A 72,089-nucleotide genomic window follows, 5' to 3' on the forward strand; every position below is an offset into this window, starting at 1 on the left:
CTCCGAAATCTGGCGCTAGCTAACCGATGCTACCAACAGCTTTTTCAATGGGGGTGCCTCAGCATCGGTCTAGCCAAGCAAATAAATCACTGTTTTACACCATTTACGATGCTCAAAGTATCTCCACACTTAATTGGTAAACTTAATTCTGTGGAAATGCATGGATTCCAGTTGCTGCTACTGGAAGCAACTGGAATACATGCATTTCCACGGAATTATTTTTGGAATCTGATCCCTTATCATACCTGTTCATTCGTACTCGTCGCTCGACTTATCGTGACTAAATTCAAGATGGCTGCGAACGGTAAACTTCCTTAAGGTACTGTCTGTATAAATCGTCTTGTAAATAAACTACCAGTGCTTTTTCCAAGTTCTCAATGTCTCGTTTTAAATGTCAGGGCCCTCGGAAGTCTACCAATGAAGTGTGGAGATATTTTGAGCCTCATAAATGCTGTGAAACAGTGATTTATTTGCATGGCTAGGCCGATGCCGAGGCAACCCCATTGAAAAAGCTGTTGGTAGCATCGGCTAACTAGTGCCAGATTTCGGAGTGCAGGGGACAAGCCGAGATGAGCTATGAGACATACGTTCATATTCTGCATCATGTTTCAACACACTTTAGGTCAATATCATACCGGAATTCCCCTTTAAGTCTGTGGTGGTAAGTCATTTAGAATTTGGCCCTATAAATTGGTGGCCCGATTAAGTTTTAAGAGATGTTTAAAGGGATATTCCACCATTTTAGGAATTACACTAATTTTTTCCATTTCCCCTTGAGTTAAACGATTGATTTTTACCTTTCTCCAGTTCATCCAGCCGTTCTCCGAGTCTGGAGATACTAGTTTTAGCTCCATCCTAGCATAGATCATTGAATCTGACTAGACCATTAGCTTATCACGTTTAAAAGTGACTAAGATTTCCAGGAATTTTCCTATTTAAAACTTGTCTCCTTTCAAGTTAGAAAGTGTAATAAGACCAACGGAAAATTAAACGTGCCGATTTTCTAGGCTGATTTGACATGGAACTATACTCTCATTCCAGCGTAATAATCAAGGAACACCATGGGCACAGCAGCACAATGATATCATGCAGCACCTGAAAATAGTCACTGTAGGCTAACTTCCAGCAACAAAGTTGAGCTGCAGCAGACGAATCGGTTAGTGACTGGATTATTACGCCTGAATGAGAGTATAGTTCCATGTCAAATCAGCCTAGAAAATCTCTACATTTGATTTTCCATTGGTCTTATTACACTTTCTTACTTGAAAGGAGACAAGTTTTAAATAGGAAAATTACCGGGAATCTTAGTCACTTTTAAACGTGATGCTAGCAGGCGAGATGCTAATGGACTAATTCGATTCAATGATCTATGCTAGGCTGGAGCTAAAAGTGGTATCGCCAGTCTCAGAGAACAACTGGATGAACTGGAGAAAGGTAAAAATCAATTGTTTAACTCAAGGAGAGGTGGAAAATGAGTGTAATTCTCCAAATGGTGGAATATCCCTTTAAGAAGACAGTATTTTTCATGTATTGTGTTAATTTACGTTAGACTACTGTGTTGATTTTTATATGGTACAGGCTACTGAGATACTTAAAGATTTTTATAAAATGTTCAAGGAGAAAAAAGGAAGATGTAGGTTGTTGCTACAGCTAAATTGTGCCATTTAAGACATTTTAAGATGTTTTTTTTTTATTAAAACAACACAATTTTGTTGTTTTTACAAGAATAATAAATAATTCAAAGCCATATTTGTACGTGATGCAGTTGTAAATGTCATTATTTTAGAATAGAGCCTATTTTTATTCAAACTTGTGTATATGAGTAATATTTACTTGCTAAATTGAAGGCAATCGGTTTCCATGGTTTCACCAAGTAAGATTAACTTGCTGTTCAAGTAACTGTTACTACATATTCCAGATATGAGGAATTGGTTGATTAGTTACCTCAACTTCAGAACATGAGTTTTATGAATGAAAACTAAAGTACACTTCACTTGCAATACCTAGGTAGGTTAAAGAGGAATTTGCTGTAGTGTTAATACACTACACTAAGGAATTGCTTGTAAGCTCAGTTTTAGAATCCCAGTCCACTTTAGTCTGATTTTTCAAGGCAATCGGTTTCCATGGTTTTTTTAAGTAAGGTTTACTTATTGGATTTTACAGTGCATGAGAAAGTGTGCCAGAGAGTTGGCAAAATAGTGTAAATAATAGCCATTGTGCCTACAGTTGTGCAAAGTGTGTGTTACAAAATTGCAAACTGAGTGCAAAGCAGTGTTTGTGCTTTTAGTTTTGCGAACTCAGTGAGTGGTTTTGCCATTTGTGTGTAGAGTTTAGCAAAAAAAGCCATAGTTACAAAAAATGTGCTTAAGCAATCAGAAAAAACTGTAATAATATTTTTGCATTAAAATGTATTGAAATTCTTTTTGGGGGTCCCTCAGACCCCACCACAGATTTGGTCCCCCCCAATGTTGACATCATGACTATGGCCTTTGACAAGATTTCGGAAAGATTCTTGAAAGATTGTAGTCTTGTAACTATGCCCCCCGTTCAAGCTTTACTCAAAAGACTCCAATCTTTCAAGAATCTTTCCCAAATCTTGTCAAAGTTGTTTGGTGTAAGGAGGCCATTAGTTGCCATAGGTAGTTAGCTTCAATTACATTTTTTTCTGAATGCTTAAACACAACCGTGATTCTTATAGCACAATTTGTAAAACTATTAATACTTATAGCAAAACCACTCACTGAGTTCGCAAAACTAAAAGCACAAACACTGCTTTGCACTCAGTTTGCAATTTTGTAACACACACTTTGCACAACTGCATGTAGGCACAATCCACTGCTTTACACTCAATTTCCAAATGATCAACACACTCCTAGCAAATCTTTACACATGTTTGGCTATTATTTACACTATTTTGCCAACTCTCTGGCACACTTTCTCATGTGAAAACTGTTTTAGATCATTAGTTCACTTTGCAATCAGCCTAAGCACTATAAATAAGCCACAAGTAATGTGGGTACAATGGGAGCAGGAAGAGTGAGATGAGTAAGAATTAGAGGAGGCCGAAGAATAGGACGTGGAGGTGAAGAAGTAGGAGGAAGAGGATGAGGAAGAGGACGCGGAGGTGAAGAAGTGAGAGGGAGAGGATGACAAGGAAAATGAGGTGAAGTTAGAGGAAGAGGACAAGAAGGAGCAAGAGAAGGACGAGGAGGGGGAAGAGGAAGAGTACGAAGAGAAAGAAATAGCCCATTTACAGGCAAAAAAATTAGTCTACATGTGGGGATATTGTCATGTCAGGCCTGGATACGGCATTCCAGAATATATTTTCCCCGGTGCTTTGGACTAGGACATAGCATGTGATGTAGACAAAGTTTTGAGAGAGAGGACACAATGTAGACTGATTTTTTACGTCTAAGTGAAATTGCTATTTTGTGTTTTGACTTGGGAAAACACCTTTTTGTTTGTTTTGATGTGTTTAAATAAACACCAATACTTACAATGTACAATACATACAAAAGTTTGGATCCCTGTATGTTTACAGAACTATGAAAAAAGTATGACATCAAACTGACATAGTCTACCTTGTGCACAGAGAAAGCAAAAGCCAGATGTGTTTTTTATTCATACCATCAGTGTGTAGTTGGCACATTGTGTGCTTATTATTGTGATGGCTTGTGTTTACTGTTTGATACAAAACACAATTTTTACAAAGGTGTGAAGAGTTGAGCAAGGTGTGTTAGCTTTTGCAAGAGAACTACAATGTTTTGCTGATTGGGTGAAAGGTTTTCCTATTTGTGTGTAGAGTTTTGCAAAAATAGTACATAAAATGTGTTACAAAAAATGTGCTTAAGCAATCAGACAAAACTGTAACACCCGGATCTCCTTATATGGGCAAAGATGGCCGTTTTGGTTATTTTTTGTAGGCGAACTTCAGAGGTCTAATCCCCCATAGATATTAGAAAGCTAGATACCACATTGTCTGTAGAGTTCTATTAGGTGTCATCGTAAACGCGGCCGCCATATTGCTGGGGGCAGCACCTTTATTGTCTATGGGCAACACTTGCAGGCAATCACAGACACCTGTCTGATTTCCGGTCAGAGTCACATGCTCCTCCATTGGCCTCCAGTGATTGTTGCCCCCACCAAGATGGCGTCGCTATTTACGTACGTTCTGGAGCCCAATGTGGTATAGCTTTCTAATATTTATGTATTCACCTTATTCACCCGGCGGCCAGAACGAGGCTACAGGGTACACTTGCCATCACACTTCAGTCCAGCAGATGGTGGCAATTCGCTCCGTTTGCTAACTTCCAAAAACACTATCGCTATCACAGGCATGAGGTAAGTAGGCTACAAATGATTAATATTACACGCAAAGTGCAGGATGAATATTAATAATGAATGAATGACAAATAGATTTGATATGGACTTGATCTCTCTCCCAGGGGCATTATTATGGGGTGGACAGGGGGGACGTGTCACCCTAAACTCCCTAAACGGTGGTGTTTGCCCCTACCCTGGAAATCCAGAGTTCTCGCGAGAGCACAATGGAATTGTCTCTGCAAGACACTCAGCCAATGAGCAATGATGCAGGTTACTTTTACCCCGATATCCCGGGGAACCAGCTAAACTGATGAAGACAGCGCTGCAACGTTGGGGGACAGTACACATTAGTCGTAGTGTTATCCGATTGCGTCGAAGTCCGAAATCATTCAGAGTAAACATGGTCTAGTGTTATCCAATGGCGTGCAGTGAGATTTTTAAATGCATGCTTGTTGCCGCCCCTTGAGTTGGGCCATTACATTGTTCGTGGCCAGACCCTTAATCTTTCTAGATTACCAGGGTCTGGATTTTCCAGGCTAGTTTCCCCCCCCCTGTGTGTAACTGTGTGTAATTGTGCGGGGGTGTTTTTCATCCCCATTTTAAATAATTGTATGTATAGCGGTGCTACTATTATTTTATTAGGGATATATAAAATGTTGTTAATAATGGTGAAATGTATGTTGCTTTATTGTTTCTATGTATGTGTATGATAAGTGTTTAATTGTACATGTGCTGAGCAGATTCCCCCGTCATAGCGGTATCAACCAATTGGCTGGCTTTATTTAAAGCAAGGCTTTTCTGCCTTGGTGGGAGAGTCTTGTGAGAGAGTCTGAGGGGTGTTAGGTTGTATACGGAGTGTTGAATTCATTGCGCTATTGGAAGCAAGAAACCGGTTGGTTGATTTTGGTTGGTTGGTTGGTTGCCATTGTGCCGGAACACGTATTTTTTAGCACTGTAAATAAACCTGCACTTCTCACCACAATCCACGGTTGCTGTTTGCGGTGTCTTCACCCCATCACCACCCAACCTCAGTGTGTCCTTGTCGCCACCATCCTGTGTGGATGTGGGCTGCAAGGCCCATATTTTCACAGGCAGAGACAAATCAGTTCTAACTACTGACCAATGATTCTAGCGGTGGGCTCCTCAAGCAAGATAGCCTAAACAAAAACGAGATTGCAAAAGGAAAGCAGATAGAAAGTACTGAAACAAATATACTACGCACAGTTTTCAGGTGCACAAGGTCTTACATGATTGTTGGCTTCTGGTGATAGCCTTCTAATCACTGAAGAAAGGTTATGGAGATAGGCCTAACAAACATTCTGAAAACGAAAGGCATAGCAGGCTACTCGGAAGGTACAGCAAAGAAAAATATTCAAACAGCAATATAATGCGCTTTTCAGCGCAGAGTAATCAACCAGGCCCTAAAACGCTAGCAGGAAACCGGAAATTTGTGAATTCTCCCGATTATCACTCCGCTTTGATCAAGGCAATGAGGATAGCGAAACATGGCTGCCACCATACAGGCGACTCGAATGGCAGATTCTACACTTACAAGAATATTTTGATTTGTTGGTGGAAGTACTACACATGAATGAGCACATGTGTTTGGAAGAAGAAAAATGGGTTTTTGCTAAGAGTCAACCTAAAAAATTACACAATGTAGCTTTAAAGGTTATATCAGTGATGGCGGGGTAACGTCACTTCTGTTGACATTCAAACAAAACAGAGAGCTAGCTCGCTACTCCCTCCCGTGCAATTGAAACTCTCCTGAACTGCATCTCGTCGGTTATTGGTTGGAATCAGAGCATTATAGATAGGGCTCTGGTTGGAACACTTTTGAGTGTTCGCAACACGTGTTGTAGATGCTTCAAAATAGCTCGATGGTGTTATATGCCCCCAACGTTGTCTTCCAGGCAGCGCTGCCACCATCGACTTAAAGGAACACGCCACCCAAAATCAGTAGTAATATATGTTATTACCTTAACTTTCACGAGTTGAGTCATACCTCTCCCGCGCCGGTAGGTGCACTCAAACGCTCTGTCGCGCGGCGCGAATGTGTTAGCATGTTGCTATGCTAGCGGGCTCTGCCGTGGCCGTACAGAGAGGAACATAGCAGTAATCAAACACCTCCATTTTTTCCCTACTTAAATACAGTTGCACGAGTAGTTGATAAAAATGTGTACGTCACACAACATGAAACGTGGCGATTTTCCAAGCGAATAAACAGGAGAACTACAATGTGTGGCGCAATAGGGAGTAGCCTACTTCGACCTAGCGTGGTAATATTATTAACACCTAATTGTAGATCCTATCCACCACAGAGTTTAGAATCCATGCTGGATCAACCCTCAGCCTCTCCCTCCCCTCCGAGCGAGAGAGAGGCACACACACTAGAGATGCGCTGATGGGCTATTATTTCAACCATAACTGCATAGCAAAACTTATCATCCATCAGCCATCCATCAGCACCAAAGTTTGTTGACCAATTTTCAAAACGGCACCCGCCCACCATCCGTTGGTTGTTTTAATGTAGGCTATATGGGTGATGCAGCGCTGCTGACGTGAGGCTAGAAAGCCCTTGCCTGTTCTAGAAAGGCTGACCTAATGCAGCAACTATATTAAAAGGCTGAAGTCGTACATTGGCTAGGCCTATCCCCAGAATATCAGCAGCAAACTCAGTCTCTGTCGCGCAAAACAGTCTCCAAATAAAACGCACATCGGCCTGTTGCCTATTCTGCCAGCTTGTGACAATATATCGTCCAAAATGCTTGATTGCATTGCATTCTCCACATTTTTAGCTAAATTTTCATGTACCACATCAGCATTTTTGTTCAGTGAAACTTTTGTAAATTGCTTTACAATTACCGTCGGGCCCTTGTCAGCAGACTTCGGCTTGCCTCTTGCCACTATTCACTGCTTGTCTTCCGATGTCATTTCTGAGTCATGTTTACACACATTCACCTCCCTAAATAGAACCAACTTGACGTTGACTTCAACCTGTGTTATATCCTAGATGAGACTGGGTTATTTTGTTTAGATATTAGCCTATAAAACACATAATTGTAGCCTACCATTCAGGGAATAGGCATTTAAAAGAGAGACAGAGAGTGATATGACTCAGAAATGACATCGGGCGATGGCAGTGCGAGATGTTCAGAACGTAAGAGCTAAAACTTCTACAAACTCAATAACATCCACAGCGGAAAAAGAAGGTAAGAAAAATAGTCGGAAAACTTAGATGTGTAAGGCAAGCAAGCAAGTTTGGCGGTTGTTACTAAAAATGTGAACATGCACGTTGCACTGTTGTGCGGTGGACTTTCAGAATGAATGGAGTCTGAGCTATAAAATGAATTGCGATGTCTGTCTGAAAAAGACGCGCTCGTGCAGTCAAAATGAATGGGAGTCTTCAGAACAGGCTTGTCAGTCAACCTGACATATAGTAGCCTATAATGTGAATGACTTGTTATTTTATCAAGGATTTCTTTCTTTTTGCAAAAGATATAAAGTACAATAGGAATTAATTAGGCCAGGAGCATGCTGAAATTATGTGGCAAATTGCGTTTTTTATTACAATGATAAAATTGTAAAAGGACGTGACCGAAGCTGAGGCAAGCCAGGCAATAGGCATATAGGCCCGACGGTAATTGTAAAGCAATTTACAAAAGATTCACTGAACAAAAATGCTGATGTGGTACATGAACATTTAGCTAAAAATGTGGAGAATGCAATGCAATCAAGCATTTTGGACGATATATTGTCACAAGCTGCATGGCAGAATATAGCAACAGGCCGATGTGCGTTTTATTTGGAGACTGTTTTGCGCAACAGAGACTGAGTTTGCTGCTGATATTCTGGGGATAGGCCTATAGCCAATGTAGGCTACGACTTCAGCCTTTTAATATATTTGCTGCATTAGATCAGTCTTTCTAGAACAGGCAAGGGGTTTCTAGCCTCACGTCAGCAGCGCTGCATCACCCATATAGCCTACATTAAAACAACCAACGGATGGTGGGCGGGTGCCGTTTTGAAAATTGGTCAACTAACTTTGGTGCTGATGGATGGCTGATGGATGATAAGTTTTGCTATGCAGTTATGGTTGAAATAATAGCCCATCAGCGCATCTCTAGTGTGTGTGCCTCTCTCTCGCTCAGAGGGGAGGGAGAGGCTGAGAGTCGATCCAGCATGGATTCTAAACTCTGTGGTGGATAGGATCTACAATTAGGTGTTAATAATATTACCACGCTAGGTCGAAGTACTCCCAAGTGCTATTGCGCCACACATTGTAGTTCTCCTGTTTATTCGCTTGGAAAATCGCCACGTTTCATGTTGTGTGACGTACACATTTTTATCAACTACTCGTGCAACTGTATTTAAGTAGGGAAAAAATGGAGGTGTTTGATTACTGCTATGTTCCTCTCTGTACGGCCACGGCAGAGCCCGCTAGCATAGCAACATGCTAACACATTCGCGCCGCGCGACAGAGCGTTTGAGTGCACCTACCGGCGCGGGAGAGGTATGACTCAACTCGTGAAAGTTAAGGTAAGAACATATATTACTACTGATTTTGGGTGGCGTGTTCCTTTAAAGGCACCTTATCCTAAACCTAGCCCTAACCTATGCCTAACCAGGCAGCGCTGCCTTGAAGACAACGTTGGGGGCATAAAACACCAAGAAACCTTCAAAATATATCTGGCTGAGCTTGATTGGGTTTTCATAAAAAAAAATCCCCTTAAGGTTTTGACTGCCTCATTATTACTCGCGTTACTTAAAAAGTTGTAGGAAATCCTGTTTGTCGGCTTCTTGTTGACCCCTGAAAAATCAATCCGGAATGAAACCGGTTATTCAGGCAGGTCAAACAAATTCCGCCTGTGTCACCGCCTTTGCTTCAACGTCACTTGCTAGCTAAGCGACTTGCAGTCGTCGGGAGGTCCGTAGCTAACCAAGCTGTATTTATAAAGCAGGGCTAGCGAGCTAGCCCCCTTCCCCCTCTCCCTATTAACAACATTCTTTTTTACAGTAGACAACGCACAATTAATATATTTTTACATCAAGACATCAACTTTACAATGAAGAAGCAAAGGAACACAGTTTTTGGACTTGCGGTCAGTTTAATTGCGATCTGTTCCTGTTCAGGATTCTACCTTCCGGGTTTGGCTCCAGTTAGTTTCTGCGAAAAGAGCACAGATGAATGTCAGGTAAGAATTTACGGATATTGTCTTATTTCATACTTAGAAATCGTGTGCATTAGAAAATGTGATCAAAGTTGGTTAGTATGTTGAGCACATGTCCAGGAAATCCAGTGTTGAAGTGAAATGTACCTCTTGCTAGCAAGCTAGCTAGGATAGCTAACGTCATCTGATAATAGCTAACATAGCCTAGAAGCTACCTGACGGTTTTGTAGTGACTATTTCAGGTGGACACTGGACAGCCAGTGATGCTTGAGTCATGAATGAGGTTAGGCCGTAGGGCAGGTATCAGCAACTACGCCAAATACCACATGAATCAATCACGGATGAATAGAGCTGTGCTGGGAAGTGCGATTAAATGCCAAAACCTGGTCCAATGTATACCAGCTAGCTTCTAACTGACAATAGCCTCATAAGAAGATCCCATTAACGTAAATGTTAACGTTACTTAGCACTTAGGTAACTTTAGCTTAATATCAAAATTTCCCCGCACATTTTAATGCAATGCCAGGTAACGTGTGCAAAACGTATGCAAAATGGCATTAACGTTGAGGCAAAATAGTGTACGCAAAATTCACGTGAGATGACTATCCGTTTTCTCATCTCTAGTATTTCTAATGCTACTAACGTTACATTACCTGCTCGAACAGCATCAAAAGTTTTGGTGGATGTAACCACTGATCTATAATGTATCTTGTGTCTAACTTATGTCTTTCACCATACGATTTTAGAGCGATTTCAAAGCCGGCAACTAATTTTTCAAAGTCTAAATGAAATCATGGGAGTTTTACTGGAGTCGCGTCGCGCTCCGCCCAATGTTTCTCAAACTTCACGGACCACCTAGCTAAAAAAACACCAAAAAAAAAAAACAGTTGATCTACTTCAACAGTATATTACACAATAGGCCTACTCACTGAACCACCTTGTTTATTGTCTTTGCACCTTGCTTATTGTGTCAGAGATTCATATGATTTAAATCGGCAGAGTTGCAGAACTGTTTGGATTTACATACAAGTTGGTTCAATATTACAAACAACTCATGGTATTTTTTACCACTTCTGCTCGCGGACCACTTGAGATAGCTTGCGGACCACCAGTGGTCCCCGGACCACACTTTGAGAAACTCAATCAGATCGTTTTTTGTGTGTGTAAATTAAGCTGCCAATCTCGGCGGTTTTAAGTCAGTCCAAGTCAGTCTTTTTCTAGTCTTGGCGTTACGACAATATCATCGTAAGTCTTCTAGTCGTGGATAATATAAAAAATAATAGTGACCTCTCTTCAACACCAAACAGGAAGGGGCAAAGTAGACGACAGTTGTAGATTTGATTATTTGTTATTTCGTGTCTTATAAATTATTAGTCGGCTATTCCACGTGACAGACACAAATATGACTTTGATATGAGTAGGCTATATCGTGGAAATATCTATAGTTGCAGTCTTGTAAATAGTGACCCTGCAAGATCCCTAGTCGTTGCAAAATCGCCTGTGACTTAAACACTCTGACTTGTCTTTAGATGTGAAATTGAAAGGGTCTGAGACTGTAGTCTTTCAAAAATATTTTCCAAATCAGGGTTTCCCGCAGGAAATGTGTTAGTCATGGTGGTAGGTAGGGGGGGGGGGGGGGGGGGGGGGGGTCTGGTATCGGTTGCCATCCGGGGGGGGGGGGGGGGGGGTTCTTGTATCAGTTGCTGTCGGTGTGGGGGGGGGGGGTGTGTTGGCGTCTTGTTTGTGCAATACACTACAGACTCTGTATATTTAACAATTATTTATTAACAAAGTAACAACACCAAACAAACTATACAACAGTATACAAATATTTCAAAATATTTGTGTAATTTGTGCAATTTTAACTAAGACTATTACAAACTATAGAACAAGTGCAAAAGAAAGTGCAAAACAACAAAATGTGCAAATGTGATCAGTCACTACTTATGGCAGAGCTGACAACTAGCATTGTTACAAGCCATCATCCTTGGCTTTAAAAAGATAATTTCAAGGGCCCTTTGGTAATTGCACTGTTTTACTATTGGACCATTAAAGGAATTATCCCGAGTAAAATGCACTTTAGATCAATTTACGGATGATTGGGAGTACATACGTTGAGTTGACATCCAAATCATGTCATTCGGATGTGTTTTGAGAAAGTTTGATGTTACCGTTTTTAGTCAAAGCTCGTTAGCGTGGAAGTGAGAAGGGCATATTATTTCGCCGCTACAAAACGCTATTTTTATACCTCTTCTACAGTTCCAAACAACATTGCACTTACGTGGTAGTGAGTAGAGGGTCCCTAAAGCCAAACCGAAGTATCCCGAGGTCTTTATGTGGTCGGATAGAGAGTCCAGAATGAATTTCATCAAGCCAGTACCTTTCCGGAAATGTTGCCATCTTTGCTGCCATCTTTAGGGGAAAGTCCGTAGGAGTCGATTGCCAAGTGTGCTCTGGAAATTCACAATTTCGTCGCCGTTTAAAAAAAAAAAAAACATAGTCCAGCATTTCTTTTGAAATTTAAATGAAGTTGTATGGACTGGACTATGTTTTTTTTTATTTTTTTAAACAGCGACGAAATTGTGAATTTCCAGACCTGGTACTCCCAATCATCCGTAAATTGATCTAAAGTGCATTTTACTCCGGATAATTCCTTTAATGCTTATCTTCATGCAGGCTGTCAGACTGTTGACCTGCAGCCTGTTCCGCAAGTCTGTCCTGATCTATACACCGAGAGTGAATGAAGTTAGATTAGACGCGCAAGTCACCACTGGGCTGAGAGCAGGTGGCTGTTTCCTCGGCCGCTTCTCCGGTCAAATTTGCGTCAGGTCAATTTAGCTCCCCGGTCCCAAAGAACTAAGAGCAACAGCAATATATTTCACTCAGAACATTTATTTTAAAAGACTGCAACACTGATAGTGCAACAACAAACAAGCTTGGCAACGTTAACTAAAGGGATCAGTCGGGATTAATTGCCAAAAGAACGAAAATGACAAATCACGCAGTCGGATAAATATTTTAAACTTGCGCCAAACGGATGAGCCCAGCATCGGTGCGTCGCATAAATTAAAACACAAATTGAAGCAACAACTTGATCATTGGACAATCCTACCACTAAACCTTTCCATAGGCCTGCAACGTTTATGACATAAAAAGTGGAATATGAACGCATTTCATCACACCTGACAATTAAACGGAGGTGTGGCTGTTCGCGATTTGACTGATTCTTGAGAACAAGGAGCGAGATATTTGCACCGCTCAGCTCCGCTCACTAGCTCTGATTCGGAGGCATATCACATACGTAAAGATTATAAAATCTGATTATTTTTCGATTCATGCCACGTTTCTTCTTATTTTTTAATGCGTTCTGCGGAGAAGGGAGATTGGCGTTGGTCACGGTTTTTTTTGACGACGTAGTTAAGGCGGCAGGCTTGTTTTGCCAAGGCGGCCGCCTTGACTGCAAAGTGCTGCGGGAAACCCTGCAAGTCTCGGTGTAAGGATGGCATTAGACAAATTATGTAATTGTCTATGTAGGCTACAATTGTACAGAAATGATAAAAAAAAGTTGTGGTAGGCTACGACTAGGGCTGAACGATTTATTGCATTTGCGATAATATCGCGATATGATGAAACGCGATTTTCAAACCGCAAAGGCTGCGATTACGCTTCGTAATATGTGACGTTACGAAAACGCATTTATACTTGCGCTTGCCGACGCGCCACGATTCTTCACACCGACCACTGAAGAAGCAAAAAACGTAAACAAGAGGACCAGCTAACAGTGTCAAGAAAGGTCTGCACAGTAGAACTACTTTGGTTAAATCTAAACCTCTTCATTACCTTTTGCTCGAACCTGCCATGTCCCTGGTTCTAGTTCATAATTCCCCTGTGCTGCTACTCTGGCTGGTAACTTCGTTCACTTGTCCAGCTGATTAAAACTCCACGAGTGTTTAGGCTGCACAGCAGCCATTCACCTGTGCACTGGGGACTTTGTTTACTGGAGTACAGTGACAGTGGGGGCATTTGCGATATCCAAGGGGGTTGGCTGCGCAAACATTTCATCTCAATTGATGCATAATGTTATCCGCAAGTAGTTGACACAACCACTACTGTTCCAACATTAGCTTACCTGCTAAGGCTCTAGGCTACATACATGCTGCTAACTGCTGCTAACTTTGCCTGTTTAAAGAGTTTTGTCTCCGCGATTGGCTTTGTTGTGGTATAAACAAACTAGTTAATTTGCATGCATGCGTATTGCGCTGCGGTGTTGATGACCTAACTAGTGCTGCCACTAACGACTAATTTTCTAACGACTAATCTTTCGACTAATTTTTCGATTAGTCGACTAATCTAAACGACTATTTTTTTTTTTAAATCAAGTGTTTGTTATTTTGTTGTGTACGTTTTATTTTGAACTCAACTAAAGGGAAAACGTAAAATATATATCACCCTACTTTTGTTAGAAGCTGTATTACTGTAAGTAAACTGTTCAAAAACATTATGTATTAAAAAAAAACACCCATTTAAAATGCTAGCTTCAGATCTACAGTAATGTCAGACCTTTGATAGACTTTATTTGTATGCCAGTGTTGCCATCGACATAGACAACTTCTTTGACCTGAGGCCTGGTCATGGCATACTTTGGGGTCATAGGGCCCACCTACATGATCCCACCCCCCATCAAATTATCATTATATCACATCACAATTATTATTGTTATGCTATATTGTTATACATGCACTTCAAAGCAGCCAGTGTTTAAAGTGCTAACATTGTTCACAAAAAGTTTGAAAACATGCACATCAGAGGACTGCTTTACTAATGTAAAATATAATTAGAATAGTTCCATTGCTTTTGCATGGTTGCATGATAAATACTTCTCAAAACAACAGCAATTATATGGGTGTCATCGTTTTGGGATGTCTCCCTCATGCAAGCATCATATAATGGTAGGCAAATGGAAAGAATATTTACATATTTAATTATGCCACAAGCTTTTGGCCACGTTATTCAAATTTGACTATACAATACTCTAGATAGTGTATTATAGTCTGTGCTCTGTTTTTATGGAAGTTGCATAAATCCACATTGTTCTATTAAATGTAGTTTCATAATTAAATAGCTTTCCAATAGGTTGAATTGGAGATTTGCTACCAACGTTATCAAGTGGTTTCAGTTTCTCTCGTGCATTGAATGAACGCTCATACCACCATTTAATTGTATGCTTCTATGTTTGATGACACCAAATTAGCAAGTAATTCCTACTGATTGCAGAAAAGTTTTTCTTTTTCTGTCGGTCCGCGGTTCCTTGATCAATTGCGCAGCAAATTATCAGACGAAGCCCCGGGAATAATTTCACTCCGCAGCAATGTCCACGTTACGGCCGGTGCTGGTCCGCGCGGCCCATAGTTTGAGAAACGCTGGACTTTGAAAGGCGACAGGAGTTGAGGACTTTGCAAATGAGCCTAACATCAGCATGTTCAAAACAAGTAGGCTACAGGCACTTTGCGCGTCTTACCACATAGGTTACTTCACTTTATCAGTTGGCTTGAACGCTAAAAAAAATATGCACCGTGACTTATTGACCATGGGAAATGACGCGCACCTTGATTGTTGATATCACGGGCGGCGGCATGTTCGGTTTAACGTTTTTTTTGTATGAATGAATTACAGTAATGACACGCCGTTGCGTTGTCAACGTGAGACACTTCACTTCACTTATTTCAATTTCCACAATAGGCTACTATATTAGTCAGAGTCTGGACTAGCGTAACCTAGTCGCTTAGCTCCCCCCACTTAGCTCTGCCTAATAATTAGTTCCGCTGAAAGCAGGCAGGCACACAGCTTTGCTGCTGGCATTAACACTTGCGTGCATAGTGGGGTTTAAAACATGCCAAAGTCTTAGTAGCCTGTTTAACATCCAAAGACAGTCATTGTACTTTTCAAGAGTTAATAACATAGAGTTAATATAACATTACAGCCGTGAGACCAAAAATAAATAGGCGGTCAATAGTAAAACGACTCTTCGACTAAAAAAATTGCCGTCGACTAATTTTCATGGTCGATTAGGTCGACTAAGTCGACTAATCGCGACAGCACTAGACCTAACTGTTAACTAACGAAAGAAGATCATATCTACATGAAATAGAAACAAAATAGAAACGTATAAGAATCATTAAATGTTTACAAGGCTGGAAGTTCAACAAATATAGGTCTACTAATGTGATTAAAATAGTTAAATAAAAAATATTTCATTCATCAATCTTATTCAATGACCTAATGCAATCATAACATAGGCCTGGGCTCCAGGAAAGAACAGTTTATGTTTAACTTATCTAATTTTGTGTTGGTCATACTATAGAATGATATATTGCATGTCTTTGTTGAATAAGACAGAAGATAAAGAGCTTAAAAATAATCGCATATCGCATTGCAATTGCAATATTGGTGAGAAAAATCGCAATTAGATTTTTTTCCAAAATCGTTCACCCCTAGCTACAACCCTGATGGTCATTATATTTGCCTCCTTGTTTTTCTCCTCAGACAATAATTCAGCTCTTCGTGAACCGTTTGGATTCGGTGGAGTCAGTGTTGCCCTATGAATATGATGTGTAAGTTGGCATGATGTAGTAAGCTCCTTGGATAACTAATTTTCTGTAAACTTCGACCTGCATCACATCAGAAACATGTTAATTCCCACCAGGTTTGATTTCTGCACAGATGAGAAGGAGAAAAGACCATCTGAGAACCTTGGCCAGGTCTTATTTGGAGAAAGAATTGAGACCTCTCCTTACAAGGTGAGAGGTGACTGTCGGGATCATAGGGAATTGACAACTCTCCTTTCTCTATGTTGTAACTATTTAATGGAGTATCTACACAATGGTCCGCTTGTGTTTATTTTCCGTCTTATTATTGATCCATGGTTTGTTTAAGACCTACACTACTTTCCATATAATTATTATTACAATGATCTATCAGAAATAAATTCTCCCACTTCTTGTCGTTTTTGGAAAGACCTCTTTGGAAGATCACATACAACTTGACAGTGTTATCAAGAGTGTTAGGCAGTATGAGGCAGCACAGTCATATTTCAGCATATATGTCAAATATTACATTTACATTACATTACATTACATTTAGCAGACACTTCTTGACCAAAGTGACTTACATATGTCAGCTATATTACAAGGGATCACATTGTCCCCGGAGCAACTTGGGGTTAAGTGCCTTGCTCAAGGGCACAACGGTGGAAGCCGGGATTTGAACCGACAATTTTCAGGCTACTGCACGCTAGCCCAGCTCCTAAATTACTACACTACCACCGCCCCGGAATGTAGCCGCCGAGCCAGCCAGGAGTCGAACCTAGAATCTTCTGATTCGTAGTCAGACGCGTTATCCATTGCGCATACAAGGATAAATTAATGCAATAGTTCAAATGTGCTGTTGTTAGACCCATGCAGCCATTGCCTACTTTTTAATCATTTGTATGAAGTCCATGTTTGTTATTTTTAGTCCGTTTGAATTGGTTGATGATGTAAGTTTCATTTGAAGAAACATGACTAACGTGATTTATTTCATTTCAGTTGTCATTTAAGAAAGATGAGTCCTGTGTCAAGGTGTGTACAAAATCATATGCCGTCAACAATAAAGACGACAAGAAAAAACTTGATTTCATCAAAAGTGGAATGCAACTCAATTACCAGCACCATTGGTGAGTTTGAATCAGACCCCATGCCCAGGTCTGCCACCTGGTTGTATGTCTGTATTATTTATACAATTCAGGTAGTTTTGTAGCTGTTTTTTAGCAATTTGCAACATGAAGATAAACCTTTGTTGTGGTTGCTTGGCACAGATGTCGATTACTCATGACCTTTGTGATTAAAAAGTGATAGGAAAGTGTTTTGGAGATGTATTAACAGTGTTTTTGTTAACTGAAGGATTGTTGACAACATGCCAGTGACCTGGTGTTATGATGTGGAGGACAGTCAGAAGTACTGCAATCCTGGCTTCCCCATTGGCTGTCTAGTCACTCCAGATGGACGAGCCAAGGATGCCTGCGTCATCAATGTGAGTTTCTTCTGTGCTTTATAATGACTTAATTGTAGCCTGACGTAACCATACTCAATTCTATACAGACCTCAAATGTTGTGGGCAATGTTAAATTTGGGCTGGCCTCCAGGCTAACTTAATTGTATTATCAAACCAACTTGTTGGCAGTTTTAAGGTCATTATAAGCTGGAGCAATACCAGGTCTGAGGCTATTGTATGTTATGCGTTGTTCCTTAGGCCGAGTTCAACAAGAAGAACACGTTCTATGTCTTCAACCATGTTGACATTACCATTACCTACCACAGTGGAGAAAATGAAGGCTGGACAGGTGCCAGATTGGTAGCTGCTACGCTGGAACCCAAGAGGTAGAGAAGTTAATAGCTTGCTCTTCTGTCGGTTGTACTCTTTTTGACAGTCATATGGACTTCCCCATTTGTCTTGAGAAATGTAACCGTTCTGTTCATCTTTTGTTTGATTGTTTTGTTTGTTTTATGACAGTTATAAAAATGATAAAGACAAGCCTACTTGTGATGGTCCACCCATGGAAGTCCCAGGCGATTTCACCAGCAACCTTGATTTAACATACACATATTCCATCAAATTTGAGGTTAGTGATTGAATCACTTTATCAAAATAAGTCAATTATATTTGTGGTTTACATGGACTTCCATGTTCTTGATTTGCTGTGTTTGTAGTACAGACTTTTTAATCTGATAAACCCCTTCCATTTTAGCAAAATAATGCCATTAAGTGGGCCTCCAGATGGGACTATATTCTGGTGTCTATGCCACATACCAACATCCAGTGGTTCAGGTAATGGCCAGTGATCTGGTTTAATTAGTATTTGTTTTTTGTATTGTTAGTGTTGTGCAGAGTCTGCTCCCTTAGTCAGAGTGAATGATTGGCTGTTCTGTGTTTTCTGCAGCATCATGAACTCCCTGGTTATCGTGCTGTTCCTGTCAGGCATGGTGGCAATGATCATGCTGCGGACGCTTCACAAAGACATTGCCAGGTACAACCAGGTGGATCAGGTGAGTTCTCCACAAACCCCAGTCGTATTCCACACAGCACATGGGCGTAGCCTTGGCTTTGCTTACTGTGGGTTGCTAAAAGAAATGCATGCTTATTAATGTGTAGAAATCATCTTTAGTTGGCCCAAGCAGAACATTTCCCTGCAGTCTCTTTGTATACTGGCTGCTGTTTTAGAAAATGCGTGCATGTGTTTAAAGCTTTTTTGAAGTAGTTGCTGTATGTGCAGATAGCCAAGCAATAACCTTTGAAGGAGAAATCCGGCGATTTTTCACATAGATCTCTCTATCTCTCTATTTCTCAAGGTCACTGAGTCGGTATGAAAATGGGGGCACACAGACATGGGGGCTTACAGACATGGGGGCTCACAGACATGTCCCCACAGTGTAGAGCTGTAGCTGCCTGGCTACTTGCAACTTGAGCTAGATAAAACGGATTTTCGTTTTTTTCTTGTACTGATAGTACTCGGTGATCTCGAGAAACGGAGATATACTGTATGTGAAAAACGCTGGATTTCTCCTTTGGGCAGAGCACAGAACATTCCCTGCAGTTTCCCTTTATTCTGGATGGTGTAAACATAACATAGGCCTAATTCCACTGCTATATGTTGTAATATTCACAGGACATGGTAAAGATTTCACCGGCAAGAAATACCTCTATGTCTTATGTAAGCATGCGCTCAGATATTGGTTTTGCGCTGGAGTTGGGCTTTGGGGGTGTCCATGGACATTTTCCCTGCTGTGCTGTTAAACTGAGAGGAGAAACATGGTGTCTGATGCAGACATTACATCTAATCCATCAGAATGTGATGCAGGGGGGGAACTCCCCCTAAACTCTTTAATGCTTCCATTGTCAGATCAAATATACACAGTATACTCTAACTACACCATGTTGTCTCATCTCAAATGCATGCACCTGCACCTGCAGCTTTAAATTCCCTCTTACATTACTTAATGCATCCTGTGTTTTTTAATGTGATGAATAAAAAGGCTTGGGTTGGTGCTGATTGGTTGACTGCTGTGTTTGATGGACAGGAGGACGCTCAGGAGGAGTCGGGGTGGAAGCAGGTGCACGGGGACGTGTTCAGGCCTCCCAGGAAGGGCATGCTGCTCTCCGTGTTCCTCGGTCAAGGCGCTCAGATTTTCATCATGACCTTCATTACCCTTTGTGAGTACTTACTAATCAGAGTAACACAGACATTACAGACTTAACTCCAGCAAGCCACTACATTCTATGTCTCGGATTTGCTATGTTGCGCTACGGTGTCTTAGGCTGTCTAGGTTTTGCTAAAGTCAAGTCTAGTCAGTTTATTTGTACAGCACATTTCACATGCAGAGTGCAACCCAAAGCGCTTCACACATAAGACATTGACACAAAAGACAAAAGATGTCGGACGGAGCGGCGTAGTCACCAGCGTATCCGCGACACCAAAACATAAACAAACAAATTTATAAAATAACAAATGACACACAAGACAAAATATGCCGGACGGAGCGGTATAGTCGCCAGCGTACCCGAGACACCGGTAGACACATCACTGGAAGCAGTCTGAAATCGTGGGCAGTCTTACAGATCAGCAACTCAGTGGACTGTTGACAGTGACAGTTTGTTGCTCCATGAGAATGCAGAGTTCTGCTCTATCCAGACTTCAGGCAGTTGACACAGCAGCTCGCAGGTCAACAACAGCTCGGCGGCTGCGGCAGATCTTTCGCAGAGTAGCCTTGGTCCAGCTGTCCCGAGAAATCCCCTCGACCAAGTGCATGTCAAAGGATGTCAGGATTTCAGGGGCCCAGCTAGCCATAGCAAGCTCCCAATAGACTAACGTTAACGACATCAGCCAACAAGAAAACTTTTGAAAATAACGTAAATAAAGAGAAAATACATTTAACTAGACAGATCAATACAAAAAATTGACATTATTTAATGACATTAAATAAAATTACGAACATTACATAAAAACAAACAAAAACATGAAGCCAGACGGAGCGGCGTGTGTCGCCAGCGTCCCCGTAACCTAGCTATGTTGTGCTACGGTGTCGTAGGCTGTCTAGGTTTTGATATGTTGTGCTACGGTGTCGTTAGTGTAAATGGAGCTCATCAGTCTGCTGTTTTTGTTTTTTTGTTCCTCAGTCTTGGCCTGCCTCGGATTCCTGTCTCCTGCCAATCGGGGCGCTCTGATGACGTGCGCCGTGGTGTTGTGGGTGCTGCTGGGAACGCCGGCGGGTTACGTATCCGCTCGCTTCTATAAGAGTGAGTTCTCTGGGCCCAGACACCGGCCTCCCAAGTCACCCGGCTCAGGTTTCTGTCCCTGTGGCAGGCTCACTGCACACACATCTCTTAAGGGGGTGTAATCCTGCTCCGGAGACTTGGCTATGGCCTCGCACTCAGTTGGATTGTTTTCAGATAAACCTGTCAAGCCCAATTCTCCCTCCATTACTCAGTCAATACTTGTGTTTCCCCCCCACAGCCTTTGGTGGCGAGAAATGGAAAACCAATGTTCTCCTGACAGCACTTTTGTGTCCCGGGTAGGTTCCCAACATTTCTTCTGTTTCACTTGGTTCTGTGGAATTCCGTAGCTCTGTGGTAGTAAGACTCTTTTTGATCTCCCCAGGATCGTGTTTGCTGATTTCTTCCTGATGAACCTGATCCTGTGGGTGGAGGGCTCCTCAGCTGCTGTCCCCTTCGGCACCCTGGTGGCCATCTTGGCCCTGTGGTTCGGCATCTCCGTCCCCCTCACATTCATGGGTGCATACTTTGGCTTCAAAAAACCTGTAAGTCTGTGAGGCACTTACTCTGCATATCTTAAATGTATATTGTGCTGTGTTGTATGTGCAACCATACATTATGTGATGTATACATGCAGTATCTGACACATTCCTTACATTTTGTGATGTATACATGCAGTATCTGACACATTCCATACATTATGCGATGTATACATGCAGTATCTGACACATTCCATACATTATGCGATGTATACATGCAGTATCTGACACATTCCATATGAATACTAAATGGCTGATTTGGCTGGGTTGGCTTGTGCACATTTTGGAATTAGTTTTATACTACAGCATTCACTGCTAAGCCTTATCTAGACTGTCAAAACATATAGATAATCCTATCTTTGTTTATCATTAGTTTATGTAGTATGTCAGGCTGACTCAAATGATTTGCTAACCTGGCCTTGATGGAGGCTATGTGACAATGTGGTAGAATCGGCAATATCATGCCAACTTTACAAGACTGCAACAGTTGAGGTTTTCAATATCATGTCAACTTTATAACAGCGCAACAGTTGAGATTTGCAGTGTTTTAAACAGGCCAGTTTTATGATGTGGTGTAATAATTAACTCTGCTTCTCTGATCATGCTCAAGGCTAGATTAATAAAACATACACATGCTCAGCTTAACCCACTCTCAGACCTTCCTCAAGGCCTTTAGTTACCGGCACCTATGTACACTGTGCTGTAGGAATGCAAATTAATGTGTTGATGACGATGGAAGTTTTTTGTAAGCATGTTTATAATGACACATTACTCACTCTTGGAGCAATATCTGGAACAGGCCTTGGTTTCTGAATGTGTTTCAAAAGGTGGCTTTGTAATCCTTTGTAGTATGCCTATACTGTTTCTATATTTTACATTTACTCACATTACATGTGATGTATGATGATGTAGCATTAAAGTGGATGTTACATGCATGACTATTTTGAAATAGCTGTTGCAATGATTTTTAACTTCAATGTTTATGCTCTGCCCAGGTAATGGAGCAGCCAGTACGAACAAATCAGATTCCCAGACAGATCCCAGAGCAGTCGTTCTTCACCAAACCCCTCCCGGGAATCATCATGGGAGGCATCCTGCCTTTTGGCTGCATCTTCATTCAGCTCTTCTTCATCCTCAACAGTATATGGTAGGCGCAGTGAACAAACCCATGAAGTTCATTGAAAAAACTATGAATGGGAATAATTATTGTCTTAAGCAGACACACACACACACACACACACACACAAACACACACACACACACACACACACACACACACACACACACACACTTATGTGCATACCTCCTTGCTTAACACTTATTGTAGTGTTATGCTACATGAAACTAGCAATGAAACTTCTAGGGCCAAGAAGTCCAGAGCACTTAACTAGGTAGACACAACTTTCTGCCTCAAAATTGTTGGTTAATTTATGTTTGTACTGTATATTTGGACTTCTATGCAGCTGTTATACCTTACTGAAACAACAACTTTAATGCCAGCCTTTGACCCTTAGCAGTTTTAGTGTTTTTTTCCATTACTAGTTGCATTAGAACTGAACAGTAAGATATAAAGTAATAAAGTAATAAACTTTATTCACTTAATGTTTACACAGCTTCACACTGAATATTTAAACTTGTTTATCAGCGCTGTATTTCGCAGCCACAGCCGTACAGCGTCCAACACAACATGCAGCTCAACCGTTGTTTTGTTGTTGTTGTTGTTGTTGTTTTTTGCCATTTGCCGGCACTAATTGTCCCTTTTCTCCGCAGGTCTCATCAGATGTACTACATGTTTGGCTTCCTGTTCCTGGTCTTCATCATCCTCCTCATCACCTGCTCCGAGGCCACCATCCTGCTGTGCTACTTCCACCTGTGTGCTGAGGTCAGAGACGCCGACTGCCTTCTTACGCCGCCATGTTTAGAATGAAACTCTGATGCTGGTGAACAGCCTAGAGGAACAGATTGTACAATGTGTCTATTTCAGCTTCTGAAACTATAGCTGCTCTTAAATGAGTCATCTTGATCCAAGGCCACGTAGTGGAATGTGCTATTAGCAAACACCTACAGTTCTAAGAGTACCAGAGTGAAAACTACTTCTCATGTGTTTAATCAGAGATATTGAGCCCCTTGTCACTTAGGTGTAGGCAGCCTCATTGAGTGCTGGAATATACATTTCTGAAGACTCCTAGTGGATGTTTGTGTGAGCTCACATTTTGCCATGTTTCTTCACAGGATTACCACTGGTGGTGGCGTTCATTCCTGACCAGCGGCTTCACCGCAGCTTACCTGTTTGTCTACGCTGTGCACTACTTCTTCTCCAAACTACAGATCGTTGGTGCTGCTAGCACTATATTGTACTTTGGTTACACTCTGATTATGGTCCTTATATTCTTCCTTTTCACAGGTGAGTGAATTGCACCATCCCCGTCCCACCCCTGTGTGTTTGTATGCGCTGGATTGTGCTGCCAGTGAGCAAGCGCAGTGCAGGGGATTGCATTATTACGGCACTGAGATGATCTCTGTGGCTGTACATAGCTCAGAGTGTGGGCCGTCTCCCAGAGACAGCGCTGTGTAGGAGGAGAGCCAGAGGTCGGGGTGTGTTTACAGAACAAGTCACGCTCATTCCCGCTCATTCCCGTGGGCAGATTCCTGCAGGAAGTGTTGACGCTACACACCTTGTCCAGATTGTATGCCAAGCCAGAGGGGCTTATTGGTTGACTGTCACCAGTACCTTGTGTACTGATGGTAATTTTGATACCATAGATTTAATAGAGACCAATAGTATGAAAAATCAGGAACAGAGTTTATTTACAATGATTCGCATCAAGGGAGAAACAGCATGACTTCACCTAAAGATCCATCAGCTGCTCTAACTAGACAAGGAAATAGTTAGGGTTTAAGTATCCTTCCAGGCTGACGGGAGATTGGTCATCCCATCTCACGTGGACTACACTGAATCAGACCCTGATTAGTGGCAGCCTGGCAATCCAGAGCAGATAGCTACTGACGCAGCCATGCAGAACAGTGAAACACTGCAAAGTCATAATATTCCTGCTTATCTCTAAATACAGTCACACACAGATATACACAGGACAGTATATATATCATACAGTCATTACATAGAATCATACTTTTAGTATCAAAGTGACTTACTAATGAGAAATGCAGAACATTAAACCACATATTGGAATATTGGACATAATGCAGAACATTAAACCATATATTGGAATATTGGACATAATGTTCTATTCCACTTTCTCTCAGTACTTTTGTGGAAGAGAATATATGATTGGCATACAAACAGGTACACTGATACAGTTGGTAATCCCATCGGAAATGGTTAACTTTTTTGACCCCATGTGACATCCATGCTTATTGACTATGTGGGCGGTCTTAAGAGGGCTTGGGGGAATGTAGTGAAATATCATTTAAGAGGAGGTGAGCCTTTGACAAAAGGTATTCTAGACAAGAGTATTCTGTGCTGAAAGGGTTGCAGCCATGCAGGTGAGGTGGCCCATACCAAAAAAACAAGCTTGACTTGCACTGCGACTGTCACATTTCAACTCGCTCTAGCTGTAATCAAATCCCTGGCTGAGTGCGTGTGTTGTGTTCTCGGTGTCGTATTCATGAGGCGAGACGGGGAGGGGCCAGTGTGGACCTGCAGCTTTGTCAGGAGCGTTCAGAAGGCAGGAAGTGGTGGCTTCAAAGAGCCTCTGCTAAGCACTTCAGACAGCGCTAGCCTTTTTCTCCCCATTCACAAGGCACCGCTGCGCTCTCCGATGAGCAGTACGCAGGGTTTCCTGTCCACACTGAGGCCTCTCTCCCTGGACCCACGCCAGCGTTCCTCCCACACTCGCACCTCGTCTGCCATCCTGTGTCCTCATGCTTGTCAGGAGCCATAAAGCAGCTGGTTACAACCCGCTCACGGCCCAGCCCTCATTTCAGGCCACTCTCACCTTCTATGACACCTGGCCGTATGATTGGAGGTTTCTATTGAGCAACTGAGTAAACAACCCCCCATGAACAACCCATCCTCTCTCTCTGCCTGTTTCTGCTTGAATACTTCCATGTCAGTGCTGTGACTTGTGAGTGCTGTGAGGTAGTTGCAAGAGTAAGCTGACCGCTGCATGCACTGCCTCAGCCACATATGTACCCCTTCAAGTGCTCCAGTTTTGCTTATTGCCATCTATTGGATCCCTGGCTGGCTGGTATGAGGGGATGTTGTGGTGGGTGGCATGGAAGCAGCTTGTGCACCCCCCCCCCCCCCCCCCCCAATCCCCACGCTCTCCAGCTATCCTTTATGGAGGCAGACAGGGCTGAAGTTGACATGGTAACTGCCGGCTTCAGTCCTGCTCGTTATTAAACCACCCACACAAGAGTTAATGCTTGGATTTGTGCTTGCTCGGCTTCCATTGGTCTTGGCCTCTATCTATTTCTCTTTCCTCCATGAGCACCCCCCCCCCCCAACTCTCTCTCTCTTTTTCTCTCTCCCTCTCTCTCTCTCATGTTCTGACCAGTAACAGCATTATGAAAGAAAGGCTACGTATTGGCTGGTTGAGTGCAGAGAGCGCCATGGTCTGTCATTGTTGTGGGCTCGAATTTCTAATCTGGCTGATTGCGTTTCTTTTAATGTTTTTGTATGTTTCTGTCTCATCCACTTCAATGCCTACTTTGATCAGAGTGTGATTTGTCGGTCTGCCCTAAGAATTAATTTCTGGAGTCAAATGGTTCTTCCCCATGAGTCAGCTCTCAGAAAGCACTTAAAGCTCCCAACAGAATTCAGTTCAGTAATCAGAACATCGTTTTCCCACTGGGAAGGTTTTTTCCCCTTTCGTTTCAAATCTGGCGTTGACGGTAATTCATTGTGTCACCAAGACAAACTTGTGGAGTAGCTTCTCTCCATGCCTTCTGTGGCCTTGGTGCATTGAGGCCCATTTTGTAAGGCACTGGCCAGTAAGCCATATCTGTACATTTTGGACATATTTTCTTAGATGTGACTGCACCAGTATTTCAGTGTGTGCCTGGTCAAGCCTCTCTTCTCTTCTAATTTAGGATTTGTCTCTCATTAGGAGGGGTCTTTTAAAAAGTGGACAAATGTAATCTTGTAATCTGATTGAAATGCTTAATACTACATGGTGTTGCCATACTCATAGACTGTTGCATGGACTTGACATGAGGCTAATTTGGTGTTCCGTCTCTCTCCTAAGGCACCATTGGGTTCTTCGCCTGCTTCTGGTTTGTAAATAAGATCTACAGTGTAGTGAAAGTGGACTAAATGGTGGGACCCTACGAGAATCTCCACCACAGCCACCCAACCCAGCCCTCCCCACCAAGACTCACTCGACCAGACCAAGGCAACGCATGTTACTCACAGCTCTCTCTATGGACGTACCTGCCAAAGCCAGGACTGAAACTTTGATGGAAACCATCCGATCGCTTAAGGGAACAGCAGCACAGCACAAGGACTGGGGAACTTCCCTTTTTTGTGTTTTAATGCTCTGAAGAGTGTCTTCACCTTCTCCGTTGGCTTCTGCTGTCCACTCTGTTCACTAGCGGCATTGATTTTGACTCGCAGATTGACCCCAAGTGAGTTTCTGTGTGAACTCCCAAAGACGTGTCTTTGGCTGCTGTTCAGAAGAACGAGGGCATTTGGACCCTTGTTCAGCATGGTACCAAGAGCTGAAGGATTCTTTTTTAATTTCCTCCATTATAATGTATAAAAATGCATCTGATCTTGTTTTTTTTATATATATTTTGAAACCCTAATGTCCATTTGATTTTTAAAAATATTATTATTTTAGCACCTTTTTCTGCTGTATGTGAAAGAATTTGAACGTGCGAATACAAAGAATGTCATATTTTCTTTGAAAACTGTCCTGTAGAGCAGATACTGGTTTCTATGTGGTGTTGTTTTTCTCTATCTCTCTTTCTTTTCTTTTTTTACTCTAAATCGGTCGTTGGAGGTGATTTGAGAGTAAGAATCCGAACCATTTTTTGCCATTAGGTGTGGTTCAGCAGTGAACATCATTGACCATTATCTTGCTGTACTGATATTGTGTCTGTCATATTGTTGCTTTATGGTTCTCTTACTGAAGGTTGTTTATATGAACATAAAAAAAGATTTAATCGGTTATGAAGCACATCTTTATGGTAGATTGCTTTTCTATAAATAAAAGAGGAAACATTCATTCATGGTGTGATTTAATAGTTTCTTATTTCAGCATAAAAACAGTTCCACACCATCATCAATGAAACACAAATAATATATTTATTAATAAAGTCAAAATTGGTGTTAACCTTTGAAATCATTGGGGAGATTGAATTGTAATGTTCAAAAATATTTTCAAACATTCAAGTTACTGGTTGGGCATAGACTGAAACCTCACTTATTCTTCCATAGACTCTCCTAAACACAGAGTGTAAATACTCTCACGGTGAGCACACAGCCTCATACAGTTATCACACAAAACTAGTCAACTGTCTTCATTATTTCACAAAAACACAGCAATAAATAAGCAGTCCTGTGTTTTTGTATCTGTGACCTGCTGATTGTCAGTAATGTACAGATATAACCTTTGCAGGTGTGTTTATCAAATTCTGTGCATTCTGCGAGTGCTTGCTATTACTGTGGTTTAGGAAGTGAATTCTTCAGCTAGACAATGTTGAAACTTCAGCCACAGATTACAGCACATTGGGGATTCCTGCAGCATTTTTTTCTGTGAAAGCTGGCACAATCATGAAGACAGTTTGCACAAAATTATCATACGACAGACTTAATCTAACTCCAATCATAGCTCTAACGTTGTGTCACAAAGCCTGGGAGAAGAGTACAGTGTCGTGAATGTAATTTGTTCAGTTAGTTTGTTACGGGTCAGACTGCGTGTAGAACCTTATGAGGACACTGAAGGTTAGCTGTGTCAGAGCCTACAGTATGAGCTCCTCTCTGTCCTAGCGTTTCTAAAAGGGAGAGAAGGCAAGGACAAAGAGGACAATAAGAAAGGGTCTCTCAGCAGTTGGCCAATCATGAAACCCACAGACTGGTGGTGAGGCTGGGCAGATTCTCCCTGTGAACATCTGATAAGTGGGTAGGCACATGGACTGAGCTTTGCCAATTTTCACAGAGTACCTCTCTGGCAATGGACTTGGCAGTGTTGAGGTGGTGAGGGTTTTAACACAAACAGCATCAGAAAGTTTTACTGGAGGAGGCACTTGAACCCAGTGCAGGATAGGCTACTCCCAACTCAACTCCTAACATCCTTGGCCAGAAACGAACCCAATGGCTCGCAACATTAACCTTCATGATTTACAATTCATAATATGGCCATATGTTTGTGAAATGAAATGAGATCATAAAATGATTTGCTTTGGGAGAGGGGATTCTCATGGGACCTTTTGGGAATGTGTGTTTTTCAACAGTACTGTCAATAGTTTCAGCTACCTCCACATTGTTCTTTACCAGAGTATCAAAACAATGCTTTACCAATATCCAACATGTACAGAACTAAAAAAAACTCCTTAAAAATCTCCAAGTTTGCCATTCTGAGCAGCATTTCCCTTCATCTCAGCCCCCCCGAGACTCAATCTGAATGGCTAGAGGTGATAAGTCTATACACATACGTATCCAAAACAGTGAACTGACATGTCTACAAAAAGAAATACAAAACATTTGAACAGCCATTTCTCTCCTTGGTGCTCTACATCAAGACAACACTGCAACACTTTACATTCATTTGCTAAGTTGGCTAACATCTGCTCAAATGTAATTCTTGCTTCTCGCTAAGATAAAGGTTTCACTTTTTGTTATACATCAGCTATGCTTAAAACGTGAATGCATACATCACAAACATATACCCAACAGAATTCCTCAGAACACAATCACATGGCAGTCAGGCACTGTGGAGGGGACAACAGAATGTTAAGGACAGGAATCACAATAGAGGTATGCCTGGGTTTACCTTGGTATCATCTGGACGGTTTCATGTCCACACTGCAGAGAGAATGTTTATCCCAGCTGACCCCGGGCCTCATATTAATCTACAGACTCGCAGCAGTGGTCCATTTACAACCTGTGCTGCTGAGGTCACTTACTGTGGACGGTCAGCTCTTTCTCTGAGCTCAGGCTGATGGAGGTGGTCTCCTTGCGGCTGTCCCTGGACCTCCTCTCCATTGGCGAGGAGGACACCGTGCCCTCCTCCCAGGTGCGCAGAGGGCAGACGCGGGCCGCCTGGCTGGGGTGTCCCGCCGGTCCCGCTTGCCCCAGCCGCCCGTCCGTCACCGTGAAGCAGCTGTCGACGGCCGAGCCCCTCCCCGGCCGGCCGGGCTGGCAGAGCGAGCCGCAGAGCAGCGCCAGGAACTCCTTGCGCACGCTGCGGTGCATGTAGCCGTAGATGTAGGGGTGCAGGCAGCACTGCAGGAAGAAGAGGATGAGCGCCAGCGAGGCCAGCCAGGGCGGCACGGGCCGGCGCGAGCACATGGCCACCGTGCTCAGCACGCTGTACGGCCCCATGCTCACGATGTACGACGCCATGATCACGAAGACCACGCGCGCCGCCTTGCAGTGGTAGTGGAAGCGTCTGTGGCGCGCGCGGGTCGGGTAGCCGGACGAGGGCGCGTCGGGGTGAGGCGTCTGGGGCTGCTGCTGCTGCTGGGATCTCTGTGGGCTGGAGCAGGACGCCTGGGTGGACTCGGGCGGCTGCAGGTGGCTGTTGGCCTGGATGGGGTGCACCAGGGCGTTCTGGCGCCGGGCGGCCCGGAACACCATCCAGTAGCAGCCCAGCATGATGAGCACGGGCAGCCAGAAGGAGAGCGCCGACACCAGGGCCGAGTAGGAGTAGCTGGAGGACCACACCACCGTGCAGGCGTTGTGGTGCCGGTCGAACTCGATGGCGCCCCAGCCGTAGAGCGGCGGCGTGCTCTGCAGCACGCTCAGCAGCCAGGTGAGCGCGATGAGGTTGGTGCCCAGGTGCGGCGTCATGCGCGTCGGGTAGGAGAGCGGGTGGATGATGGCCAGGTAGCGGTCCACGGACACCACCATGATGGTGTTGACGCCCGCGAAGGCGAACAGGTGCATGAGCACCACCAGGGCCTGGCAGAGGCGGGCGTCCAGCGGCCAGACCCCCGGGGCGGCCGCCGCGATGGCGAAGGGCATGACCAGCACCGTCTGAAGCAGGTCGGCCAGCAGGAGGTTGAGCACGAAGCGGTTGGCCACGTGCAGCAGCTGCGGCTTGCGCTGGAACACCAGCAGCACCACCACGTTGCCGAAGAGCGACGTGCACACGATGGCCGAGATCAGCACCATCTTCACCGTGCTGTTGATCACCGACGGGCCCCTGGCGCCCGGGCCCCAGGGCAGGCTGGCGTTGGCAAAGCCCTCTCTGGGCGCCTCCAAGGTGGGCATGCTGATGGCAAGGACTGCAAGTGAGAAGACAGATGCATGTGTGGCGCTCGGGCTCTGATTCGTACTCTGTTTTTTTTTTGTTCTTTTTTCTTTAGATCAGCCACTGGGTTCTCCTTGAGGGAGGAGGATGTCAGAGAAATGTCAGTGAGGCACAGCAGGTGGAAAGAAATGTGTTTGCCTATACTTAAACATGGCAAGCCTGCTGCATCATTGTGCGTCTACCAAAATCCCTTCCTTGAATACAGCATAAGCTGCTGTATGGAACAATAGCTAATTTGAGACACAATGTGAAAACAAATCAGAGAAAGATGTGAGGGTGCTGCCAACGCAAGCTTTAACATGAAAGAAAGATTCCCGGCTCCTCTCCATCAATCAAAACGTTATGCTATTTGTCATTAAACTGAAAAAGACCCTCTAACAGGGGCCTTTTTGCCATGTAGCGACCACTCACACGTGAAAATAGATGCCAAAAGGAAACACGCTCTTTAATTTCATTGTTCCCTTAACACCAGATGTTCAGACATTGATGACTCGATTGTCGCTTTCGTTTTTCAACACATAACAACGCTTCTCAGTGATAATTACCTAACGTTATTACCTTTACGTTCTCATCGAGGACAGAAGAATCCTTTTACTGGGATTGTGATTGTCATTATCAATGAGTCTTTGTCGGAGATATTTGGTGATTGATATCCCGTTGCTCTTTCCCATTGATGCCGCTTCTCTCTGATCACAACACCGCTCTCCCATTTTGGTCACCGCTGTACAATGAATGGCAGTGGCAGCAGCCCCTTGAGTCCGACGCAGCACATACCACCAAGCATCAGTCAGAAAAGCGTCCAATTCAGTCGTGAAAACCTGATAGACAGTGCTCACTTGTGAGCCATCGTTGCATTTTTTAGATTTGATCAACTAGTCAGTGATGCTTTAGCAAAGAATTGAGAGTGAGTCGTTCCACCACACCATAAACATGACGACATAGCCTATAGCCTACGCGGTAGCCTATAGTTTACTGTACGTCTGTCACCGGCTATAGGCTACAAAATCCCAGCATCACATAGCCTAGGCTACATACAGACCGTTCGTCACGCTTTTATAATGACCCAAAACAAAATGTAGGCTATTTTACGTCGTTATCATAGATTAGCCTATGATGAGGAGTCAGTGTGGTCTTCTTAAGGGCATTTGATGCAAACAATTATTTTATTCCATACCCTAACAGAAGTCCAATTACGTCATTGGTCCAAACGTATACGTGATATGGCTACAAGGAGATGCACCTTGTAAGCAAAATACATGGATGCAAGACACATGAATAAATGAATAAATAAAGTAAAAACAAATAAAATTAGTTCTTATTCATCGTACAGACATTTCCATGTTGGCATAGTTCAATTCAATGTTCATTGGCTAATCAATACAGCACAAACATAGGCCTGTAGCTTTACCAACCAGTACCAACCAGTAATGGGGGCAAATGTCTAATAATTGCAGAGCAATTTTATAATTGAGGTGGTGCCATATGTATGATAGGACAAAAGTGAGCCAGCAATGCAACTTAGATTTACTCAAATTGTTCCCTATCCTGCCAGTCAGACTCTATTTCCACCCAACACTTTAGTTATTTCCCTTGCCAACCTGTGAGCAGTGTGCACAGGGTAATCTCAGCACTGTCATTTGTAATATAACTTTAGGTTAGAAAAGATAACCTGTTTCATCACAGATTAATCTGTTAAAAAACAGCATTGCATAGGCCTATACAAAGCCGTAGGCATAGAGTTAACATGGGGGCAGGGGGTGGGGTGGGAGACCAAACAACCCATACATTGATAAACAGATGGAGTGATATGTTTGTATACATTTTATTTTTACAATAGTGTCAATAGTGTCACATGCAATAGAGTAATAGTCTAATAGTAACCTATTACTTGGCCCTGTTCTTCTCCTATTTGTGTTATTCTATCTTATGGTATTCCATAATAGGACAACAAGTTCAGATATAGTGGCCCAACTTGAGCAACTTGTATTTTGTTTTCTCCAAAAAGTGTGCACGCAACATTTGCATGCTCTGCTTTCTTCTAAAGAGTGCAATGAATGGTTGGGTTATGCACTCTGCGCTCTTATGGCATTGCAGTCAAGCTGCAGGTCTGACATTTCAGCTGGATTACCTGGGGCTATTTGAACAGGCAAAATGACAACCCATCATCTTGGTCACATTTTTCACGTGCTTCCTTAGCTGCAATGATCTCTAATTATCTCATGACCTCCACTCTCATCTCATCTCATCTCATCTCACAACTGCACTCTTATGTCTTATGTTATGCTCTTTTTTCTTCTCTTTATATGTAGCATTTGTTATAGTTACAATTATTACCTTTAGCTTGTGATTACATCTGCAAGAGTAATTATTTTGGACAGCAGTGAGTGATAGGCTATTGTAATATAATAATTTATGTCTGTATATTGGTGTGTGTGTGTGTGTGTGTGTGTGTGGGGGGCGGGGGGGGGGGGGGGGGGGGGTATATTATGATTATGGTTTTTGGTCTATGCCTGTCTCAAGGGATAAGATGTTGTGTCTCATTGCCTTTCTGTGTTTCTGCTTGGCCTCTTACTTTATGATCTAAGTATTGATGTGAGCACCGAGCTGATCTAACAACTAACGAATATAATTTGGTTCAGTGCTTACTACCCAGATAGAATCCAATGGGATTCCTCCAGTCCACAAAGAATCAAGCGCGATTAAAAGATATCAGGAGAAGAGTCCTTTGATGGTGCGAGTTTCTTGACCAACTCAAAGTGCTGTGCTATGTTGAAACAGTGAACTACTTTCAGAATTACTGTAAGTCCTTGCTGACTTTGTTTCTTAATGTATTTGAGCAAATTAATCGTACAATACAATACCATATACTTAAGTGAGCTACAGTATGCAGACCCAGACTTACACAGTTACAGTTCTCTGTCTGTCTCTTTTCAGAGTGACAGGGGAATGCAGGGCACAGGTGTGGCTTTAGGTTATGCACTCCGACTTGTTTTCACTGTAAATTTGCCCAAGGCATTATTGGGCTTTGTGGTTATCACTCATGGGTGTAAATTGGAACCACACTGAAAAGAACTGGAATTGCTTGTAGGTCCTGCAATTATGACATTTAGCAGGATATGCACAGCCACTTTGTTTGATTTCCCCTGGCTGAGTCGAGTGACTAGTCAGGCAATGTCAGCAGTGTGTAAATGACTTGATCCCATCAAAAACAATGTGCTGTTTTCCCCGAAAAAAATCAGTTATGGGCACTCTCATCTAGTAACAACAGTTTGAGAAGTTTGCAAAACTATATTTCATCATACGAATAAGTGTGACCCTCCTCAAATTGTCAGGCAGTAGATAAGATAAAATATGATAAGATAAGATGAGCCTTTAGAGAAATTTGACCTGGGCAATCTAGAGAGTGTGGTTACAACAAATTAGACAAAACATACATTACTAACACAGAAGGTGAGCTAACACCGATGAACACAGAGACATATAAACATATAGTAGATAATAATATAATAATAATATTTATTTATATAGCACTTTTCAAGCATTGAGCACAAAGTGCTTACAGACAAACATGAAGAGCATTTTTTCTATGCACAAAGTGCAACAAAAGTGCTTCACACACAAGACCCAAACAAACAAATAACAAAAATGCCTAACGGAGCGGCGTAATCGCCAGCGTACCCGTCACACGTGAAACATACAACATGTGAAACATTCAAGACAACAAACAAACAAACAAACAAAACAAATAATAAAATAAATAATTAAGACATTTAAAAAAGAAAACTCAAGTTAACTTAGTTCAGTTGGTTGCATCTAGTTAAGCGGCTGAATAGTCCAAGGGCAATGATGAAGGCGCACAGCTGTGTCCAACCCGGAGGATTTAACGTTTTCCTGGCAGTCTGGAGGGCACTGGAAGCAATGAACAGTCTGAAGTCGTAGGTGATCCTACAGCAAATCGGTGAACATTGACAGCGACCGTTTGTTGTTCACAGAGATCGCTGTCGTCAGAGTTCTTCAAACTTCCTTATAGCCTAACACATCCATACACACATAGCCAAACCCCCCACCCCATCCCACCCTCACACACACACACTCACACCCACCCATGCTTGTACCCGCACACATACAGTACACACACAGCCAGCCCCCCACCCATACTCCTACAACCCAAAGTTAATATTGCACATGATATCGCATAGTCTGCATTACACACTGCCCTATTCTAAACAATCACTGCATCATCATAACACTATTGTAATATTGCACATGGTATTACAATAGACAATAGAGACTATAGTTGATATTGCACACTGCCCTATTCTAAAAACTGCACCAATGTAGACAGTTCATGATAATCAATAAATAGATAGATACCCCCCTTACACACCCACTCACCCCATCCCATACCTGTCAACACCCGTTTTTCCCGGGTTTCTCCCGTATTTTAAAGGTCATCTCCCAGCACCCTCCCGTTTTGTTATTTCTCCCGGAAAACTCCCGTAATTTGCATGGCCATCAAACTTCATTTTAAAATCATTGATCCATTCATGTTGCCAGATTGTATATGAAATACACCCTACACATACACGATCACTTAGTTTCAATTTCAACCGTTTTGTCATAGGCTAAAACCTGGCAACCCAAAATCCAAATAAGGAAGCGGGTGCCAACTGCGCAGTCTCGTCGTAAGCAATCGGGCTAGTTAAATGGCCTACTCCAGAACTAGCTGGTGGGGACACATCCACCACTCCTGTTGTCACGATACCAACATTATTGTTTCAATACCAACAGCAAGTGAAGAATCTCGATTTCGATACTATTGCAATTTTTTCAAATTCGATTTGGTTTGTGTGATTTGTGAGATCATTCACATCAGTGGCAATCATAGAATTTGATTGACCCTCCACACACACACACACACATAGAAAGTGATTGTCATCGGTTTCTTTTTCATATTTTGGAATTCATATAAACTATAAATGTATATTGATCATTATTTATAGTATTTTATGATCTACATGATTACACATAGCTAAACATATTTAGTAATTTGATTACATCATATTGATATTTAAATTATTAGGCTATACACTTGTCTATATAATCACATTTGGTGTGTAATCTAATTGATTGCCTGTCACTTTAAGAGGAACGTGAATGCTGAAAAATAGTTTCACAAGTGCAAGGATATGTGGATTCAATTCATCATATTTGCTATGTCATTAGATAAAATAAATGTTCAAAAAACTAACAAATCAAAGAAAATCTTTCTGGGATGAAATCATAGAGCAGATAAGTGTTTCGCAATGTTCATTTCTAGGCTATGGAAATGCACCAGTTTATCTTTTATTTCTTTGCATTGTGCAGGCTACATTCACAAATACATTAGCCTACATAAGCTGCAAGATTGGTAGCCCATTAAGCCTAACAGTCAGTGATGGTGACTTATAGCCTATGTGACTGTCCGTGCGGCAGCTAAAAAAACAGTTAATGCTATTTTACACAGTAAAATCTGCATTTGAAAGCCTGGTCACCAGTTGCCAGTTTGTATGGCTAATTATTTTGCCTAGACTGCAATGAAAAAGCTTCGTATTTTTGGGTGGCATAGCTGATCGACAAACCACAAAAAGGGCTGAAGGGCAAAGGGAATATCACAATGTTTTACTCTGGCCTTTTTTGGGTAGGCCTATGTATTGGCAGACAGCCCTAACTTACTGTTGTCGTTGACACACCCGCTCGCTTGACTGCCGGTGCAAACAAGTACAGTAGTGTGCTTTGACACTCTCCGGGCGTGTAGGCCTACTGTAGCGTGCATGTCAGATAACCCTTCCCTCTCGTCCTCTGTTTTTCAGCAAATCATATGACGACGTTTCACTGTTGTGCTGGCTGTCGGAATGATCAGCAGCACAAATAAAATATTGGTGGGGACAATTTTGTCATCTTAAAATATTGATTAGGACTAGCGTCCCACCCTAAATCTACGCCCATGGTCTGCATTACACAAAGCTCTATTATAAGCAACACTGCATCATCATAACACTATTGTAATATTGCACACTGTCCTATTCTAAAAACTGCACCAATGTAGACAGTTCATGATAATCAATAAACAGATAGATACCCCCCTTACACACCCACCCACACACTCAATATCTATACTAAGACTTACTGTTAAGTAGTTTGATTGACCAAGGGACCATGGAGTGTTTATACCTTTGTTTTGTTTGGTGGGTACCAAGATGCTTCATCAATAACATATAATAGCAAGTAACTAGCCTACCAATACTGCAATACAGCAATAACATAATAAACACAAGGCAATGCAATAACGGCAATAACAAAAATACAATATAAAGGTCAACACAACAATTGCAAAGTAAAACACAAAGAAAACGAAACATACAGGGAAAAGACATCACCATTGCAGTATTTGACAGATACATGCTTTAAAATAAGTTAACAAGAAAAAGAGAAGTTGAAGAATACATTGCAGATCATTTGTGCAATGTCACAGAATGCATCACAAATTAAATATACTCAAATGTAATATCATTATACGGTTTATACATTTTATAGTGGTATCTCATTATGTTCTTCTGTGATGTAAACTTCAAAATTATAAAACAGAAGTGAAAGAATGTACTTAAATGGCATCAGCTCTATAATCCTCCATAAATGTCAAAGGTTTCATGAAAGCTAGTCCTGGAGCCATACAATAGCAATCATGTTCAGTCTGCAGTGATGGCGGATCCTGCTCTACTCCATACTCCACACTATCCTGTACAAGTACAGAGACAAATTTATACCCATGTATCATACTGATTGGACCATCCACTTATGCACTATAATACACTATGAATAATCACCATGGAGTTATTCACCAGCCTATAGTGCACTATGAATAATCACCATGGAGTTATTCACCAGCCTATGGTGCACTATGAATAATCACCATGGAGTTATTCACCAGCCTATAGTGCACTATGAATAATCAGCATAATCAAACCCCTGCACACTCTACACTTATCTCACACAGTTTTATTTGTCTTCTTCTGTATGTGTTTTGTACTGTAGATGTAATTCCTCTCTTTGCCATGTTAACTCTTGGCACGTGTGTGTGCTGCTCTTGGCTTATTTCTCGATATTTTTGGAAAATATCTTTGAGGATGTGCTTAAAAATGAAATGTGTTATTATTATTATTATTATTAGATGTCATAAATCACAACATAGCGGGTTGAACATGTGGGACATGTCTGGCATGCATGATGGATGCTTGTTCTGCCCGTTTGGAAATTTGGGGCTGAAAAATAAAGCTGACTGTCAAATCAATAACACCATAACCAGTGATCACATGGAATTTTCTGTCTCTTGCCCGGACCCGGATTTCATGCCCCAAAACCACTGCTTGCCTATTTGTAGCCATTGTTTTAAAATGTCTTTAGCGGCAGTATTCTGGGTTTATTTAGGGTGGCACATCTATCTTAGGGCCTGTCTGACTCCATGCCAATGTGTATTACAGGATCTTAATTAATCTCCATCATCTGCAGAAGGTAGGCCTAATCCAATCAGGTGCTTGATGTGGTAAGGGTTTTAAGGCTTTGCATGGCATGTGAGTCAAGTGGCATGTGGCTAGATCATGCTCAGGCTTGGCACCAGACGACCAGGCAAAGCTGTGACCCAATCACGCACAGGCCCAAGGCCATTAGCAAGACAAAAGTTAATTTGCAGGTTCCTTGGATAGTCCTTCAGCTCTGTGATATCTCACTGGACCCAGGTTCTGTGTTTGCTTATTTGTAATACTGTCCCACTAGTGACTCGTCTCAATCTGGCAGTATAAGTATAAGTATAAACATATAACTAAACTCCACTGTACAATAAAGACAGTAGAAGATAAGAAAGATAAGAAAACTAACAAAACTAAATACTAAATACACTGTATAAATTAAATTAAGAAAGTCCAATGTGCTTGAGGGTGATCAAGCATAAGACGCTTGTAGTGACAGGGCCGGGACTGGTGAGGTGCTAAAGGGAGTGAGTGTCATGGTAAAGGTGCAAACAGTATTCCAACCTAGTCCTTAGTTATGCGTGCCTGGCAAGGTGCTCAAGAGAGTGAGTGTCATGGTGAAGGTGCAAAAAGTAGTCCAACATTAGTCCAACAGTGCAACAGTGCAAGAGTAAGGTCTAAAGGACCAGCATAAATAATATGGACAAATAGGAGAGTAAAGTATAATGTAGACAAGGTAATATCTAATTAGCAGAAATCGCCTGTGGCGTTCATCATGAGACAGGTTACTTAGCAAATGTTTCTTGACATGACTTGAAAGCAGTGACAATAATCTTTGTTTGCACTTTACGGATACACACTCACCTGCTGTGTAAATTCAGAATAACATGACTCAGTGTTCTGATTACTACTCCTGATTGATGGTGTTCTGAGAAATAACTGTGTTCTGGTTATCACATACTGTACTACAGCCACACCCCTGACGGGCAGTAAGGGTGGGATTGTGGACTGATGACGCCTTGATTCAGGGAGCTGACTGAAGTGATTATAAATAGTTTGCGAAAAGCCCATTGCCCCACACCTGCAAGCAGCCACTCCTAGCTGTTTGAAAATGGTTCCTGCTTGTCATCCTGTTCTAGCGAGAGAGAGAGAGAGAGAGAGAGGGTGTGAGAGAGTAAACATATCCTGTCTCCTGCTTGTAGCTGCTCTGAACACAATCACAGAATATTTTTCCCAAATGTTCATTTGATCCATATCAGGATGACAATTTGATGTTTTTCAATGAAGAACTAACACAATTAGTGTATCTCCATGTTGATTCCTATCATTTTCATTCAAGATCATTTCACATAAGTTCAGCACTATGTGGTTTTCTATAATTGTAATGAACTCTTTTTGACTGTTAATGGCCAAGTGTGTTGATGTGTTGATCGCGTTTGACTGTTTTCTCATTAATTGTGCATAACAAAAGCAGATAAAAGACAGCGCGTAGGGTATGCAATATTTATATACATTCCGACTAATGAACAATCTTACAGTAATGCCATACAGATGGTGGAGCCTCGGCAAACCTTTGAAGTGTAGGCAGAGCAGCAGAGCAGCGCCTTTTCCATTACAGCAGCCATTACACGCTAGTAGCTTTTAGCGCAACTCTCTTCCTCATCCTAGCAGATGGACCCCCAGTTCAAAGGCAGCCCCCCGAGCCTCGCGCCTGGGCGGGGGGATTAGAACCTGTCCTGCAGGCTTCTGCAAGGACAGCCCAGGGGACTTGAGTTAAAGGAATAAGGAGTAGGACCTGCTCTCTGTTCACCCCGCCCTGCCTTCACTCAGGTAGAAGACTCTGGAGGGTGGGGTTGGGGGTGCAGGGGCCCATGGGGGCTGAGAAGATGGATCAAAAGGAAAAGGCTGCTTCGCAGGAGAGAGAGAACATGCAGATTATTGTGAAATAGAGTTCCCTCGTACCACACAACTGCAGCCCAAAATAGTTATGCACCCCACATTCATACAGCGTTTGAACAAGCACCCCGCCTCACCCACTATCCAAACAAGTCCCACTATCCAAACAAGTCCCTCAGAAAATTGCTTGGAATCTGTATCACTGTGTGATTACAATATGAATATGTAGATATCTGTGCTGGATATTTTGGGACTGGAGAAAGAAAGGCTGTTGATAGGGAAGTTCCATCAAAAGACTAAACATTTCATGATGGTTACTGAACACTCCACTGCACACATTGTAGACACATTCATTACATTTATCATCTCATTATTATGAACTGATAACTCCAAGCTCACACTGTAAATGATTGGTGTCAGTAATACCAATTGTGTGTGGTTATGCATAATGAATTGATATAGTTCAAGTCCAATCCAAGTTGCCTGTTTAGCACCATCTAGTGTTCAGGCAGAGGTATTGTGTTTACTCCCATGGTGCAAACTGGGAGGATCTTGTTTTATATCAAAGGAAACCCTGTTTGTCACACGTAGACAAGATACAAGATGCTTCCATGTTCCACCCTCACCTTAAGCAGAGTGTGTCTCGTCTCTAGTGAGGAAGATGCAGTTTGATGACACGAACCCCCACAGCACTCATCCGGTGGCGCTGGAGTCTGTTTGTTTCTCCTGAGTGTGGAACGTCAAAGCTGAGGTGGGGCGTTTTAAGAGACTTAAGACAGGAGGGCCCAGCTGAACGCTGTGAAACAACTGATAACACAGCAACCTCAGAGGCTGTGAAATAAGATGCTTCCCCGAAGATAATTGAACCCAACTGTCAAAGAGGTGCTGCACAGCGTGACGTGGAGGCCTAAAGATAGTGCTGAAACGAACATGTGTGTCAGCACTCTTTCTGCCATGCACCAGTTTTTCAAAACTTACTTCTGTCTGAAAACCACACGGGCAACGCAACCCACATATCCAAAATCCAGAGTTTTCACCAACTGAGGAACCTCCACAGTGACAGTGACCAAAGTTCGAAGAACGTGACATCTATGTTGTGTATACCTCTTGCACTTACGTGAATTGACAGTAAGAAGCTTTGTCTCATCCTTCTCTTCACATTTTAAGCATGTGCCAGGAGATGTAAACACAAACACACTTGCTGTCAGAGACAACTCCCCCCTCCTGTAAACAACCTCCTGCCCGGCCAACTCAGAGGGGCAGTAGTGGAACGAGGTTCTCCGTCTCATCCTCTGCAGATAAACAAACAGACAAAACAAGATGCCAGATTCACCAGGAAAACAACACCGGCACTTGAAAAAGGCCTCCTATTCATGACAGAGGCTCGACATGGCCCTGTTTTCCCCTGACACTCCAACAGTTTAGAGGTAATTATCTGCGTCCCCTCCCCCCCGCCCCCCTTCAGACGGTGATTACTTCGCCACACTTGGCAGACCTTGTCATAGGGTGAAGGGGGTGAGGTGGAGCATATCATCGCATTTGGGACCAAAACATGGTGCCTTCAGCACCCACCTCCTCCATCCCAACAGGACCCCCACAAAGGCAGAGAGGAGCTCGACCGCTGACGGGGCCTCCAGAGTGTGCGAGGGAGAATTGAAAAGTTCTTGTGTGGGACTCTTTCAGGAGATTAACTTGCTACGAGGGCTACCTGCCACGGACACATTTGATGTATTCATGGGGCGGCCACAAAGACTCGCCCTCTCCCTTTAACTCCGATCACAGCTGCATGAAAGCGGCTGCTTGAATGGAATAATGGCTACAAAAGACAACAAACCTCAAGTGTAGAGAAATAAAGTGTCGCCTTAAATGTAAGCCTCGCATTCATTTGTGAGGAAGAATGATTCCCCCTTACACCCCCATTCTTTCTCTCACACACACACATTCTCCAGTAATGATTGAGAATCCTGTGCACCATCACCCAGTGCTCCTCTTACGTTCTAATTAATCTCAGATGAGTGGTGCTGTAGAGGGGCCATACAGGGAGAATGTACACTTTAATTAAACACCTTTCAGACAAACCGCTGTAAAGCAGACATCACAGTATGGCTGACGATACTGGGCCCTCGAACCGACTCAATTAGTTATAACCTTGTGGCTCTGATAAAGGGTGCCTCTTCTCACTAACACATAGCTGTCTATGCACACACACACACACACACACACACACACACACACACACAAACACACACACACACACACATTCTTTCTCTTTTTACACACATTCATGGTCATAGTCATTCTCTCCCTCTCAAACACACACACACATACACACATACAACCACATACACACACACACACACACACACACACACACACACACACACACACACACAGACACACACACACGCACAAACATACAATGGCACAATGTACCTGAAATATGTTATATATTATAGTTTTCACAAACGACATGCGTCTGAGTGCATTTCATTCGTGTGCTACCAAAGTGACATCTGTTGGCCCATCAGATGTGAAGTCAGCCTGGGCTGAGCTGCCCTCTCGCTCGGCTCCCATCCCCAGTGACCAGGGGCCAGGTCTGCTTTGTGCCGCCGAGGCTGAGGAACTCCATCAAAGGAAGACCCCAGCGGTCCAGCACCGGCGTCCTGGGGGTCTGTGTGGATGGCCGGACACCGCCGCGCCGCACGCAGAGCGAGCGCGAAGAAAAGAAACCCCAGACACAAAGGCCAGTCACAGACCATAGCAGACTCACAGTTGAATGTGCATGTGTGTGTGTGTGTGTGTGTGTGTGTGTGTGTGTGTGTGTGTGTGTGTGTGTGTGTGTGTGTGTGTGTGTGTGTGTGTGTGTGTGTGTGTGTGTGTGTGATTGTGCGTATGAAAGGAGTATGAAAGAGACAGTGTGTGTATGCATGTGCACATGGGTTTGTAAGGTCTTTGTAAACATGTTTGTGCCTGTGTCTATTTTGGTAAAGGGGACCAATACAAGTAAGAAGTGATGTAAAGGGAAGTAAAGCTGACAGCACGAAAACAGGAGAGCGAGAAAGAAAGAGGGAGAGAAAGAGTGAGAGAGAGAAAGAGAAGATAGGAGGCGAAGGGGAAGTATGTATTCACACGGCTCCTGCCATTATCTCGGGGTTATAGCTGAGAAAGCGTGGCGTCTGAATGGACTGGGCTTTCAGACCGGACGCACACAGAGCCTCACGGTGAGGAGCCTGAGGAGGGCCCGGCTTCTTTACTCTTGCTTACTCAGTGGAAAACCCTCTGACAGGTGTGCCATTGTATGCGTGTGTGTGCGTGTGTGTGTGTGAGAGACGTGTGTGTATATATGTGTGAGAGAGACGTATATGTGTGTGTGTGTGTGTGTGTGTGAAACTGGCGGCGATTAGCTGTGTGCTAACTATGTCTTTTCAGTGTGGCCGGGGGGAGGCTCAGATAGGAGCGGCCGTCTCTGTCTGTCCCTCTGTCAGCAGCAGCATCCTCCCTCCTCCTCCTCCTCCTCCTCCTCCTCTTCACCTTCCTCCTGAGTGGAGCAGCGAGAAATCCGGCCAGATAGAGGAGCCGCCACCGCTCTCATTATGAGACTCTCAGCCCAACTCAGAGAGGTCAGCAGAGCCAGAGAGAGAGAGACAGAGAGAGAGAGGGAAAGAGAGAGAGAGAGAGAGAGAGAGAGAGAGAGAGAGAGAGAGAGAGATGAGGGACTGAAGAAAAGAGTCACTTCTAGCCACTGAAAGGAGTTGTGGCTTTGCTCTGGTGGAGGAGTATTCATGAGGCCAAGTGCTGCCGACTTCAGAGAGGAAGTCAGCATCAAGACAGGGTCTGGTCTGCTGGGGTGCACTGTGGAGTCACAGGGAACTTTTCTCCAGCACACAGTCTGATGCATAGGTAAGAACAATTGCTTTTGTGCTGTGCAATGATTTTTAACATTTGTAACAGATTGTTATTTTATTTAAATAAATGTATTTAATCCGGTCATGTTCCGAGTATTATCCTATATGTGGACTTAGGTTGAAAGTTACCATGTCTCAACCATGACAATACAGATGGGGCCATAAGGGCAAAGGTCATAGCCACAGACCACATCTGCATTTTGTAAATCTGGTTGGTCCAGTTTGCAAACCTGAATTTACCTATTTACTGCATAAATATATGGGGCAATGTATGCTACTGTTGAACTGAGAAGATTATTGATGTATTTTAATTTGTGTGTAACATGGAGTAATATTCATTTGGGCAATGATGGGCCAATTTTATTTTTGCTCTGCAGTTTCGACTCTGGCCACCAGATGTCAGGGTTTGCTTTGAAACCGGGTCCTGGTGGCCTCTGGCCCTATAGGGAGTTTTAGTGAATACGTGGTGTGACAGCTTCCCCAGGAAGCTAGGGTGACATTTGCCTCACTTAATGACACAAGCTAATTAATCATTAGCGATCCCAGAGGTATTCCTGTTGGAGAGGCTTTGTCGGGCCTTTCCCCAGCAGGAGGCTGCAGCCCCAACATATTATGTATGCATATGTTTAACCGCCTTATCCCGCTCTAAAACGTCTTAATGCTCGCCCGTTTATGTATTTAGATTACATTCCTATTGGTGTTTTTTCTTGCTCTCTTTCTCCGCTCCTCTCACCCTGTCGAACGAGCAAAGTGGGTTTAAGCGGCGCTTTGAAGTCCTTTCTTCTTAACCTTGTGCTTGCAGCGACCTGAGGCGAAGGCCCGTGCTCCTGCAGCACTTCAGTAAGGTTATTAGTGAAAAGCTTCTTCAGCCACAAAAGAGGTGCGATTCTATCGCGCCAGTCCTCGGCACAGATACAGACGCAGGTACACAGCAACAGTCTACGAGAATGATGTCAGGTAGAACCCGAAAGTTCTACAATGGGGAATCCAGAAAGAGGTTCTAACCAGAACCAGAGATCCTGATCTGTACGGATGCAGAGGGAGATCTGTTGAGCCAGCTGCTGCTGGAGGATAGAATAGCTCAGTGTCAGTGACTACAATAAAAAGAAACAGGGAGAGAATAATAAAGCCATTAGAGACCAATATATATTTCAGTCTGTTGTTGCACATTTGAATACAAGCTGTACATTTCTAGTGGAGAGGAGAGAGCCGTTCTGCCATGGTTTGCATTCAGTGAAAGTGCCAGAGGCTGAGATGTAGGAATGAGAAGGTATGACTAAAATTCTGCTGAAAAATCAATCTCTCTCTTTCTGAGTGTGTGTACGCATGTGTGTGTCCTTAAGGTAATGCGTATGTGAATGTATGTGTAAGAATTTGTATGTGCTTGTGTGTGTGTGTATGTGTGTGTGTGTATGTGTGTGTGTGTGTGTGTGTATGTGTGTGTATATGTGTGTGTGTGTGTGTAAGATGTTGTTATACTGTATGTTTGTGTGTGTGTGTGTATGTGTATGTGCAGTGTATTTGCATGTGTGTGTGTGTGTGCGCGCGTATTCTGTATGTTTGTGTGTATGTGTGTGTATGTGTGTGTATATGTGTGTAAGTGTGTGTGTGTGTGTGTGTGTGTGTGTATGTGTGTATGTGTGTGTGTGTAAGATGTTATTATTCTGTATGTTTGTGTGTGTGTGTGTGTGTATGTGTGTGTATGTGTGTATATGTGTATGTGTGTGTGTGTGTGTGTGTGTGTGTGTGTGTGTGTGTGTGTGTGTGTGTGTATGTGTAAGATGTTATTATTCTGTATGTTTGTGTGTGTGTGTTGCTGATACATAAGCATCCTAGTAGCAGGGCCACTGGGTTACAACTAATTGTCTCTCATGGGGTTTGTTCCTGAGTGCTTAACTGTGGAAAACGCATCTTTGGCTCTTGAGCTCTGAGTTAAGAACTAGGCAGATCCTCCTCTGTGCTGCTCCCCCTCTGTGCACCCTGCTGGCCCGAGAGAGGGACCGACGGGTCAGAAACCACTCACACTCTGGCCTCAGCCGAGGGGCTCCCACACCCTGAACACTGTGTCCGAGCCGTGTCCGAGGACCGCAGCTTGGGTGGACATTGGGGATGGTTCCCAGAAGTTTGTGTCTCTGGGGACAGCGACCTTGTTGACATTTTCTGGCTGACCACTCTGCTACAAATACGAGTGTTAGTGGTCTGAACGATGCACAGACAGTGCACAGCAGGGCTGGACCACTAGTCCACACATACAGCACGGCCCCTCAACCAATGGCCCACTGCCTCCTGCTGGAGAACATGGAGAACTTTAGCAGCGCGGGCATAAATCATTCAGGCCTGCTTGCTACCCAACATCAAAGCTGGAACATTTTTCTTCTGTGGCACTTTTCTCCTGGAAAGAAAAAAAAGTCGACCATCTGTATCTGCCTGCTGTAGCAACAGTGTGTTTCGTGGCTGTGCAAAGCTCACTGCAGTTTGTCCCTGTCAGCCCTGTTTACCATCACCCACTCCCGACCCCGGTGCTGCCCCCTCGCTTTTTAGGGCAGCCATTTTGTGTGTGACCGAACTGAAGTGCGCCGAACTTGGAGGCACAGCCTCTGAGAGTGACAAAAGCTTCTCTGGGCTCGTGGCGCAATAGAGTAAGAATGAATAATTCTGTTTCATAGCGGAGCCTCAGTCATTGATATGCAGAGGAGAGCCAGGCCTCCCCCTTTCTGCCAGGTGCCATTTAATATCACTTGGATATACAACAGATCCTTCATTTCCACTTTTATCAGGGCTGGGATTTCACTCCAGCGAGGAGACAAGGTAATCCAGCCTACCTAGAGAGGCCGTTATTGAGAACCTTGAGATAGCATTGATGTTCGTGACGTGCTGCTAACTCCAATGCAGCCGGCGGAGGGCTGTTTGTCCTCCAACCTTGCTCTTGACAGGACACCCGTGGCGTCGACCGCGCCGCCACACTGAGTCAGCGGCACCATTTTGCATAGATAAACTGGTGCCCTCGTGGGTTTGTCACTCCGCATGTTGGGCTGACTGCCGGGATTGGTGCTGGGGGTCCGTCAGGAGTCACCGAGGCGAGGGCGCCTCCCTGCCCGCCCTGCGGAGCTGACGCCCAAGCCTGACGCGATTCACTCTGACTCCTGCCAGCTGTCTGCTGTGCCCTCGTTCGAGACGCGTGGGGGGGCCACCCACCGTGACGCGTGGCATGGAGGCGTTCCAAGTCTCCGGCAAGGTGCGGGGCGCCCGGAACCGTCCTGGCAAAACCGCGGGAGCAGGAACGCCAGGTAACCAACTCGAGGGGGGAGGTTCCATCCAAGAGCTTCCTGGATCCTCCTCTGTCTTTCGCAACTGAATGGCCAGTCACCTCCAATTACACCCTGAGCACATGAACAAGGCAGTGGTGCGCTGGGTACCTGCCCCTTTTAGTCTATTAGCGTCTGCCCAGGAACCATCCTCCTCATGCCATCCTCCTCATGCCCGCACCACATGCCGCACCACAGCGGGAGGCCAGGGTGGCACATCAACGTCAGCGCTCCAAACGACGGCCCAACGGCCTAGGGTGGCAAAAAAACAAACAAACTAAACTTTGGATAAACAAACAATGGTTCATTTGAACTTTTAGGAAAAGCGAGGGTATGTCTTGAACAAGGCCTTCAAATGATGGCTGATTAGTTTGACACAGTTTAGAAAGAATCATCCCTGATCCAAAAAGATTTGTGGAAAAATGAATAATTCCCATTGAGTTTTCCATGTAGACCTCAACCAGTTTGAGTTTCCCACGTAGGCCTTAACCACCTTGGTCTCTGTGAGCTTCCAGACATGTTATTGCCTTGTGGAATTTACAGTCTTTTAGAGGAGCAATTGTAGATGTGGGGAAGAATGGTGAACAGAGGGCATATGAGGATAGAACATATAGTCATTACAGAACATATAGCCATTACAGAACATATAGTCATTACAGAACATATAGTCATTACAGAACATATAACCATTACAGAACATATAACCATTACAGAACATATAGCCATTACAGAACATATAGCCATTACAGAACGTATAACCATTACAGAACATATAACCATTACAGAACATATAGTCATTACAGAACATATAGCCATCATAGAACATATAGTCATTGCAGAACATATAGTCATTGCAGAACATAAAGCCATTGCAGAACATACAGTATAGCCATTACATAACATATAGCCATTATAGAACATATAGCCATTACAGAACATATAGCCATTACAGAACATATAGCCATTACAGAACGTATAGTCATTACAGAACATAAATGTATTTAACACATGTAGGGGCTTTGATGGGACAAACTTCCCATTTTGCCTCACTTCCATTTTGTCTTCGGCGCTTTCATGATGGAGCAGCAAAGATAGGTGGGGCTGACGGCTCGCTTGTGATCCCCCATCTCGGCATGAAATAACGCTCGGGAAGCTTTTTGTGTGCATCTGGGCTTTGAAGAACCCTGACCCTCTCTGTCTCCATGAGTTGGTTTTTTCATACCACAACTCCCACCCCCCTCTCCTCCCCACATCGCCCTGAGCATCCCACACCCCCCTAACAATCCCTTAAATCCCAATACACCCCCCATCAAACACACACACACACACACACACACACACACACACACACACACACACACACACACACGCACGCACGCACGCACACACACACACACACAAAACACATACACACAAATCCCACCACCCTCAGCAGAGACAGAGGACAGAATGCGATGTGTCGTCCCTCCCTCCCCACTGCTCTCCTAACAAAGCCTGACTGCATTGGACACACCTTTGACGGCACAAAGGGATGAAAAGCCAGGCGAGGCTTGGACACGCAGGACGACGCTGCCAGGCCCGATAAAGACACTTCAAAACGGCGGCGCCGCCAGTTCGCGGCCCTCCTTCTCCTCTCCTTTCTTTGGCCTCAAAGAGCCCAGTGTGACAGAGAAAGAGAAAAGAGAAAAGAGGAGCGGGAGCCAGAGACAGAAAGAGACTGAATGAGTGAGAAAGAGATTAAATTTGGCCAGCCGCGTGTTTTGAAGGGCCATCGACCAATAGAGAATGGGTGCGCCGGAAAATAGGAGGAGATGTGTACATTTGTGTGTTTGTGTGTGTGTGTGTGTGTATGTCTTTGTGTGTGTGTGTGTGTGTGTGTGTGTGTGTGTGTGTGTGTGTGTGTGTGAGAGAGTGAGAGTGTGTGCGCTTTTTGAGTCAGCGTACCTCTACTTCAGTCCCATGGAAACTATGAAAAGTATTTGAAAAACAAAAATATTAAATGGCTGGTCTTGAAGATTATAGAAGGGGTGGAGATTTTAAACGACTATTATTTAATGAAGATAATGTCTTTATGGAAATAATGATATTTTTATTTTGTCTACAAATAATACGAATCACAACCGTAACTATTACAAACACTTGTGTACACTTGTTATTGGAAAATAAGCTTAGCTGTGGACAAGCTGTCATCAATGGAAAATAAACTGAAAAGAAAGAAGAGGAAAGAGAGAGGGCTATGGAGAAAAAGAGTCTTCCCTTCATCTCACTCTTTCGCTCTCTCCTGCTCTCTGCATCCCTCTCTCTCTCTCCCGTCTCTCTCACACTGAAACAGATGGCCATTTATGCTGGGGCCAATCAGGCCTGGTTAGTGGCGCACTGGGCCTTGCCCTCCCCACCTGTTTGCCACCAAAACGCCACCCTAATGAACATGTTGGGAGAAGTCCAGTCCAAATGACTCACAGTAGGAGCTGAACTTACAGGTAACCCCCCCCCCCCAACCCCACCCTACCACTCCTCAGCCACCCACCCAGTCACACACACACACACACACACACACACAGACACACACTCCCTCCCCAGCCTACCAAACTCCGCGGGCAGCGCGCCAGGCCTGGTGAAAACCAGCTCTGCCACTGGGTCCTTTAACTGGCCCTTAATTAAATCAAGATTTCGATCGCCGCCTGTCAGCATTCCAGCTCTGCGGAGTAGAGTGGTGTGGGCGGAGAGGAGAGGAGAGGGCAGCAACAAGCCTATAGGTTACAGGTGCTGGAGACGGGGATTGACAGGCCTCGTGTGTGTGAGCCGTGTTTATGCAGGATGGCGTGTGCCTGATATGATGAGGGTCAGCTCCCATGTGGGCTTAGGGGGTCTGAATGAGGGTTGTGTGTGCCGTGGAGTGTTGGAGCTTGCAGGTTTTTTGTATGTGCATGTGAATGTGTATGTATGTGTATGTGTATACATATGTGTGTGTGTGTGTGTGTGTGTGTGTGTGTGTGTGTGTGTGTGTGTGTGTGTGTGATTCATGTGTATGCAATGATTCTGAGCTTTCAGGCACTTATTCTTTTAGCAAGGCATAGAAGCATCTAAATTTCCCTTGTGCACATGCATGGACACACATGCATGTGTGTATGTGTGCACACATCCATGAATACTGAACACACACACACACACACACACACACACACACACACACACACACACACACACACACACACACACACACACTGGTGCAATGTGCGTGTTTCTCTCAGACTATCAAGGCACATTGATCTGAGGGGGAGAGACGGTGATGACAAGGTTCTCGATGGGAGGGGGTCCCACCAGTTCCTCACTCTGTGCAACTGAGCCAAAGACATGTTTGGCAGTCAAACAGTTAGGCATAACCCACAACCCATACTGCTTACTTTCTCTGCTGACAAGAAACAAACACACACACACACACACACACACACACACACACACACACACACACGCACACACAAATCACACACAGTTGTTCGGACACAATTCAGCTAGCCCTTTCCAAGCGCTGACATTCATATGGTGTTCATGATTCGCTTCCCCTGGCTCTTGTGAGTACCTTTGTATTCACAGCCAGAGCCTACTCCATAAAGCTGGCTTCAGGTGCGCTCCCTAGCACAGGGTGATTCTCATGTGTTCAGGCCCTGGAGGTGGCCCACTTTCTGCACACACTTCAATGACGCTCTCCCGTCAGTCAATCTCTCTCTCTCCCACTCCCTTCCTCTCTCTCTCTCTCTCTCTCTCTCTCTCTCTCTCACTCCCTTCCTCTCTCTTCCTCTCTCTCTCTCTCTCCCTCTCTCTTCCTCTCTCTCTCTCCCCCCCCTCTCTCTCTCTCTGTCTGAGCGTTCGACTCCCGAGCGCCTGCTCAGCTGGACAAGGCTGATGCATAATGCAACAGGCCGCCTGCTCGTGACGCACAGAGGTTTGTGTTTATCAGCGTCTCACCGGCTCAGTCTCAGGTGCTCGGCTGGCAGCCGGCACACTTCTCCCATCCGTCTGCATCTCTCCCCCCCCCCCGCTCCCTCACTGCCTTTTCAAGCCACAGAACAGTGCTGCGCTGTGCCGCGCTGGGCCGCCAGACCTTGTGACACCCGGGACACTCCCTCCGACATCCCCGGCCACAAAAGAGCCTGAGGAGGAGGATGCTCTCGGAACCACCCTCCTACACACGACCCCCTCCCCCCCACCACCACCTGCGCCACCCTCTCCCATCCACCACTGAGTGGACCTCCATGCCCCAACCACACACTACAAACACCCCGTCCCCCACATCCATCAGCGGGGCGCTGGCAGGATCCCTGCCCCTCCATCCCATCTGCACCACAAGAGCTGCTGGAGCTGGCCCCTTTGCTGCATGTCAAAACCCCTGACCTGAGCTGCAAGACACAGGAAGTGCAAATATCCCCTAATGGCCTGCATGCAGATGAATGTGCCCATGACAATAGAGTCGCCGTGCGCCTGCGGTTTCCTGTCAGTGGCCGGCCGAGCGGCCATCACAATGACTCAGCAGAATTATGCATACGAAGAGTGGGGGGGCAGTCCACCATTCACATGCTAACGACGGCAGCAGTGCTATTATAATTGATGTGGCCCATTCATTTGTGCCCACTCACATGCCTGCATGGTTTTGTATTTGAGGAAGACTTTCAAGTGGCAGAAGGTCTAGTTGGAGGTCTGGTGGAAGACAATGGGATGGAGGACAGAGATGGATCCACGGGGTGAATCTCCTGCTATTCTCTGCCCCAGTGTGGGTCAGAACAGGGTCATATATTCTGCCTGGGCCTGATGGAGTCCTTCATGATGAAGTGTGCCATGGTTGGTTGCTTGTTGTTGTGTTTTCGTTCCCCTGTGATTGACAGGTCTGGGCCAAAATCTGTGTGGGCCAGAGAGGTAGCACCCCCCACTCCCACCCCCCCCATCGCTGCTTTGAAGTGAGATCAGGGATGGCAGAGCATCGGGGTGCTTTTCCCTCCCAGCCTGAGTGATTATGTAATGAAAATCACACCTGTCTTGGACAGAGGTGGGTCTGTTCAAACGGCGACCTAAATGGGTTCCTCGTGACGCTCAGTGGGGAGGTTGGTGTTGGTGGGCTCGCTCAACCAGCCCGGGCCGCCCGGCTCTCCGTCAGTGCTCACTCCTGGCCAGTATTTTGGCAGTAACACAACACCAGGAAGCCTTTGAAACCTAATGAAGCCCCCTCTCGGGGGAAGAGGTTGACAGTTCACCGTGGCCAGGAGGACTCAAAGCCCGGGTCCCGGGCACCCCGGGGCAGGTCGGCGACAGGGCTGCTGCGGTCCGCCGCCGCTGAGCGAGGCCTGGTGCCCCTGACCCCGGCCGGCCTGCCAGCCTTACATGCCCACTGAACTCCAGCAGGCCCGAGACGTCAATGTGTGTGGCGTGCGTACGTGATCGGGGTCAGTCATCTGAGGACTGGCTAAGGGCTGGCTAAGGAGCCAAGCTCTGTAACACAAAACACTGGACCTCAGCAAGAAACCATTTGTCGGTGTTTAACTTCTCCCTGTTCCTTTCATATGAACAAATTTCCCCAAAAATTATGTGAATATGAAATCCAACCCAATTAAAGCCTGCCCCAGAAAAAGCAGGCAGTCTTCAGAAACATGAAACGAATGCAACTTAAAACACTATTGAATAAATGCAGAGTCAGCGAGTCTCGAAAAATACATAGATCCCTCATGGCACCAGGGGGTGCACAGAAAACTGTTTAAACATTGTTAACACACTCCCTACACCAGCTGAGCAGTTGTCCCATTTTGGCACATCTCACATGCGGCACCTCAGACCAGAATATCATATGTGTAACTTGACAACTTTATCTGTTTCTGATGATGGACGTGTGGGGTAGACGTCTCCAGCTCTGGAGTAGTTGGGGGTTTGTGGTTGTTGGTGGCGTGTGAGGTTGGTGGGCTTAAACACTTGAGCCCTGGTTCGTATTTTATATTTGTTCTAAAACAGAGCCTATCAGCAGAACCTGGACAAAGGAGGAACGGATTAGAGAATGCCATCGCAGCATTTCTTGGCACGTCATGGGCATTAACAAGGTGGAGTTAACAAGGTGGCGTTTACAGTGGTGGTCGCGTCCACACAATTAGGATGCTGTTGTATTTGTCATAAAAGCACATGGGGGGAGGGTGCCTGTTGTGGCCCCTTTTCACTTTGAACAGTGGAAAATTCAATCTGTCAAAACCTCAACATGTTGTTTTGACATCATTCCAAAGTTTATGGATTTTCCTTAACGTGGCGAAATGGGGATGTAAAAAGTGTGAGAGTGGATCACCTTGTGCTTGCCGCAGGAAGAAAGGTTGCAATGTTTGCACAACGCAGATCTCCTCTTGGGAGGTCTAGCCTCCAGAGGTAATTGAAGAGAGCCATATTGTTAAAGTACACTAAATTAGAACCCGCTAGCTTTTCCTCAGATTACCTATTGAGCAATCTATTTGAAAGTCAATATCGCCTTCTTTTCCTAGAAAAATAAAGACTTCCAAGGTTCACAAACAAAAGCCTGATGTTTTCCTCCTCACCAATGCCAAGCATAACGTTCAACTGTGAGATTCCATGTATCTTTCTGTCAGCTAATCGGTTGTGATTTGCTGACACAAAGTACTGTGAGTCAGAGTTACAAAATCCCACACTGCACATTTGTTCAATATTTAAAAATCGATATTTGCATGCCCATGAAATATTCAATACCATATGCTTTTACACATTTTACCATTACATTGCACAGTCTATATCTATGTAAAGCTTAAATTCTGTTCATTTTTCTCTCAGTTCCTCGTATGTACAGATTAATCTTAAAAAAGAACATATTTCCTCTAAGCCATAAATTGGTAAAAGCCCAGATGTTTGTCACACTGACATGTGCAGTGAATGATTTCTGCTGAAAGCTCTTTATCTGGCCCAAATCAATGTTGGGAATGGTAGGGGGAGTATCTCCATATATCTTTTTTGGTATGTGTCCTTTTCCACCATTTGGAGATCAATCATCCGGGAGGTGGAAATGTTCTGGAGCTTTCCATGGTGACACCACTGCCGCTGCATCAGAGACAGGCGTCTGGCCCCTTCTCCTTTGGCTCTGATAAGTCAGATGGCTGCTGACACCCGTGGTCTTGTCAGTGTGTGGGGAGATCAGTGGCGGCGGCGCAGACTGGCCCTCTCCTCTCTCCAGGTGAGCGCCTGATCTCGTCATATCTATGCGAATATGGGGCTGGGGGTAAAGGGGGGAGGGGGCAGGGGGGGCTGTCGGCTCAGAGGACAACCTTATCTTATCAGCGTCGACTCAGCTCGACCCCACTGGAGGCCCGGTATGTCGCCGTCACGTGCGAGGTGTCGGCTTCACAGGTCCCCTCTGCCCACAACGTCACATCTCCAGCCAGTCGGCTGCCATTTGCCAAAATGCACCAACAAAGGTGCAGAGACATTAAAGCCATATGCAAACACCAGCACCCCCTCCTATGGGCACGGCCCTGGGCTTTCACAATCATAGGTGTCAGCCGTGTGTGTTTCTAGCTGCCATGATAATTGTATGGATATCAAAGTGATTGTGTTTCTTTGCATATACAGGTTAGCAGATTAGCCTAATGAATTCAATACCAGCACACAAACAAGCGCTTGGGGAAGTTTGTCTTGGCGACGAGCATGCTCGTCACCGCACCGTTAGGGGGCACAGGGCGCTGACCTGAACCGCTGGCCTTGGCCGAGTCGGCATAAAAGACAGCAGCCTCTGATGATGATGCCTCTAAAACTCTCTCAAAGCAGATTAACTGCGGGGGGAGTAAACACGCTCCAACTGATGACTTAAAGCCCCCCAAAAAAGTTGATGTGACCTAACTCCATCTGAGTCCAGCACGGGACAGCCCAGACAGTAAATCCGGGGTGGACTTAACTCTCCCCCCACCACTCCCCTCTTTGCTCCCCAGTTGCCCCTTAGGCTCTTTGTCTCCTCTGAGCCCCACCTCCCCGACGTGATTATTTCTTATCATGTATTTATTTGTTTAATCCACCCCTCCCCCACCACTCCGTCCCAACACACAAACATGCCACGGCTCCCGATGCGCAAGCTGTCTAGCAGCTACAGCACGGGGCCCCCTTGACAGCCCCCCACCCTTTCATTTCCTCTCCTCTCCTCTCATCTCTGTACTTCTCTCCTGCCTCCTCCTCTCCTCCTCTTCCCTCTGGACCCAGCCAGCCCCCGGTACTCCCAACCCTCGGGCTGCCGAGCACAATGGCCTGATGCAGCTTCCCTCTGTGGCCCAGGAATCCCAACCTCCACCATTGCCCCCCCCCCTCTCCTGTAGCATGTGGGCATTGCAGGCCCTGGCTAGCTCCAGCTCACACACTATAAATAATGGATGCATTAGCATGCATGAATATCTTTTTTAAGGGGGGTGGGGTGGCTTGGTAGAATGCCTTAATTCATTATTAATCCCTTCAACTCCAAAAAAGTAGGGGAGGGGAGGGGGGTCCTGCATTGGTGGCTGATTGCTTTTGCTTTGGTGCCTGGGCCCAGTCTTTGGTGAGGCTGTGTCTTCATTCTCCCCCTACTGCCTTCCTCACTCAGCTGGCCCGACTCAGAACTGAAACCCCTCCAAGACCCCTATCACACCCCCACCACCAGCCCTGCAATCTCACTCCAACACATCTGGAATAAGGGGGATAATCTGTGGTTTGGGGTGAGGGGGTTATCTTTTGGATGAGGCTGGTGGGGGACATGCCCTTGCCTATTCAGATGTCCCTACTGCATCCTGCAACACAGCCACCTCAGGTGAACCTGTTTCTCCCTTGCCACCACCAGCATGGCCTGATTATCTCACCTGGTCTGTGAATGATGATGTTTGCTTGTTCCCACAAAGAAATTGAGTTTGAAGTTGCCTTTTACACCAGTGGACTTCAGAAGGGGGGGTTGCAAGATTGATGCGTGTGTATGTATGTGTGCCGGTGTTTATGTGTGTGTGTGTGTGTGTTTGTGTGTGTGTGTGTGTGTGTGTATGTGTGTGTTGTAGGAAGGGGATTGGCAGGGTAGCTTAGTCTTGTGCATAAACATGAATCTGATGGGGGGGGCAAAGTCATCTCAGATCGGGGTGGGGGAGGGGACCGGGGTTGTTGTGGGGTTACCGGGTGGCGTGTTATATTTAGTGGGCAGATTAGTGAAGAAATATGCAACACATCACAATATTTTGACTGTGGTGCCAACGGGAGGCGTGTTAAGGAGCCTACACTGTAGCCTACAGTGTGTCCCAGACATGAAAGTGAGAGCGTATTGCGTGTATGCTTCAACAGGATTATGCTATTATGTCAGGGACATCTGAACATGTGTGTGCCTGTGAAAGTGCACTTATATCGGCAACTGTTTGTTTGTGTGAGTCTATGTGCTCAGGAGAGAGTGGTGGAAGCCCAATGTGTTGGCGTAATCTCCACAGTTGTGAGGGAATCCCCTGCCATTCATCTAGAAAAGTGATTTCTCTATTACAGCATGGGTAACAGATGTATGTGTGTGGTGTTGGGGTGCAGGCTGAGTGGTTGGTAGTCCTATATGTCTTTGTTCTGTGAATGATTGAATGTACTTGTGTTGGCATCCATGTATGGATGTCAATGTTTACATTTATGTGTATGTGTGTGTTGGGTGTGTAAGTGGATCTGTGTGTCTATGGTTTCCTTCCCAAGGCAACACAGCTTACCACAAGCTGCCTAAAGAACTTGAGCCAATCACAACCTTCCACAGTGAAACTGTGCTGCCCCTTTCACCAATCAGAGCTCAGGTACACTCATACAAAGACAGTCTTAAAGGTTGAGCCATTAGATGTGTATGCATAATCACATTTCTTGAAACACTATGAGCCATAAACACACCTGACCCAAATAACGTCAGTCTTCACTGTCAATGTGATCCATATGCGTTTTTTTTTATCCCCTCTATACAATGCTTGCCAAATGTGTGTTGGCATAAAAATATAACAAAGACTGGAACTATGACATAAAGCAAAACTCTCCTGGAATCCCAAGATATGTTCTAAATCAGATTTATTTTTGTCGGAAAGTTAGTTCAGAGGGCTCACTGTACACGACTGTCTCCTCCACATCTGCCAGTGGTCTTGAATGAGGCCTGGTGATGCCATGACGTTCCAGAAGTCTTTTTGAGGTAATCACTCCCTGTCGTTCAGATGACAAAACAGTAAGTTTGACCGCATAATGTCGGGTTAAAACTGTGGTTTAAAAAAAAAAAAAAAAAAATCAAAGGTGCAGCACACTTTGGGTACACTTACAGCTGCCCCTAGTCCGTGTTTCATCATCAACGCCATCCTGTGGTGAGCGGCCTGTTTGTCCTCCAGATGTGCGCCTGCAGCGGTGCAGCGGGAGGCTGTTTCTGCTGACACACTCAGCCAGAGCAGGAATGTGCGGAGGCCGAATGTTTGGGGTCTCAGGGCCTCTGCCTCGACTGTGGGGAGAGGCAAGCGGCGGCCGGTGACACGCTGTGCTGCTGAACTCCCGGCAACCTCCAACACATACTTCAGCTCCCCTATCGCACCTCTGCACGGACAGGAAATTGAAATATTGTGCTGCATCGGCTGGCTGATGGCCATCTATCAAAATGGGGGTTGGGGAGGGGGGCAGAGAAGGAAGGCCTGGGGGCGGAGACCTGCTTTGTGAGATCAGAGATGGACCGCTGGGCCAGGGGTTCAAAAGGTAAAGAGGGGTGAGCTGTGCTTGGGGAAAGGGGATACACCACCTCATGGGGGGTCTCCATCTCAAATCAGCCTTGCCACACATACCTCTCACTATTGTTCACTCAATACCTCCCCTATGACTATGCAGCCAAAAGCTTCAGCCAGTGGAGTGCAGTGTTTCTAACTTGAGAAGATCCTTAATTGTCACTGTATTATATTGATAATACAGTAATATCAAGAAAATACTGTAATATCAAGATTTGTGTCAGAGCTTTGGATAATTGTGCCTAGAAGATAACATAAAAAAAACACAATGGCAACCGCACAAATATTTCACTGAGAACCCAAAACATCTGACAGGCATACGTTTGTGAACTGGGAAAGTTTTCAATAGCCACACCAAATCAAAATGTCATGTTCATCATCTCCAAGTCAAGTTCATTATCAAAACAGAGACAAATGTCGTTAATTCACAAAGTTTTCATTGCATCCATCTCACAATGCATCACAACAGGTAAGATGCTTTAAATCTTTAAATCTCTGTTCACTAAGCCACTGTAAGTGGTGGTTGAATTTATTATAGACAAAACTCTCAGTTATAACGTTTTGTTTGTTTATCCACCAAAACCAAGGCTTTGACAACTGACATCTGCGGAGGCAGGTGTCGTGTCGGTCTCTCATTGCGTAATACTCGGATGTTGTAGCCTAAATGTGCACCTACATATTAGAAACTCTCATGCGTAATCGGTGGAGAAAGATACGTAACGTTAAAGTGAATCAGACTCTCAATATGTTAGAGTGTACATTACCACTATCACCGGATGGTTAAACAGAGATGTAGGATACCACTTTAAATTTTCTCAACAGCCGAGACGACAGGTTTCTTGTCACGGCGCCATTCTAATTTTCGCCGTGACCTTGTGAACCTGAGCAGACGAGCGACCAGGAAAATTATATGAAATTGGATTTGTTTTGTTAAATGGAAAAGTTGTGTTATTTCGTCTGGGACATAGACAGGAAGTGACATCAACGGGTCAAAACTAAAAATATGTCGCAGGACAGACTGTCTGAGATGTCCAGAACCTGGCTCGGGAGGGATGCCTGAGCACAGGTTGTCTGTGTCTTCGCCTGACAAATGCCGGTGAGACATCTCTCGGACTGGGAGCACGCACTGGCGAGCTTGAGTGAGTCGCGTGCTGACTGCGCGCTTCTAGAGCATGACTTTCATCCACATCAAGTTCAGCTGCGACGCCACACTTCCCCCCCTTGTATGCTGCTCTCTTACGTAGCAGACTCAGACGGAATGCCCGACAGACGAGTTACATTGAGTCTATTGCACTGCCCTGAGGCTTTTAGTTGGTTTACATGTCGGACTAAAAGAAAGCTTGCTTGGAGATCGGAAACAAACAGTTTGGCTTCGATTCGCATTGTTTTCGCAGGTGCATTCTCTTTGAAGCGGCTAAGAACGACATCGTCATGAGAGACCGTGTTTCTAATGACATGTGGCGAATTTTGTTGTAAAATGCTTAAGGTTCCGATAATATTGTTGTTCTAATTCCTGTTCCACGGGTTTATGTACTAACAGTAGAATAACCTGTGTTATTCAAGTGCCTGACTGCAGTGTCTCACTAGTGGACGCACCGCTGTCTGCGCGGGACAGACAGAGGGATGGGGAAGTCTGGGGATTCTGCGTGAGGATGGTTTTTAAATCAGCAGTTGGTCACGTGCTTTTTGTTGTTGCTCGCTTTCATATTAGAGGATTACAGTAAGGGGGACTACTCGTTGTTTCGTAACAGCAATTTGACGTTTCTGCTACGATAATGAATTATGAATATATATTTCTCACTCTTATTTTTAACTTCGCCTGCGTGTAGGATAGCCTACACGTAACTTTGCAGCACGCATATTGAAGTGTTTTCAGAGAAATCATATTGCATAATTATAATACACTATATTGGTCAGTTACTAGATATGCATTGCTATTGGTTACAACTTTATAGTTTGTCATTAGTCAAACTTTCAATTAAACGAAAAATGTTATCTTCATAGAATATTTATATCCTGTTAAAAAGTAAGTGCCCCCTAACGTGCCTTGGAGGAAGATGCAAACATTCCCCAGTGCATTCGTTTCCCATGTATGCATGCTCCCTGAACTTGTGTGTGAGATGCATGTATAGGCTGCGGTAGCCTCCTGCGGCGGCCTCTGCCCTCCATTACAAGCATGTGTGTGTGAGTAAAACCCCTGTCTGCGTTGCCTGCATGTCTGGAGTGATGACTCCATTATTCATGCTTGCGTGTAGACGGGGCCGTTAATCTCCCTGTCTCACTCTCGCTGGCACACACTCCCTATCCTGCCACGCTGCAGTGCCTTCATCAGCTGAGCACCTCTGAGCTGCCTGCCTGCCCGCCCGCCTGGCGCTGTGTGTGGACCAGGCGCCTAGGTCAGGGCGAGCGGAACACCACCAGCACGAGAGGGAGAGTGGCGAGGGGGGAGTCCCCCGCGGTAGGGGCCGCTGTGCCGGCCCTTTGCCTCTTGGGGCCGGGGGTAATTAGGGAGTGCAGGGGCAAGCGCTGCGGCTGTATATTCAGCATGCTGAAAGGACCAGGGCGGGGGGTCTATTGACGGCTGACAGGTGCAGTGGCGGAAGGCGTCAGGAGTTTAGGGCATGGAAACCAGAGCTGGGGAGCAGTGGCACAGTCTCCGGGACCCCTCGAGGTCAGCCCCTCTGTTCCCGCCCCAACCTCCCCTTGTTATGGGGGTCAAACACTAACCCAGGTTCAAGCCCCTTTCCTCCCCTTCCCTTGGCTGTACACAAGGCCACAGTATGTTTATGTAGATTAGAAGCTGAAGGGCTTGTAGGGATTGCTACTGCCACTGAAGGCTTATTAGGTCTGAGATTATGTTGCATTTAATGAGCAGTAGCCTAGCCTGTTTACTCATAGCTGATGAACAAATAATTTATTTAGTTGACATACCTTTGCCATGTTTGTAATGGCAAATCTTTGTTTGTCTTTTGTTGCGTAAAGTTATATAGCCTACTCCAAACATAATCGTTGGGACGTGAGTTGTATCATGGTGTGTTTATGCTTTTGTGTGTGTGTGTGTGTGTGTGTGTGTGTGTGTGTACATTATTCTTCTCCGGCTGTTCTGCTTGAATAGCCAAATCCTGGTTACGGCCATTACAAATCCTGCTGTCTTGGTGTGAGAGCCAGACAGAAGGCCTTCGCTGAAATTTGGTTTCGTTTAGCATTCCTCTGGGGTTTATGGGCAGGTGTTTAAAATTACTGGCAGGATATTTATTGGAAACTTTTGAAGACTAACTTTTTTTGCTTACCTCTCAATTAGATACACACACAGTTACAGAGTCTGTCTCTCACACACACATTACGCAGGTAAAAATCTTTTGACATTATTTTTACACACTTTTTATGTACAGTATATATATATTATAACAGTGATACAAGAAGTCTTTTGAAAACTCTCACTCTCCATTTTCTAACACACTCACACACTCACTCTCTATGTTCATGCCTCTCATCCCTAGCGGTTCCTATCAGATCAACAAAACGCACGCACGCAGGCACACACACACACACACACACACACACACACACACACACACACACACACACACACACATGCACGCACTTCCCAGTAACTGAGCAAGCACATAAAATGCTTGGGACAGGCTACCTACCTAGTTTCCCCTCCCCCAGAACCCCCCACCCCACCCCCATTAACTCAGGTCACTGTGAGCAGTGGATGCAGGAGCTGAGGGGAATTTTCTGACCTGTAATTACTGGGGCTTAGCTGGAGCAGTGGTGGCTCGTGCTCAAATCAAGGTGCAGCGCAGGATGGAGTCTCCTGAACACCCCCCCCCCCATAACTCCCCTCCCCTTCCATCCTCCCCATCTGGCCCCCACAGCACCCTGATTGCTGGCAGAGGGGCGCTAGATGTCAAGAGGCAAGCCTGTGAAAATACAAAATCCCAGATAAAGCACCAAGCTCCTAAAGAGCCATGAAGCTCCGTAATGAGGAAACTGATGGGGTTTGGGTGTGCTGAGCACGCAGTCTCTCTCTCTCTCTCCCTCTTCTCTCTCTCTCTCTCTCTCTCCCTCATTCCTGTGTGTGTGTGTGTGTGTGTATGATTGAGAGAGTGTGGCGGTGACTGTTGTCCTCCTTAATCCTGGATTTGGAGGGGCCCTCAAATTCTAACAAGGTTAAATCAGTAGTCAGGTTGGCTCAGCTTTAGAAGCACGACTTGCACAAAAAAAAAGAAATGAGACAACCCAAATTAGACAGCCCACCATACCTCTCCTGTCAAGACTATACCATAATACCTGCACCAGTCTGGAGAGCACTTCCAGTATTCCAGGCACCTCCCCAGACTTCCTCACAGTGATCTCCTCGCAACCACAATCGCGCCTATTTCTCATTTACACTCATCATAAAGCACATAGTTGCCCTAATCGCCATTGTGTTTGGATGGACTAAGAAGTCAAAAATGGCCCCAGGACAAGCCAAATAATGGCAAAACATTAATGGAGGACAGCCCTCTTCGAATGATTCCCGGGCTGCTGTGGCAGTTAAACGCATTCCGAGTTTTGTGGAGGCCATTATTCCTGCTCCTTAATCACCACCTCGGCTTTTATAACCCCCCGTCCGCCCCCGCCCCGCTCCTCTCCTGCCCCCTGAGCCTCAGTGTGTGGCGCGGGGGGAAACCACATGTGGGCACCGGCCAGGAAACACGCGGCAGACAGGAAAATGTCTTCCCTCCCCGAAACGTAATGGTGCTCACCACACACCAGAGACCAGTGCCAGCGGGGGCGACCTGGTTCTCAGGCAGCCGGGCGGGCGGGCGGGCGGGCGGGGACGGGCGTCCCTCTTGAGCACCCAGCAGAGGAAGATGATAATGATGATGATGCTGGAAGGTAGATGCGGGATGAAGCAGGGGAAGAGGCTCGATGGAAAGTTTCTGTCACATGCTCCGAAGTGCTTCTCCATGGGCGAGGGAAAATCTCGAGACGATGATTATGTGAAATCACAGCTGGCGCGTTGGCTACAGGGCAAAGTTTGTTTTTTCCTTCGTTCTCAGAAGTGAGTCAGGAACATCTGTTATTGTTACTGTAGTTTGATATCACCTATGATTCCATGTGCTGGCAATTACTGCTAAGCAGGGCTCAGTCTTCTGCCACATCAGCACAGTGATGGATCTTTGGCTTGGCTGCAGTCATCTGTCATTGTACACAGACATATCAGTGGAAAGCCTGTCGCTGCGCAGCTCTCCTTCTGGCCACAAAAAGGTGAAGTCTTTCCCAGGGCAGGTGCAACCCAGCGTAGAGTCAGCAGCTCCGCGTGGGAGCAGGGGGGGGGCAGTACTGGCACAGCCCATCCATCAGCCCCCTCGCCCAGGCCGACCCTCCTCCCTGGACCAGCCTGGGTGGCTGCCGGTGATGGAGAGCGGTCATTAAGGCAGCAGCGCTCTGCGGCCCAGGATCCTCGGCGCTCCTCCAGGCAGCTTTTGGCTCCTCTGCGGCAGCCGTTAGTCAGTCAGTTAGCTGCAGCCACTGGGGGAGATCGCTGGGCTCGCGGTGGAGGCGGCCTGGGTCCCGACAGCTGCACTCGGCCGACTAAACAAACCCTGGGCCAGGAGAGAGAGAGAGAGAGAGAGAGCTAGTTAGCTAGCTGGCTGGCTGGGGGCGGCACGCGTGGAGGGCTTCCCCCCAACGCCTGGTGCCGTAATTCATGTGCGGCAGCCATGCGAAGAGCGTTTAGGGGGTGGGGGGCGGCTGGAGGAAGGAGAAGGCGGGTGTTGGGGTGAGGGAAGCCGGGGGGCCTTCTCCCTGCCTGCCTGTTTACCCAAGGCCTGATGGCCCCCCGCCGAGAGCAACAGCAATTATCACCTTGGAGGAATGTAGGAGCCTTGTGTTAAAATCCCTTTGACCCCCCTGGTGGAGGAGGTCAGGAGGTGGTGCTCTCCCCAGGGGGTAGCATGCAGCCAGGAGGGGGGTAGCAGTATGGGCTGCATGGATGGGTGCGTGGAGAAGGGAAAGGGGGGATGTGGGGAACAATTATTCCCATCGTCAGGGGGACATGATGGGGTACCTCTTCAGTCCCACGCCGTTAGTCATGGAGCAACTCCAGCTCCCTTGCCTGACCTCAGTTGATTTTTACGGTGCATCCTCAGATGTAGGCCTCTCATTCATCCTCTCAGAGAAAAGAGGTAGTGAAAGGAGGTATAGATCACATACAAAATACACCTTCACACATGTTCCCTCACACTCTATCCTTTTCTCTACACACATATCCTACTTCCCCCAGGTTTATTTTGGCCCATTAACAGTGTGTAGCAGTTTTGCTTTAGTAGCATTGCCCTTTTAATGTAATGTACATAAACATTTATTGACTACTATTTTTTGCTGATTTCTTTTTATCGTATTCACTTCGCACAATTCGAGCTGGCATGCCCTGAAAGCCTGAGGTTGTTGGTGTTTCTGTGTTGTTTGTGTCAAGCTGTTTTTAGTGCTTATGTGTAAATCACAGCCTGACAAGTGGAGAGTATATGGCACCATAAAGACGGCTGGAGGCCTGTGATTGGTCAGAAAGCACTGTCTTAGATTCTGAGCATGCTCAGTGGAGGTGTGAACCTAATACTTGTTGTTGTCCTGTTCTTGGGAACTATGATGATAGGTCAGCTGTTTTGGGGTGGGGCTGAAGTTGGGGGGGGAGGGGGTAATTACTCCAACTTCTAGCCATCAGCTGACGTGACTCCACCTTTGTGAATTATTAACAAAGTGGGCAAGTGTGTGATTATGCTTTAGCCTTTGGCATGGATTGGCAGTGAAGTGGAATACAGTGGAATTAGCTGATGCTGAGACTGAGGTTTCCCTTAAGAAATATGAGTTTGAAGAACAGGTGGTGATTTCTGATCATCTGCCCATATCGGTCAGAAATCCACAGACATTAAAACACACGCTGTACTCATTGCACTTGAACAAACACACAAACACACACACACACACTGTATACCTATCAGGATGAATGTTGTTGGGGAGCAGAATTTAGTATAACCTCATAAATATGAGATCCACTCATTAATGGGTTATTATGTTGTCTTATCTTTTCAACAGCGACTCTTAAAGATATTCCACAGAGGACAATGGCATCTCGATGGTCCAGTGACTTCTAAAAAGGTAAGGGTCAACATTGTCTTCTCCATTTGGCCCTGTGTCTGTTCAGCTGTTTGCCTGGACTGCTGAAGCATTGCACCCAGTTTTTGTGTTGTGCTGGCGCCGGGGTCTTCATTTCTGCCCTGTCCATCTGCTCTGCTAGTTTGTTTGTTTGTGTCTTCGGTGCAGACAACCGTGTTGTGACCTGTGTTTCCTGGCAAGCCAAAGAAATTCTATCAACTGGGCTCAAATTGAGTGTCTGGCCACTGGCCTGCCAGCCCCTGTTTGCCTCCCTGTCATGCTCAGAAGTGAGAGTTGTGACTTAAACGTTTTTTCCCAGGCCTCGAGTTCAATAGCACAGGACCATAAAAGTGTGGTATCTTTTTCCCCCCCGACCCCTTCCTCTGTATTTCTATCTCACTCTCACTCTCTCTCTTTCTATCTCTCTCTCTCTCTCTCTCTCTCTCTCTCTCTCTCTCTCTGTCTCTCTCTCTCCCTCTCCCTCTTGTTCTGCTTGGGAAGCCCTTGTGGCCCCCAATGTCCGGTCAATGGGCTCCATCCGCAGCAGTTTACTGCTAAGCTGTGTTTTAATTAACTCCGCTCGGAGGGCAGCCATCCTTGAGCAGGACGGCCTGACGCATTGTGACAAAGCAGAGTCCCCCCGCCGTTTCATCAGATCACCTCGCCACTTCCAATTAGTGCCAGTTGAGGATCACCTCCTCTCTGTCTCTGCCCTGCGACCTTGCACCTCCCGTGCTCGGCCAATCGCAGGGCTCGCCGCCGTCCACCCCCGTCGCCAAGTTTCATGATTTATTTAATAAGAGGCGCTCATCGCCCCTGTTGGTTCCCCTGTGCCACCCTCTCCACCCGACTCCCGCCCCAGCCCAGGGTAGAGGCGCTGGCCAAGCCCCGAGTGCAGGGCCTCCAGAGGACCCCAAACTCCCTCCCTCTTTCTCCTCCTCTCTCACGCTTTCTCTCCCTCTCTCTCTCTCACTTACAGCCCCCTTCACCCAGTGGGACTTCAACCTCAGCATTGCCATGGCGACGCTTAGCCCCCTTTCCCTGTGCCCCCACCCCTGCCCAATGGCCAGCGCTGGCCTGCTCTCTCTGGTGATGTGATGGAGTTAGATGGGGTTTGTGGGTAAGGGAGGGGGGGGTGTTAACCCTCTTTCTCCTCTCCTCTCATAGCCATGTAGTCTTGTGTTGTCCAGAGGGGTCTGACCGAGAGGTGATCAATTTAAAGGTGAGGGGAAGAGTGCTAGCCACAACGCAAGATGGCTATTTAAAAAGCATCCTTCCACAAAGGCGTGGCAGTGTACCAAAATGAGGAAAAGATTGCAATTTCAGCAAGTAATGCACTTTGTAGTGTTGGAACCCTTAGTGTTAACTGAGGCAGTAGCAATATATGAAGAGGGTTTCCTTAAGACGTTTTTAGTACTTTGATTATGCAAGAGAGAATATTTAAAAAAAAAATATGATTTAGTAATAGACATAGAACTGCAAAGCTTTGAGTAACAGATGCTGATATTTGTCTTTTTTCTGGGGCAAAGAGAACTTGGAAAAAAATGGTTAAGAGCTTAAGGATTGCATGACCAAGGCTATGAGCTCTATGTATTTAGCGTTAAAATCCACTCAAAGTTTTATTCTCACCATCAAAATCATGCTACTATCCTCATCAATGATTCATGGCTGCTTTATTTATACCCAGAGACTCCACTGCTGTTGGGCGTTTGGTGCTGCTTGTTTCTTTAACTTAGTGCTCACGCATGTGGAAATCTATCAAATGGAACACAGCTCTAATCACGATCATACAAAGCTGCTGTTATCTGATTAACCTTAAAGTAGAGGAGCCTAAACCAGGTCTATGTCTGTGGATGTGTGTGAATGTGTTTGTGTGTGTGGGCGATAGAGTGAATCGTAGTAGACACACACACACACACACAGTGGAGCACTCATCTACACACACATGCGTTCACGCCTGGCTGCACACCCGCACGACACCCAGCCCAGCTCTCGGAAAGCAGCCACATGCACGCACGCATGCACACGCAATGCAGACTCTCCCCCTCGTAGGGCAGACATGCCTGGAGAAGAAAGAGAGAGGGAGGCACGAAGGAGGCCTGAATGAACCACAGCCAGGGACTCCTGAAGTTTCTCTTTTTTCCCCTCTTCCTCTCTCCCTCTGTTTCCTGTCCCCGTGTGACATCTGTTTTTTACTCTATTCGCCCCAGAGTAGGACCCCCCCCCCCCCCATCACACAACGCCCTCGACCGCCTCCTCTTCCTGGTGCAGTCAGCATCATCACCCCGCTGCTGTAGTGGGGGCACAAAAGGAAGAGCCCTCTCCCCAGCCTTTGTGGTGTCCTCTCTAAAGGAAACCTCCAACAAATTTGGGCTCAATGAGCCGTCGCCATTGTGCGTGTTGGAGAAAGTGCGAAGCGAACTTGCTTGCGCCGTCTGTGTCGTTACAAAACCCCCCTTGACCCCCTCCACCCACACTCTCTCTCTCTCTCCTCTCCCTCGCTCCCTCTCTCCCTCTCTCTGTCTCCCTCTCTCTCTCTCTCTCTCTCTGTCTCTCACACACACACACACACACACACACACACACACACACACACACACACACACACCCATTAAGCAAGGGTGCAGCTGTGTGCTGGATGCTGTTGAAGGGGATAGCGAGGGTGGGGCTGGACAGTGAGTGACCGTGTGATTGTGGCCTTGGGATGGGATTCTGAAACCCGCAAAGATGTCCTCTACTCCTCACTTTGAGCCACCAGACTGCAATGCACCATTGAAGGTTGAATAATTTGATTGTAGCTGGAAAAGACTGAATACAGTGGCCTTCCCTGTTGTGCAGAAGCGCTAAAAGAGTGTTAAAGGCATTACATTTACACATCCAAGTGCTATTTTTCTTCAGAATCCTCTTTTGATGTCTTTTGGCTCAACTGCTGGTTGCTTCTTTATGCTGTTACATTCTGAGTGTGGTTAGATCCTCTTCGTGAGGGCTTGGCCACAGGTTCTACGAATTCTGCATCGTTTTAGAGATTTTTCAAGAGCGAGAAAGTGGTGAAGGTCAAGTTCAAAGACTCGAAAGAAATGCGTCTTGATGTGAATAATAATGTGGAGAGATAGAAAAAAAGAAAAGGAAACGGCGAGGCTTCATTCATGTTGGCCGTTAATGGAATGTGTGAGACCTGATTGACAGTAGCACGGTCACATGGGCATGTGTTTTGGACGAGGCTCTCGAGATGAGAGGGAGCGAGCGCGCCACGGACATCAGCCACGGTCTCAGGATCAAGTTCATTAACGCCCAGCGACAACAAACACATGCCGGGAGAGCGCCAGACAAGGGGAGGCGTCCGGGGGCGGCCAAGCGGGCGGCAGGGGGGATGGGGGGGCCGGAGGCAGCTTCCTTGGGAGTGCCCTGGCCCTTGTCTAAAGCAGTTAGGGGCCAGGCCTTTGTGGGTGTTGTGTCTCAGGGGGCCTCCAGGGGTAATTATCAGCAAGGGTGCACGTGCAGGAGTGTGTGAATGCAGAGGTTGTGTGTGTGTGTGTGTTTGTGTGTTTGTGTGTGTGTGTGTGTGTATGTGAGAGAGGTGTGGGGTCACAGCCGAGTGTTTGCATTCTCACTGCACCCCGTCAATAGGCTGCCCTACGCTGAGAGGGGCGCCCTGTAAACTGAATCTTCGCCATTGCTCTCTCTCTCTCTCTCTCTCCCTCCCTCACACTCTCTCTCTCTCTCTCTCTCTTCCTCCATTCTCTTGCAACCCTCGGCATCCTCCCTTCCCTGGCGTTCCCTGAGGAGTGGAGGATCTGGGCGGGTAGAGGAACCATCTCTGACATGTTTGATGGAGGGGAGAGGGGGGGCTGCAGGACAAAAGCCCCTGTTCCCTGCCCGTCCATGTGGAAAATGCCCGGGCGCAGGAGAGGGGAGGGAGGGAGGGAGACAATTAGTGGGATCTGCTAATCACCCGGGCAACACTCATTTAATTGACATGTGAAAATTTTGTTTAATCTAACAAGTCGATAGGCAATATGACAATGGAGTGGCAATCAAAAGAAGCCCAGGCCTGGAAGCCAGCGGGACTTGACAGATGATTACTGAGTGACGTTGTCTTTGTGAGGGTGGGGGTGGAGCAGACTGGGGCTGGGTGGAACGTGGGGGTGGGTGGGGGGCAGATGTAGGATTAAAAAAAAATCCAGTGTGCCCACCACCCCCATTTTATTTAGGATAAATAGGTGTGTGTGCTCGCCATTTGATGTGGTGCTTGTTTAATTGTTCGGGTTCAGAAATATTATGTGTGTTGTGGTCTTGTCTCACAGCTATGCTGTTTCGCTCTGAATTCAATTTGGATGGCAATTTTTGGTGGGTCTGCATTGAAATCAATAAGTAATTTAGGTTCATGGAAAAGGCAGCAGAATTCCTCCCCATCCCATTTGGGGGTGCAGGGAAAGTGTGATGCTTCGCACTCTAACATAGCTGACAAAGCACAGCTTTGATGTTTTAATAAAACTGACACCAGTGATGAGGGGAACTGGCGCAAAACTTTCCAATCTGATGAAATGACCGTTGAATACTTTCACTTTAAGGTAACGAGGGGTTGTGATCTGTCTGTCTGAGGGATGGTGATCTGTCTCCTATTTAATCACCCTCCTTGCATCATGTTGGAGACGTGAGGGAATTCTCTCTCTATACACCAGCTCCTGCTTTCAAGAAAAAATGATCCTGTCATTATTCTCATTCTCATGGACACATTTCAAACCAGGATAATCCTGGAAGTCCATTTTTGAAATAAAAAAAATGTGTCAAAGGTAAATCTGATATTTGATCTGATATTTGATTGTAGTGTAGCATCTCCATGTTGATATCAGTCTGAAGTTGAAGAAAGCAATGTAGGATGCAGGTGTGTGTGAGCTGCCGTGTGCTGTTATACTGTATTACATGTGTAGAGATAAAGAGTTCTGATGGAAATCAGGACTGTTTGGACACATGATTGCTGGACAGTTACAAAGAGCAGGTAGATGCCTCTTCTATGTCATCAGAGGATATAGGCCAGCTGTAATGGCAGTGTGTGTGTGTGTGTTTGTGTGTGTGTGTGTTTGTGTGTGTGTGTTTGTGTGTGTGTGTGTGTGTGTGTTTAAATCTCTGTGTTTGTGTCCTTGTTTATGAGCCTGTGTGTGTGTGTGTGTGTGTCGGGCAAAAGCAGCACATCCCATGGCAATCAGCCCCTGTAATTGGACTGCAGTTTCCAGTGGTGACCTGTGGGCTTGTGCAGAGAATCAAAGAAGAAATGAAGTGGCTCCTTTTGAGGGGGAAATTTCAGCTTTCCTGTTGCATGGCAGAAATGAAGGGCTGAGTTTCGTCAGCTGGAACATGGTCTTCACTCTTTGAATCCTACCCCCTCACTTTTACTCTCTCTTCTCTTCCTGAGTCTCTCTCTCTGTGTCTCTTCCTCTCTCTCTCTCTCTCTGTCTCTCTCTCTTTCCCTCTATCCTTCCATCCCGTTTCGGGCGTTATCTGTGTTACTCGACTGTGTTCAGATCGGATATCCCTCCCCCCTTTTGTGCGCCAGACAGATTGGCACAGTGCCAGCAATCACAGCTGGATTGGTCCATGCTTTTATGTGTGTGTGTGTGTGTGTGTGTGTATGTGTGTGTGCCGGGGGGGTCTGTGGGTGTCTGGATCCGCAGATTGGGAAGTCCACCGCCTGCCGAGGGCATGGGTGCCACCAGTGGGGCACAGCAAGATTTGGGTTGCCAAAGCCTGGATTGTGCTCATGGCCTGGGCATCTACCACCTCTAGTGTGACTCAAGTCTTCCCCATACCTCCACCTAGGAGTGGTTTTTGTGTGTCTGTGTGTGTGTGTGTGGTCTGTGTCTGTGTGTGTTTGTGTGTGTGTGTGTCTGTGTGTGTGCGTGTGCGTATTAATGGCGTTGTGTGCGTTTCCCTGCCTGTGATCTTGAGACATCTCCATTCTACCACAAAAGAGCAGAATGCCAAAGTCACGATTCCCAGACGTCTTCAGCACGGAATGCATTTACCTTGCTCAGACGCTCGCCATGAAATATTAATGGCGCACTTGAGTTGCCAGCACAATTGATGCAGGGGTGGTGGGATGGATGCTGGAGCAGGAGGCCTCTTCTCAGACCAAGTCCACCATGAAGAGCCTCAGAGGTCTCTCCAGCATCCAGCAGCTTGCTGACAGAAGGGCGTGACTGTGTGTTGCAGCTACACTGGGACCATTGAGGTTTTCTGGCATTGGCCAGGGTATTGTGAAATGGTGATTGTTATTTCATGTGCTCAAGGAGTTGTGAAATGGACAGTACGGGGGAACCATGGAGCAAGTTTGGCTCAATTCACCATCATTTTGCTATTGTTATTACAATGATTACACAAAGGCTTGAGGCAACGGCTATTATGGCGCTGAGCAGTGGGTGAGCAAGCAGTGGGTCTGAGCACCAGGGTGTTTGCATATTTGTGTGTGTGTGTGTGTGTGTGTGTGTGAGTCGAGTGTGTGTGTGTGTGTGTGTGTGTGTGTGTGTGTGTGCGTGTGTGTGTGTGTGAATATGTATTTAAATGGGGGAAGAGGGGTTGTTGTTACTACTACAATCCCCACTTCCTCCATCCACCCATTCATCCCTCTCTTCTACTCTGTCTCTCTTTCTCTCTAATTCTTTCTTCCCCTCCTGAAGACTGCTGTTCGGTCTCCTACCACTATACCCCCCCCCCCCCCTCATTTGCTGACAACTGACTGCTGAAACGAGTGCACCAAAATAGGTGGCTCTGCGGGTCTCCATGACAGACTGCACATAATCAGCGCAGAAGGTA

At 45.4% G+C, this 72,089-nt stretch overlaps 2 protein-coding genes across 3 annotated transcripts; one reads left to right on the forward strand and one right to left on the reverse strand.

Moving 5' to 3' along the window:
• The first annotated feature begins 9,223 nt into the window (after window positions 1-9,223).
• tm9sf5 (transmembrane 9 superfamily protein member 5) lies at window positions 9,224-27,525 on the forward strand. 2 transcript variants are annotated; one of them, XM_076292493.1, is made up of 18 exons: window positions 9,224-9,518; window positions 16,038-16,105; window positions 16,198-16,291; window positions 17,078-17,205; window positions 17,432-17,561; window positions 17,781-17,908; window positions 18,042-18,150; window positions 18,277-18,356; window positions 18,469-18,574; window positions 19,195-19,239; window positions 19,607-19,739; window positions 20,703-20,822; window positions 21,040-21,097; window positions 21,184-21,343; window positions 22,333-22,484; window positions 23,108-23,219; window positions 23,570-23,741; window positions 26,545-27,525. In XM_076292493.1, exons 1-18 carry the CDS (start codon window positions 9,390-9,392, stop codon window positions 26,610-26,612), a joined length of 1,992 nt encoding a protein of 663 aa, XP_076148608.1. In that variant the 5' UTR covers window positions 9,224-9,389; the 3' UTR covers window positions 26,613-27,525. The 2 variants fall into 2 exon arrangements, with proteins under 2 accessions (XP_076148608.1, XP_076148609.1); XM_076292494.1 differs by lacking the exon at window positions 19,195-19,239.
• Window positions 27,526-29,201: 1,676 nt separating this feature from the next.
• gpr101 (G protein-coupled receptor 101) lies at window positions 29,202-30,734 on the reverse strand. The gene is made up of 2 exons (XM_076292796.1): window positions 29,426-30,734; window positions 29,202-29,230 (listed from the first exon to the last, which is right to left on the reverse strand). Exons 1-2 carry the CDS (start codon window positions 30,732-30,734, stop codon window positions 29,202-29,204), a joined length of 1,338 nt encoding a protein of 445 aa, XP_076148911.1.
• Window positions 30,735-72,089: the final 41,355 nt, after the last annotated feature.

This window comes from Alosa pseudoharengus, unplaced genomic scaffold (assembly GCF_046254945.1).
Source record: "Alosa pseudoharengus isolate Yale_2024_CS ecotype anadromous, Long Island Sound unplaced genomic scaffold, YU_APseudo_1.1 YU_APseudo_1.1_scf_19, whole genome shotgun sequence".
In the NCBI taxonomy this organism is placed as follows: Eukaryota; Metazoa; Chordata; class Actinopteri; order Clupeiformes; family Clupeidae; genus Alosa; species Alosa pseudoharengus.

What these genes read in the sequence shown, in the direction of transcription:
- gpr101 (XM_076292796.1), bottom strand. Translation starts at nt 30,734, where the DNA reads ATGCCCACCTTGGAGGCGCCCAGAGAGGGCTTTGCCAACGCCAGCCTG. An exon ending in GAAAGAGCTGACCGTCCACA is followed by an intron (nt 29,231 to 29,425) that starts GTAAGTGACCTC and finishes TCCCCTCCACAG; the next exon opens with TGCCTGACTGCCATGTGATT.
- tm9sf5 (XM_076292493.1), top strand. Translation starts at nt 9,390, where the DNA reads ATGAAGAAGCAAAGGAACACAGTTTTTGGACTTGCGGTCAGTTTAATT. An exon ending in CATGACCTTCATTACCCTTT is followed by an intron (nt 19,740 to 20,702) that starts GTGAGTACTTAC and finishes TTTGTTCCTCAG; the next exon opens with TCTTGGCCTGCCTCGGATTC. An exon ending in ACTTCCACCTGTGTGCTGAG is followed by an intron (nt 23,220 to 23,569) that starts GTCAGAGACGCC and finishes GTTTCTTCACAG; the next exon opens with GATTACCACTGGTGGTGGCG.